Source organism: Pongo pygmaeus, chromosome 21 (genome assembly GCF_028885625.2).
Source record: "Pongo pygmaeus isolate AG05252 chromosome 21, NHGRI_mPonPyg2-v2.0_pri, whole genome shotgun sequence".
In the NCBI taxonomy this organism is placed as follows: Eukaryota; Metazoa; Chordata; class Mammalia; order Primates; family Hominidae; genus Pongo; species Pongo pygmaeus.
The window spans coordinates 59,461,935-59,533,779 of NC_072394.2; the positions used below are offsets into that span (position 1 = coordinate 59,461,935).

The following is a 71,845-nucleotide window of genomic DNA, read 5'->3' on the forward strand; positions in this document are numbered from 1 at the left end:
TTACAGGCGTAAGCCACAGCTCCCAGCCTATTAACCTTTTTTTTTTTTTTTTAAACTGCATGTTGTCATCATCTTTTATGAAGCATCAGTCACTTGCGTGGCTTCATATCATTACAGCAAAGTCTGTGCTGGAGAATATTTCACCAGTTCTTTAGTGCTGAGCCTATAAGCCGCTTTCAGCATTTCCCATATAAATGATGTGGAAATACATTTATTTCCTTATACGTAGTTTCTAAATAATTCCTTAGGAATAAAAAAAAATGCACATTTTAAAGGACTTTAATATGTATTCCAAAACTCAGAACAGTTGAATCTGTTTCTTTCCTCCAGTTGTGAGGGTACCATTTCTCCATTTGGCTAACACCGTGGGTTACCATTCTTTTCAAATATTGCTACTCTGAAAGATATATGAAACGATGTCATTACAATTACAATTTCCACCTCCATTGCTTGATTCCTCATGAATCTAAACATTTCTCCTGCATGCATTGCCCACTTTTATTTCCATTTCTGTTATTTGCCTGTCATTTTTCTTTAGCCATTGTTATGACTCTATATGAGCTTTATCTATTTTAAGAGGCTAAATACTTTGTCATGTAGGTTGGAAATATTTTTCCTCATTGTTTTATGTCTTTTAATTGTATTAGTGATGGTTTTTTATGTCCAGGAGTTTTAAAAATTAATTATAATGAATACAAGTTGTATTTATTTATTGTATACAACATAATGTTTTAAAATGTGTATACCTGGTAGTGTGGCTAATTCAAGCTAATTAGCATATGCATTACTTCACATACTTATTCTTTGTGGTGAGAACACTTAAAATCTACTCTCTTACTGATTTTCAAGAATGTCTTGTTGGCTGAGCATGGTGGCTTACACCTGTAATCCCCGCACTTTGGGATGCCAAGGCTGGCAGATCATCTGAGGTCAGGAGTTCGAGAGCAGCCTGACCAACATGGTGAAGCCCCATCTCTACTAAAAATACAAAATTAGCCCGGCCTGGTGGCACATGCCTGTAATCCCAGCTACTCAGGATGCTAAGGCAGGAGAATCACCTGAACCCAGGAGGTGGAGGTTGCAGTGAGCCAAGATAGCGCCATTGCACTCCAGCCTGGGTGGCAGAGGGAAACTGTCTCAAAAAAAAAAAAAAAAAAATCTTATTATTAACTGTAGTCTCCATGCAGTACAACAGATCACTTGAACTTATTCCTCCTGTCTAACTGAGAATTTGTATCCTTTGACCACCCCCTGGCAATCACCATTCTACCTTCTGCTTCCATGAGTTCACTGTTCCAGGAATTTATTTTTATTATTAAAAAAATTATGGAACGTTTCACAAATTTGCATGTCACCTTGTGCAGGGGACACGCTAATCTTCTCTGTATCGTTCCAATTTTAGTGTATGTGCTGCCGGAATGAGCATAGTCCCTGGAATTTTGGATGCTTACGTTGACTCTTCATGTTTTCCCTGGTGGTATCTACCTTCATAAGCCTAGAAGGGCCTTCAGGGGAATGGGTTTGAGGGCCTATAGCCACAGCGGGACAGTTGAATGAATATTCAGAGCAAAGCAGATGACACAGAATTTATAGGGCGAATGAGATGGCCTCTGGCTTCACAGAAGCTGTGTCAGTCACTCGGCAATGCAGCCTGGGAGGTGGAGAGCCCTCTGTCTTTTCTTAATTTTTATAAGAGTCTCTGAGCAACTCATTATGTGCAGAAAGAGCCCTGGGTAGGATCCTGGACTCTGGCAGGGCTGCCTACTCACCATGGAGCCTCAGTTTCTTCATTTGTAAAATGAAAGAATGAGCCAGGATCGCCTCCTTGGACCCTCTAACTGCTCATGACATACGGCCTTAAATATGGCTCCCCATGGAGCCCTTTCTAGGTATCTCAGGCCAGAGTCCTCAAAGGAAAGACACAAAGATTTGACTGTATGAACATTAACAATCCCTGGACATCAAGAAACACCACAAATAAAATTAAAAGACAAAGAACAAACTAGGAACAATATTTTCAACAATTACATCATTCAGTCTCCCAACTCAGCCAATGGATGGATGATTCCTGACTTTCCTCCCCCAGAGGGGTGGGGAGGGTGCAAGGTAACTTGGGAAGACAGCCAGCTTGGGGCACAGGGAAGGTGCTCAGTCGAGGCTTTTCATTTTCTTGAATGAATGAATGAGTGAGTGAATGAATGATGATACCTGCATCTTAGGTACAGTGTGTATCTTCCTTTGAATTCTGCCCCATTTATTTTTATTTTTATTGTTATTATTATTATTATTTTTGAGATGGAGTCTCCCTCTGTCACCCAAGCTAGAGTGCGGTGGCGCGATCTCAGCTCACTGTAACCTCCACCTCCCACGTTCAAGCGATTCTCCTGTCTCAGCCTCTTGAGTAGCTGGGACTACAGGTGTCTGCCACTGCGCCTGGATAATTTTTGTATTTTTAGTAGAGACGGGGTTTCACCATGTTGGCCCGGCTGGTCTTGAACTCTTGACCTCAGGTGATCCACCCGCCTCAGCCTCCCAAAGTGCTGGGATTACAGGCGTGAGCCACAACGACCGGCCTATTTTTATTTTTATTTATTTATTTTTTAGATGGAGTCTTGCTCTGTCGCCCAGGCTGGAGCACAGTGGGGCAATCTCGGCTCACTGCAACTTGCACCTTCCGGTTCAAGTGATTCTCCTGCCTCAGGCTCCTGAGTAGCTGGGATTACAGGCGCCGCTACCACACCCGGCTAATTTTTTGTATTTTTAGTAGAGACATGGTTTCACCATGTTGGCCAGGCTGGTCTCGAACTCCTGACCTCAAGTGATCTACCTGCCTCGGCCTCCCAAAGTGCTGGGATTACAGGCGTGAGCCACCGTGCCTGGCCCCTGAATTCTGCCCTATTTAAATGAAGAGAAGACAGATCCCCGACCACAGAGAGAAAGTGGTTTTGCTTCTGTTGCTTACCGTGGGGTTGGCGCTGTGGAACGTCCCAGCCTCCTCTGAGTTCATCTGGAAAACGGGTTTGAAAATTCTTCTTTCCTTGCCTCCTGCCTCCTCCCTAGAAGGGACGTCAGTTGGGATGAATCAGAGCCTCGGTATTTTGGCTCAGCCGTTGTTTTGACAATAGGAATGATTAAACAGATAGTTTATTTATTTTACTCTCATCTTTTGTACCCACATCTCTGGAAGAGCTGCATTCGTAGGTGTGGAGACAAGAAAAGAGCTTTGTGACGAGTCAGAAGCTGGTCATGGGACGAAAATGAGGGCATCTCCTAGGTAAAGGAATTTTTATTTTCTCACAGGGTTTCTTCTCACTTTAAACTGGTTCTTTTGTGTTCTTACTTGGCTGGGGATGTCTGGAAGTCAACACTCCAGCTGCTGAACTCCAGAACTCAGAAAAGATGCACAGAAATAGACTGGTTGCAGCATGAAATATTGGGTTAGACATCAAGAGGGACTTTCTAGTCAATGAGATTGTGTAGGCAGAGGAAGAAATGGAGGAAAATCATAAAACCTTCTACGCTGTGGGAAAGGTAGTTTTCTGGGAGGCACTCGAGCGCCTTTGGGTGAGACCTTGTGCCACGTTCCTGGAGGCCTGGGTGGCAGCAGTGAAAGGATGAAGTGAATGCAGCCCTGTTGGCAGGCTACCGAGTATAACGCAGCACTGCTCTCCCATTTTACAGCTGCAGAAACCGAGGCAAAGTCCTGCAACAAATATTTACAGAAGGCCTGCTTCTGAGTTCTGAGGACACCGCAGTGAGGGAGGCAGAGTACTAGCTAACAAGGTCTGAATATAGAATGTGATGTTGTGCAATGATGGGGCTGGACAAGGAAGTGAGGGGTAGGGAGGGATGGAAGCTGTTGTTGAAAGAATGGTCAGGGAAGGCCTCTTTGAGGCAGGGTCGTGTGAGATGAAATGACTCACCCAGGGTCATTTAGACCCCAGATACAATTGAGTCGGCTTCCCTGGCTCCCAGTCAAGGGTTCCTCCAGGGTGTTTTTGGGCCTAAGTAACAGAAAACCCAACTCAAAAAGGCTTATGCCAAGAAAAAAAAGTTCGTCTAAAAAATCCAAGGGTAGAACTTGTTTCAGGAATGTCTTGATCCAGGATCTCAAATCACATTGCCAAGCCCTGCCCTCTGTTATGTCTCTGCCTCTTCCACAGGGGTTGTAACTCCCAGGCTCCTGTGGGAGCAGGAAGGTGACAGTGTTTCCAGGCCCACGGCTCCCAGGTTCAAGCTGGCAAGAAAGAGCTGCTCCATCCTCATCCATTTGAACAAAAATGCTGGGCCTGACTCCCTCAGCCAGGTTTGGGTAACAGACCCGTTTTCTGAACCAATGGGAATAGCTAGGGGGACTTTCTGCATGGACTGGCCAGGCTGTGTCCCAGGCCCATCCTGGAGCCCTGGGCTGCGGGAAGGGAGGGAGCATCCCCAGGTGAAGTTTTGAGCCTTGTTAGCAAAAGGAGGAAGGATGATTCAGGCCGGCCCCAACCTGGCCATGAAAGTGCTGCCTGGGCCCCTCTCTGTACTGTGTCCACATCCGTCATTTCCCCAGGCTTTATTGAGCAGCTGCTGTGTGCGTCCATCTCTGTTTCCCAGAGCTTAGACTTCAAGGTATAGGAATTGTTTTGTTTTCTTTTTTTTTATAATCCTCCAAGATCTTCCAGTCTACTTGAAGAAACAAAAGCCACATCCTGGTTTTTATCCTGTCTTTTTGTGTCTTGCTCATGGCATGAATTTTCTAGCTGTCAACAAAGGGAGGGGCGCTTTTAGGTTGGAGGAGTCAAGAGGGCTTCAGGAAAAAGAGGAGTCAAGAGGGCTTTTGATGCATTTTCTTTCTTTCTTTTCTCTCTTTCTTTTTCTTTCTCTTTCTTTCTTTCTTTTTTCTTTCTTTCTTTCTTTCTTTCTTTCTTTCTTTCTTCTTTCTTTCTTTCTTCTTTCTTTCTTTCTTTCTTCTTTCTTTTTCTTTCTTCTTTCTTTCTTTTTTTTTTTTTTTGAGACAGAGTCTCACACTGTTACCTGGGCTGGAGTGCAGTGGCCTGATCTCAGCTCACTGCAACCTTCGCGCCTCCTGGGTTCAAGTGATTCTCCTGCATCAGCCTCCCCAGTAGCTGGGATTACAGGCGCCTGCCACCACATCCAGCTAATTTTTTGTATTTTTAGTAGAGATGGGGTTTCACCATGTAGGCCAGGCTGGTCTCGAACTCCTGACCTTGTGATTTGCCTGCCTCGGCCTCCCAAAGTGTTGGGATTACAGGCGTGAGCCACCACGCCTGGCCCAGTGCATTTTCAAGGGTGGCTTATATCAGGAAAAGGTTGACGGAGGATAGAACTTGATAGTGCATGCAGGCTATGGTGAGCGGGACACACACCATGTGATTATGGCTTTTTGGGATGTATGGTTAAAATGTGTGTAGTTCTTGAGCCACTGAGGTTTATAAGATTATAAGGCAGGACACAGGTACATGTTTATTTTAGTAGTCAGGTATTTATTCCAAATTTATGTTAGAAGCAACTATGTTATTAACTTATCAGACCTGGATAACATTGTTCAGGATGAAACTAAAATTAACAAAAAATAAAAGTGGGAGGGAGTCCATTTAAACAAATATCATAAATATAGGTGGTAGCAGACATGGCAAAAATGTTGTTATGAGAATGAGTAAGGCTGGGCGCAGTTGCTCACGGCTGTAATCTCAGCACTTTGGGAGGCCAAGACGGACGGATCGCTTATGGTTAGGAGTTTGAGACCAGCTTGACCAACATGGTGAAACCCCATCTCTACTAAAAATACGAAAATTAGCCAGGCGTGGTGGCACATGCCTGTAATCTCAGCTACTCGGGAGGCTGAGGCAGAAGAATCACTTGAACCCAGGAGGCGGAGGTTGCAGTGAACAGAGGTCCCGCCACTGCACTCCAGCCTTGGTGACAGAGCAAGATTCCATCTCAAAAAAAAAAAAATAAATAAATAAATAGAAAATTTAAAAAAAAAGTGAGCTTTGGGAAATGCTGGTCTAGCCCTCGGATTCTGGAAGCAGAAAGACATGGATTCAAATCTCAGACCCACCCCACATGGCACAGTGAAGCTTTGGGCCGGCTGCTTCACCTTTCTAGCCCTCAGTTTTCTGACCAGTAAAATGGGGCTGAGAATAGGATAGGAGCAGTCTCACGGGAGATGTTCAGCAATCTCTGAGATGTGGTTATGTGAAATGCCTAGTATGGCCTCTTCTCCAAGGGGACATTCAATAAGTTAACTCTCCATAATCTGGATTATTTTTCCCAGGAAAGAAAAAAAAAAAAAAAAGGCAGTCCAGCTACAGGTGCAGGAAGTGTAAGGGCCAGAGGTGGGAAGGAATGTGGCAGGTTAGGGAGACTGCTGTGGCGGGGTGGGGTGGTCCCTGCAGGAGAGAGCAGGGATTGTCCTGTGTCAGGGAAGAGAGGACTTGCAATTTTACAGGAGTAAATAAGCCTCCTCTGGGACTACATGTGGTACCTTGGAGGACGGGCTTACCTGTTCCACCCAAATCTCTTTTTGCTCCCAGCAGACCTCTGAGCGCCACTGGCCACCGCAGCCTGGGGCTGGGCTCATCTCTCCCCCATCCAGAGCTTTCTGTGCAGACAGATTCTGGTGAACCCGGGTTGGGCTCCATAGATTTAATCTGTGTTGTTTATCTTTTAAACACCATTAACCACAAATTAGCTGATTCTTTTGTGGCTATAAATTAATAGATTCCATTAGTGAACAGTCAATTACAGGATGATTACTTTTCCTCCCTGAACTTGGAGCTTTTTTTTTAATAGCTTTTTGAGAGGGTTTGGTTCTGTCCTCTTCCTGCTGCTGCTTTCCTATCTAGGTTCTTGGTTCATTGGACCAAATCTTCTGAATGGCCCAGGAGGCTGAGAGTGGGTGACATGGACTATCTTTGTAATGAGGTTATAAGCCTGTTCGCTTTGCAGAAGCAAAACTGACTGGAGGTTTGTTTTCGAGAGAATTTTTGTTTCAATCACAGACCAAACCAGCAAAGTTGCCACCCCCTTTTACTCCTGCATATAACATAAACACATCGTATTTGCTTTTTCTTCCATAGCTTTGTTACTTCTGGGACCTCATTCTGGTAAATACTGGATAATCTTTTCTTTCTATCCATCCGTCTATCCATCCATCCATCCCCTTATCCATCCTTCCTCCTCTATCCGTCTGTCCACCCATCCATTCATCTACCCTCCCTCCCTCCCTCCCTTCCTTCCTTCCTTCCTTGCTTCCTTCCACCTGTTCCTTCATCCTCACATTCAGATACAGCTCCCCCTACAAAGCTCAGCTGAGGGTCTGGCTGGAGCTGCCAGGAGGGGCACTGATCCCACTACATCCATCTGCCATGTCCTAAAGCACTCAGGTAGTGATATGGGGCTAAACTTTGGAACCCGTAGCTACACACCTGTTACAGGATGGCAACCAATGTGCTCTCAAGTGCTAGGCAGGTAACTTAAACAACTAGGCAGGTAGGCAAAAATGAGTCTCTGGGCTTCAGTGAACTGTGGGGTTCAAGCCACTCCTAAGGCTTTCTAATTCAAATAAAAAAAATTTTTTTTTTTTTGAGAAAGGGTCTCACTTTGTTGCCCAGGCAGGAGTGCAGTGGCATGATCATGGTTCATGGCAGCCTTTGCCACCTGGGCTCAAGTGATTCTCTCACCTCAGCCTCTTGAGTAGCTGGGACCACAGGTGTGAACCACCAAGCTCAGCTGATTTTTGTATTTTTTGTAGAGACAGGGTTTCACCATGTTGCCCAGGCTGGTCTCAAACTCCTGAGCTCAAGCAATCTGCCCATCTCAGCCTCCCAAAGTGCTGGGATTACAGTTGTGAGCCACCGCTTTCAGCCAAAATGCAGTATCTTTAGAGTTTGGGTTTGGATTTGTGACTTTTGACATATCAATCAGAATTCTTTAGTTGCAAGCAACAGAAATGGACTCTTCTAGGCTGAATAATGCCTTCCCCACCCCCACCAAAGATGTCTATGATCTCATTCCTAGAACCTGTGAATCTTACCTTACAAAGGGACTTTGCTGATATGATCAAGTTAAGGATTTTGAGATGAGGAGATTATCCTGGATTATTAAGGTGAGCCCACGTAATCACAAGGGTCCTTGCGAAAGGGAGGCAGGAGGGTCAGTCCAGAGTAGGAGAGGTGCTGGAGGCAAGGAAGGAGCCAGGAGCTAGGGAATGCAGGCGGCCTTTGGAAGCCGGGAGAGGCAAGGAAACAGATTCTCTTGACTGTTTTCGGCAAGAACGCAGCCCTACTGATGTTTGACTTGAGTCTAGTGAGGTTGATTTTGTCCTTCAGACCTCCGGAACTGTAGGATAATACATTTGTGTTGTTTTGAGCCACAAAGCTAGTAGTGATTTGTTCCTGCACCAATAGGAAACCAATACCCTAGCAAAAAAGGAATTTTTTTTTTTTTTTTTTAAGACAGAGTCTCACTCTGTTGCTGAGGCTGGAGTGCAGTGGCATGATCTTGGCTCACTGCTACTTCTGCCTCCCAGGTTCAAGTGATTCTCCTGCTTTGGCCTCCCGAGTAGCTGGGACTACAGGTGTATGCCACCACGCCCAGCTAATTTTTGTATTTTTAGTAGAGACGAGGTTTCACCATGTTGGCGAGGATGGTCTCAAACTCCTGACCTTAAACTCCTGATTTGCCCACCTCAGCCTCCCAAAGTGCTGGGATTACAGGCATGAGCCACCGTGCCTGGCTGAAAAAAGAAGTTTATTAAGAGAACTTGTAGTAGCCTCTAACTCCAACTAAAAACAGAAACTCCGAAAGGGAGTTCCAGAGGGAGCTGTGGCTCTAGAGAGCAGACACAAAGAACAGTCCTGCAGGGCACCTCCGCTGGGATGAAAATCAGCATTTCCCATCCGTTCTGAGGCTGCTCAAAATTCAAGTTCCAAGGAGAGAGTCTGGCTGAACTTGGGGCCAGTGCCCATGCCTTGGAGAGGGAGGACATCGTAACTGAGAGTCTTGGTGGGCTGGAAGTTGCCCAGAGCACAATCAGGTGCCATGACTGGAAGAAGGGGTCAGCACCGGTCCATGGGAAAGAGAGCTGATCACTCATTTTGAGTCTGTTGTCCACCCTTTGTCCAGTCTGCTTTGGCCAGAGTAGGGGCATGGACAACCAGGATGGCAGTTGGGACCCTCCTCTGTAAGGACAAGGGCTGGGCAGACGCACTGCTGTGGCCTAGATCATTCCCAGCTATGTTCTACCCTCAGCAAGCCCAGTTGTGCGTGCTTTCTGATTGTAAATCTGAATTCTCAGCCTCAGAGAGGGCAGTCCAGCCCTACTGACCTCAGCTTGTGGTCTGCACCCCATGCTGATTCTTGCTGGGATTAGGGTCACCATCTCCTAACTGGCCCCGGTTTCGGGCCTTTTCTCTCTAGCCTCCCTTCTTTCCAACATGCGTCCAGTTTTCTTCTACAATATAAACACATTAATTCTTCCCGGAGCACTGAGGGACCATGACCATGATGATCTCAACACTCTGGACATTTTGGGCCAGATGATTCTCTGCTGGGGTGTGGTGGGAACATCTCTTGTACATTGCAGGATGTTGAGCAGCACCTCCAGCCTCAACCCCAAGATGCCAGCAGCACCCTCCCCTAGAGTGTGACAACCAAAAATTTCTCCAGATGTTGCCAAATGTCAAGGGCAGTACCGGGCCCTGCTTGGGAACCTCTGGTTGGAAGGATCTCTCTATTTCCACCACCTCTCCCACCACCCCAGCATCCCTCCCTCAGCCACAGTTATCATTGGTGTCTCAGTTCCCACCCTTGATTTCTTCCAGTCTATTCCCCAGAACCTGCGGGGGAGATGTTTTCTGGAAAGAAAACCTGATCTCCCGTCACTCCTTTGTCTGAAACTCTTCTAGCCTCCATGGTGCTCTTGGCTAACGTCCCACCATTCGCTGTCTTCTATCAGCTCTTCCAATTTCTCCGGCCTCATGGCCCGTGCCCCTCCCCCTCCTCCTTTAAGGTTCAACCACACACTGACCTTCTCTGGGTTCCCTACTGGGTTTTTCCACTCCAGGGCCTTTGCACTTTCTGTTTCCTCTCTTTTTTTTTTTTTTTTTTAAGACAGAATCTTGCTCTGTCACTCAAGCTGGAGTGCAGTGGCGTGATCTCAGCTCACTGCAACCTCCGCCTCCTGGGTTCAAGCCATTCTTCTGCCTCAGCCTCCCCAGTAGTTAGGATTACAGGTGCGAACCATCATGCCCAGCTAATTTTTGTATTTTTATTAGAGACGGGGTTTCACCATGTTGGCCAGGCTGGTCTCGAACTCCTGACCTCGTGATCCACCCACCTCAGCCACCCAAAGTGCTGGGAGTATAGGTATGAGCCACCGTGCCTGACCATTTTTTTTTTTTTTAAGATAGAGTCTCACTCTGTCACCCGGACTGCAGTGCAGTGGTGCAATCTCGGCTCACTGCAGCCTCCACCTCCCAGGTTCAAGTGATTCTCTGCCTCAGCCTCCCAGGTAGCTGGGATTACAGGCACCCACCACCATGCCTGGCTAATTTTTGTATTTTTAGTAGAGACAGGATTTCTCCATGTTGGCCAGGCTGGTCTCCAGCTCCTGCCTCAAGTGATCCGCCTGCCTTGGCCTCCCAATATGCTGGGATTACAGGTGTGAGCCACTGTGCCCAGCCTGTTTCCCCTCTTTGGAAAACTCTTCCTGCCACTCTTTGCTTCATTAACTTACTCATCTTTGAGACCTGTTTCACTTAGGAATGTTTTTGGCTAAAATTATAGTGGTTTAAACAAAAACAGACATATTTTTCTCCCATAACAAAAAATCTGGAGGCAGCTGGTTTCTAGTATTGGTTCTGTAACTTGGGGCTGCTATCTCTGGGATTCTCTTTGCTGTTCCCTCAGGGTCACAAGACGGCTGCCTCAGCTCCAGCTATCTCCTTCCCATTTAAGGCAGGAAGGACAGTGGAGCCAGCTGACTTCAGCTTGCATCTCACTAGTCACAATTGTTCATGGCAACCCCAGCTGCAGTGGAGGCTGGGAAAGTGTTTAATTCTTGCAGCCTTGATAGAAGGAATGAGTAAAGGAGAATGGAGCTGGGAATGGCTGTCCAATAAGTATCGGTTTAAATGTCACTTCCTCCAGGAAGCCTCTCCTGATTCCTAAACCAGGTCTGATAATCCTATTACATGCTCTCCCAGTAGACAGTACCTCTCTGTCATACCCTTATCACCACCTATAGTTTTTTCTTTTTCTTTCCATTTTTTTTTTTTGAGATGGAGTCTCACTCTGTCACCCAGGCTGGAGTGCAGTGGCACAATCTCAGCTCACTGCAACCTCCGCCTCCCGGGTTCAAGCAATTGTCGAGTGTCTCAGCCTCCTGTGTAGCTGAGATTACAGGCGTATGCCACCACGCCCAGCTAATTTTTGTATTTTTAGTAGAGACGGGGTTTCATTCTGTTGGCCAGACTGGTCTTGAACTCCTGACCTCAAGTGATCCACCTGCCTTGGCCTCCCAAAGTGCTGGGATTACAGGTGTGAGCCACCATGCCCTGTCTAAAACCTATAGTTTATTAATTTGCTTGTATAATCGATTAATAGGCATCTGTTTCTTCTTGGGGCTGGGAGTTTAGTTCATGAGTTCACTCCTGTTTCTCTAGCCCCTTGCATTGTGCCTGGCACCCGGTAGGGCCTCAGTAACTATTTATGGTCTATACTAACTGCTGCCAAGTAATTCTTCCCGGAGCACTGAGGGACCATGACCTTGGCTGGCCCAGGACCCCCTCTGACTCCCAGGGGAAGGACAGACAAGAACCTCCTTTAATTATGTGCCTCCCCAGCAGTGGCCAAGCCTTGCTCTGGCAAGCTTTCTATGCCGCCCAGGTTTCTGGAATGGGTCCATCAGAGTTTCAATTGCACCTCTGTCGGCCACAGCATTGATAAGGAGAGGAAGCTTGTATGCAGATCAGTTCTGAGATATTGCACGGAAACGAAGCTACTTCTGTTGCATCACCCTGTGCCCTGGGAGGACTGAGGACCCGCAGGACCGAGGGCTGATCCCCACCCACCTCATCTCTGGCTTCTGCCTGCCAGGTGGGACTTTTAGGTTTTATTTCTTTTTATTAATTGATCCAGTTATTTCACAAGTGATTTGTAATTTTCACTTAAAATGGAAAATGTGAGTGACATCAAGCATTGGCTTTCTGCATATTTATTGGGTACCCATCATGGGCTGGTGGTGGAAATTGAGAGGTAAACAGGAGGTTGCTGCCATCCTTGCCCCCTTAGGGGCTGCCGTTCAGCTTGGGAGACAGACAAAGGCATTAATCACAGATATAGATAAATGAAAAATTGCAACTCTCACAAGCCTTGTGAAAAGAAGAAATGAAATAGATATAAGTTTTTATTTGTCCATTATGCTTTAATAAAGCTGGGGGAAAGAAGAGAAGAAGTGGTGCCAGAAAGTCTATGAAAGGGGTTCTCCTTAGGGAAGTTAGAAGAGGCTTCCCTGAAGCTGCAATGAAATGAGCTCATGCAGGAAGGAAAACAGGGGCCAGACAGGTGAGCAGGCCCAGAAGGTGTGTTTCAGGCCACGGGAAGAGCCAGGGCAAAGGCCCTAGGATGAGGCTCAACATGCCACAGTGGTTTCCTGAGCTGTTACAACACATTTCCATGAACTTAGCGGCTTAAAACAACAGATATTGATTCTCTCACAGTGCTGGAGGCCAGAAGTCTGAAATCCAGGTGTCAGCAAAGCCATGTTCCTCCTGGAGGCTCTAGGGGAAAGATCCTTCCTTGCCTCTTCCAGCTTCTGATGGCTGTCAGCAACCCTTGGCGTTCCGTGGTTTGAAGACGCCTTACTCCAGTCTCTTCCTTCTTCACACGGCCTTCTCCCCTGTGTCCCGGTGCCTCAAACCTCCTTTTTCTTTCTCTTAAAAAGACACAAGTTGGCCAGACGCAGTGGCTCACGCCTGTAATGCCAATACTTTGGGAGGCCGAGGTGGGCAGATGAGGTCAGGAGTTCGAGACCAGCCTGGCCAACATGGTGAAACCCTGTTTCTACTAACAATACAAAAATTAGCCAGGCCTGGTGGCGGGCACCTGTAATCCCAGCTACTCAGGAGACCGAGGCAGGAGAATCGCTTGAAAGTGGAAGGTGGAGGTTACAGTGAGCCGAGATCGTGCCATTGTACTCCAGCTTGGGTGAAAGAGCGAAATTCTGTCTCAAAAAAAAAAAAAAAAAACACAAGTCATTGAATTTAGGGCCCACCCTAAATTCAGGATGATCTTGTATTGAGGTCTTTAACTGAATTACTCCTGCCAAGACCCTTTTTCCAAATACTGTTTCATTCACAAGTACGAGGGGTTAGGACTTGGACATATGTTTTTGGGGACATTATTCAATTCACTACGTGAGTCTGAGAAATTGAAAGCAGACTTGCATGGGTGGATTGTAAGGACCCCAGGGTCCTGGCATGGGCTGAGGCAAATCTCGCAGGCATGAAGCCATGCTAAGGGGACTGGAGCTGCTAAAGGACTTTATGAAGGAAAGCACCGGAATTCGATTTGTTCTTTATAACAATCTCAAGGACCACAAAGTATAGAATTTACAGGAGGGGGCAACATGGGTGAGGGTGATCTATTAAGAGGTTGCTGAAGCTATCAGATGAGATGCTGGTGTCTGTGTCTTTGTTTAGGGACTGAAGGGCCAGATGGAGAAAGGAAAACACATGTAAGGGGTATTTTGGAGATGATGGATTTGATCTGGAGTGTGAGGAAGAGAGAGGGGTCAAGGATAACTTCTGCATTTCTTTCTTTGCTGTGAAACTATTTGGGATATGGACTTTTGGGAGAGGTGCAGATTTTGGGGGAAGATCTTGAGTTCAGTTTTGAATCTGTTGAGTTTGAGGTGTCTGTGGTTGATGGCTTTCACAAATGGCCCCAGTTATTCTCCTCCCAGCGTTCATGCCCCTTTGCAATGTGACTTTGCAGTTCCTCCATTGAATGGAGGAGTCAATTTTCACATCCCTGGGCTGGCCTTGTGACATGTTTGGCCTGCAGGATGTGGAAGACGGGACACCCTGCCAGCTATAAGCCTGTCTCAAGAGTCCTTACAAGCTTCCACTAAGTCTTTTAGAGCCCTCCAGGGTCTCCAAGTGGACAGGCTCATGCTAACCTGTTGAATGATGAGAGACCACATGGAGCAAGATGAGCCATCCCAGCTGAGCCCATCCTAGGCTACCTGGCTCTAGCTGACCTTGGATGAGATCAGCCAAGATCAAAAGAACTATCCAGCTAATTCCAGCCTGAGTTACTAACTTCAGAATCATGAGCAAACTAGCTGGCTTTTAGGGATAGTTTATTACACACCAGTAGCTGATAAAGTCCCTTGAGCCAGCCAAATAGAGATGGGAAAAGGCAATCAAGTAGTTGGATGTACAAGTATAGGGTTCAGATTTGAGGTTTAGGTAGGAGAAACAAATGTGTGTATCTCCTGGATAGAAGGAATAAGTTTGTGAAGGAGACAGAAAAGGAGTGGCTGGAGAAGTGGCAGAGAAACTAGGAGAAGCCACAGAAGGAAGAAGTTGTGGACAGTGTCAGCTCCTGCTGAAGGTTTAACTGGATTTTAAAGCAAGGGACAGCATGAGCACAGTGAGTGGAAGCACGGCTGGAGATGGCCCAGAGATCTCTCACCTGTTAGGGTGAAGCCAAAGCCTGACCCTGAAAAGTTCTCAATCATCTATTTACAATTTGCTTAGTTTTTTGGGAAGAATTGATTTTTGATTGCACAAGTGAGGTGATTGCAAAAACAGCCGCAGATTCTTCCCATCCCTGTTTGTGTGCTGTTTGCAATGACTTTGCAGGAACTTTCAAGAGGTATCCACCCCGTGTATCTGGCTGGAACATGTGACTTGCTGGCCAATGGGACAATAACAGCCATGACTTAAATAGAGGCTTGAAGAGTGTGTGCACGAAGCCTCCTTCCATGTTGTTCTCAGGATCCCTGCTATGGCCCCAGCGTGAAGAAGCCAAGACTAACCTTCTGGGTAATGAGAGATAGATGGCCCAGTGATTCCCGCTTCCTAGCCAATAGCCAGCAAGCCCCAGAAGCAGAGCCACCTAGGTAAGTGGCAGATGACTGCAGACACTTGGAGGAGCCCACCCAAGATCAGCAAAAGAACTGCCCAGCTGAGCCAGGCCCAAAATGCTGACCCTCAGAATCATCAGCTAAATATGAAATTTGTATTTTAAGCCACAGTTTCTCATCCATAAAGTGGAAGTAATAATAGTGTTTTCTTACTAGGGTTTTTATATAGATTAATTAGAGTAATTGAGACATATAAAGTTCTGAAAACAACACTTCGCACAATAAATGTTAATTCTTCTTTTATAATAATAATCACCACCATCTCCTTCCACCATATTTCCAGATATGGAAAAATCCCACTTTGTAGTCTTTCTGCTGCTGAAGGACATTTAGATTATTTGTGTTTTTGCCATGAACATCCTTGTACTTGCCTCTTTGAGTGTTTCTGCAAGTTTGTCTCCAGGGTAGATATGGAGAAGGAGAAGAACCGGATCATAGAGCATATGTGTCTTGAATTTTAAAAGATATTCTCAAATTTATGCACCTCCCAGCAGCAAGGGAGCTCCCATTTCCTCCACACTCACACCTGAACTTGCTGTCACCACAAATGCTGCCTCTCTGTTTTACTTTGCCTTGCCCCAACTTCTCGTGAAGTTGGCCGTCTTTTGCATGTTTGTTGTTTGTGGTTCCCTTAAATGGGCCGACTTCCCTTCAGAGCCTCTTCCCTCGGGAAACCCTGCCTCTCAAATAGGCCACAACTTGGGTCATTTGTATTCCTCCCTGTTCCAGTGAAGTCTCTGAATTGTAAGGAGCAGAACCCAGATAGGTAGTTCAAGTAAGAAGAGGGTCTGCTGAAAGAAGCTGGCAAAATCTCATGGAACTCAAGGCAGGAAGGATGGGCCCAGATCTTACAGAAACTGGGCAGTTGTTATTTCTTTTTCTCTGGGACCATGTGGACTCTCTCCTCTCTCTCTGCCCCTTCCTCTTCTTCTTCCATCGTTAACCTGATCTGTTCAATTGCTGGAGGAAGGAACCTGATTGGATGAGCCCTGTCAGTGGGTTGGCTCCCTTTTGGTCCGGTGCTCATCCTGCCCAATTGGCTGCAGCTGCTTGGAACACAGGGCTCCCTCTCCCTCTCCCTCTCCCTCTCCCTCTCCCTCTCCCCCTCCCCCTCCCTCTCCCTCTCCCCCTCCCCCTCCCTCTCCCTCTCCCCCTCCCCCTCCCCCTCCCCCTCTCCCTCTCCCTCTCTTCTTCCTCCTCCTCCTCCTCCTTCTTCTTCTTTTTCTTCTTCTAATGGAGTCTTGCTCTGTTGCCCAGGCTGGAGTGTAGTGGTTCAATCCCGACTCACTGCAACCTCCGTCTCCTGGGTTTAAGCGATTCTTGTGCCTCAGCCTCCTGAGTAGCTGGGATTATAGACACTGGCCACCCAAACTGCTGGTATTACAGGCATGAGCCACTACACCTGGCCAAGGCTGCCTCTTCTGGCCATGGGTGAAACACATAGCTTAGGCACACCCAGGTGACTCTATCCCAGGAGTGGGCCAACACTGTTTCCCAGGCAGCATGAGTCCTAAATTCACTCAACATAAAAAAAAATCAAATCAGAAAGAAAAGAAAGAAGACAAATTCTTCCAGCCACATCTAATACAGGAAAAGGAAATATTTGCTTTCCCTACAGATTTTCTGGTCAGTTGCCTATGGTGGATTTTTTTTTTTTTTAAATGGAGTCTTGCTCTATTGCCCAGGTTGAGTGCAGTGGCGCTATCCCGGCTCACTGCAAGCTCTGCCTCCCGGGTTCATGCCATTCTCCTGCCTCAGCCTCCTGAGTAGCTGGGACTACAGGCACCCGCTACCACACCTGGCTAATTTTTTTTTGTATTTTTAGTAGAGATGGGGGTTTCACCATGTTAGCCAGGATGGCTCAAACTCCTGACCTCGTGATCCACCCACCTCAGCCTCCCAAAGTGCTGGGACCACAGGCATGAGCCACTGCACCCGGCCAGATTATTTTAATTTAAGACAGGTTCTCACTCTGTCACCCAAGCTGGAGTGTAGTGCCCCGATCATGGCTCACTGCAGCCTCACCCTTCCAGGCTCCAGCAATCCTCCCATCTCAGCCTCCCAAGTAGTTGGGACTACAGGCACATACCATCACACCTGGCTACTTTTTGTATTTTTGATAGAGTTGGGGTTTTGCCATGTTGGCAAGGCTGGTCTCAAACTCCTGGGCTCAAGCGATCTTCCTGCCTCAGCCTCCCAAGGTGCTGAGATCACAGGTGTGAGCCACCGTGCCTGACGTATGGTGGAATTTTAACAATGCCAAATGCTTCAGGCTGACCTTTTGGTCTAGGAACATGGAAATTTTACGTGTAGCCACCAGGATTAAATGAAGAGAAAGTCAGCTAGTGGGTGTCCTGATAGAGTACCTCATTCCCAGCTCTCACTTGGAATTTTCGGGTTGATTCGCATGGCTGCTTCTCAAAAACTTTCTTCTGACGTGGTGGCCAGGACTTTGTGGGCCCAAGCCCCGTCCAGAGCTGTGGCGATCTCCCGGGCACTCGGATTTCATTTCTCCTTGGCCGTGTTCCTGATACTTCAATAAAGAAAAAAAAATCTTAAAAGCGTGGGGAGTTTATCTCTTTAGCTACAAATGTCTTTCATTTCTCCGGAAAGAAATGAAAACATACACTGCCATGTAATGATGTTTACCGAAAAAAACAATCTCTATGTAAAATCAATAGACAAAACCTGTATAAAATGGATCATTCAGCGGCTTCCTTGCAAACTCTACACCTTAATCCCTGCCACCAGCCTGTGCACCTTGAGCTCTTTGGCATTTTATTTGTTTTACTTTCTTGAAAGCGCATGAGTGGAAAGAGGCATGTCCATAATTGTGTGGGTGAGCAGCGAGGAGACATTCTCCAAATAGCTCATCAGAGCATCCATCAATAGACGTTTTTCTCCTCGGCTCATGGCAGTGAATCAAATATTTAAATGTGATTTTTAGACTTAAAGGCACATGAAGCAATTTGACGAAGGAGGGAGTGGGTTGGAAAACTCTGTTCTGATCATGGGGAGAATTTTCTGCAGGGCTGAAGCTAACTCACCTGTGACACATGTTGCCTACAAATTGGGGTGCCCCTATCATGTAACAAAGGCCCCTTTGTGGAGGGGGTCAAGGCTGCACCCCATCAGTGGGCTCGGGGGCTGTAGTCCCCTTGGCAACAAGCCCTTTGCCCTGACAACGTCCACCTCCCGGGGATGTTCCCCACGGCAGCTTTTTGAGTTGAGTGCTGACAACTCCGATTTGCCAGCAAAGGGGCAAAAAATCAAAAGTGATTCATCCGCCTGCTCAGCGGAGTGGGAAAGGGACTGACGGGGCCTTCAGCCGCTCGGCATCTCACCGCGGCAGAGGGAAATGCTAACGGGAGCAGACAACTACGGTGGAACTGGGGGTTGGGGGAGTGGGGGCTGCACAGGAGCAGGAGAACGGAACACGAGAGAGTCCGAGAGAGGAACGCCAAGTGGGTTCAGGCAAGAGACCCCGAGAGGCTCGTTTCGCCAAAGCGTCACCTTGGGAGCCCCGCACCTGCCTCGTCTGGGCCAGTGCTCCCCGAGGTTGGTGGTCCTATGAGAGCTGCCGTCCTTAGGCTGGGACTGGTAACCCCGATGTAAATCGGTAGCCAGGTGGACATTTTTATTACAAAAATGCATAGTAGTGAAAACACAACTAGCATCCAAAAATTATGCTTTCAGGTGCTATTTTTTTTTTCTAGTAGAAATAACGACAATCCTTACCTGGGAAGCAGTCATTATTGCCGGCCAGGCCATGTTCCAAGTGATAAGCACAGGCCTCTGTTTTTATGGATGGGCGAATGCACACAGATCTAAGACTCCAGTGGTTGGCCGGGCATGGTGGCTCATGCCTGTAATCCCAGCACTTTGGGAGGCCGAGGTGGGCGGATCACTTGAGGTCAGGAGTTGGAGACCAGCCTGGCTAACATGGCGAAATGCCATTTCTACAAAAATTACAAAAATTAGCTGGGCCTGGTGGCGCATGCCTGTAATCTCAGCTACTCAGGAGGCTGAGACACTCGAGAATCACTTGAACCTGGGAGGCGGAGGTTGCAGTGAGCCGAGATCGAGCCGAGACAGAGCTAGACTCCGTCTCAAAAAGAAAAGAAAAAAAAGACTCTAAAGGGTCCCATGAAAAGTTACCAACATTCCCATATTACAGATGAGAAAGCCACCAACGCCAAAGAAATTACATCAATTTCTCCACACTCGTCGTCCCAGGTGTTGATTTTTATAAACCAGTCATAACCAGTTCAGCCTTTTTTTTTTTTTTTTTTTGAGACGGAGTCTCGCTCTCTCGCCCAGGCTGGAGGGCAGTGGCGCGATCTCGGCTCACTGCAAACTCCGCCTCCCGGGTTCACGCCATTCTCCTGCCTCAGCCTCCTGAGTAGCTGGGACTGCAGGCGCCCGCCACCACGCCTGGCTGATTTTTTGTATTCTTAGTAGAGATAGGGGTTTCCCCGTGTTAGCCAGGATGGTCTCGATCTCCTGACCCCGTGATCCGCCCACCTCGGCCTTCCAGGATGGTCTCGATCTCCTGACTTCTTGAGCCGCCCGCCTCAGCCTTCCAGGATGATCTTGATCTCCTGACCTCATGATCCACCCACCTCGGCCTCCCAAAGTGCTGGGATTACAGGCGTGAGCCACCGCGCCTGGCCAGTTCAGCCTTTTTCTTCCTCCACACGCCATCCCGGGGGTGCTCAGTGGAGACCTGTTGACTCACAGCTCTGTCAACTCATGAGCCCCGTGTGTTTCCCGTCCTTTTTCTTGGGCCGACTGTATGACTTGGCTTATGTAAACCCGGCTCATCAAGATCATAACAGATGTCTACCCCACAGCAAGGCTCACGTTCCCTCTTCCAGAAAAGCCTGCTTTTCTACATTTAGGAAATGGTGACGCAGGTAAAACACAGCAATTTGATCAGTCATGGTTTAGAAAGCATTTCACCTTCTGTGGGGTCAATTCCAAGGCAACAGGCATGCTCGGGAATGTGTGCAGTCCCAGGCAAGGCGTCTGCGTGAACAGGGGAGCCCCCACCGGCAAGCTGCTGCCTTTAGCATCTCGCATTCCTAGCTCTCAGCTCCCCGCAGGACAAAAGGCTGCTTTCCTTCCCTGCGTCTGAGGTTAACAATCGGCCCATTCACACTCCCGACCTGTCTGGTAGCTGCTGGAAAACAGGTCCGTGCAACACAAGCAGGCACAATCCTCACACAAACATTTACCCGCATTCTCACACTGCCAATGCACTCAGCACACATCCACATACTCACACACAGACACTTACACACATACACACACCCTCACAGTTATTGATGCACACCCAGACACACACTCTCACATGCAAGCACACACTCTCATACACTTTTAAACACAAACACAGTCTCACACAACACTCTCCCTCTACACACACGCACACACACCCAGAAAATGCGAACTCACACAAACACACACGCACACACATGCTTTCTCACACACATACACTTGCTTCTTCTGGGCCAGTGTTCCCCAAGGTTGGTGGGACTCGTGCACACACACTCTCACACACATGCTCGTGCACTCATACACAGACACATTCACACACACACAGACACAGACACACTCTCATTCCAATGCACATGCACACACACTCCCTCCCCTCATACACTCACACACACTTCCTCCTCCCACACTCACACACAGACACACTCACAGACATACTCCCTCCCCTCACACACTCACACACAGACACATTCACAGACATACTCCCTCCCCTCACACACTCACACACAGACACATTCACAGACACACACTCCAACCCCGGCACACACTCACACACAGACACACTCACACACTCTGATCCCTACACACACAGACACACTCAGAGACACTCCCTCCCCCCTCACACACACACAGACACACACAGACTCACTCCCCCCTCACACACACACAGACACACTCACAGACACACACTTCCTCCCCCTCACACAGTCACACACAGACACCCTCACACACACTCTGACCTTGACACACACCGAAAACCCTGGTAGGGACCAGGTGTGGATATGCAGAGTTCATGGTCCAAGCTGAGGAAAACCTTGTAAATTGATGGTCAGTGAATTAATCAAAAAGCCTCTACTGGGCACCAGGCTGCAGGCTCCATGCCGGAGCCTGGGGAGCCCAAATCAGGAGAGAGGCAGTAGTGAGGCAGCTGGGCACAGACCGATGGATCAGGACCCACATCCCTCCAGTCTCCAAGGACCTGGAGTCTCTTCTCAGCCTCAGTTTCCCCATGTGTATTGACTCAATCCCCTCACTTCGTTACTTTCTGTGGTGCCAACGGGCTCGACACCCCGGGGCAGGGAGATGGGTGCCTTCTGATCCATGGTGAAGCCTTGCCTGGCCTGCTGTGGGAGAGGCAAGCAGGTGGCCAGCGCCTCAGAGGCACAGGGTCTTTGCAGCAGTGGTGCCACATGTCGGAAGCCTCCCCCAGCGTGAGGTGGCCTGTTATACACGCTGGCTCTGGGGCCGGGTGATTGGCCTGTGTTCAAATCCTGCCTCTACCACTTATAAGCTCAGCAACCTTAGGCAAAATGCTGGGCCTCTCTGCAGCCGTCTTACTTGCAGGGCACGGATGATGCTGGCTCACCCGTTCCTCGGGAGAGTGAGTGAGTGAGTTCACAGAGAGCCCTGGGGACAGCGGGGGCTCAGCTCAGCACCCTGCCTCCTGCCTCAGGTTGGACCTTGTCCCTGGCTGCCACCTTCTCCCCTCAGCACGGCCCCTTATCTGGCCCTCCTTCCTCAGAGAGGCCTGCCCAGGCCACCTGGCGAGTGTAGCTTGGTCCTTGTGAGCCTCATAGTACCCTCCTTTTTTTTTTTTTTTTGAGACTGGTGTTGCTCTGTAGCCCAGGCTGGAGTGGAGGGGCACTGTCACAGCCCACTGCAGCCTCAACCTCCCCAGGCTCAAGTGATCCTCCCACCTCGGCCTCCCGAGTCACTGGGACTGCAGGTGCACACCATCACACTCTGCTAATTTTCACATTTTTTGTAGCAATGGGATGTTGCCATGTTGCCCAGACTGGTCTCAAACTCTTGGGCTCAAGTGATTCTCCTGTTTTGGCCTCCCATAGTGCTGGGATTACAGGGGTGAGCCACTGTGACTGGCCTCTCATAGCATCCTCTTTACCTCCTTGGCTGAGCTCGTCACAACTTACACCTTGATATTTATTCCTCTAGCCTTTTCCTTCCCCACTAGACTGTAAGGTCCGTGAGAGCAGGTCTGTCTGTCCTCCGTGGTGTCTCCCCAGAGCGCAGTAGTGTGTCAGCCCACAGAAGACACTGAGTACTTTGGTGCTGAAGAAACTTCCAATAACCCTGATAGATAGAGAAGCAAATCCTGCTATGTAGACCAAGAGGGGGAGGCAAGGGATTGGGGGTAAGACTGGATATTAGGAGACAGTGAGGAGAGGCAGTCACGCCCCACCGGACAGCTGCCCACTTGCAGGGCACAGGTGGGATAAAGCAGTTTATTCAGGGAGGCCCGGGCCCACCAGGACAGCTGATCAAGGCAGGGACACAGCCAGCCACTGCGTTTTTGACAGGCCTTGCTGGCTCAGCCCAGGAGAACGTAATTATAAACCCCAACTCCACAAGGAGGAGGAGTTTCAGCCTCTCTTTTTCCCTGAGTATTTTGTGGAGCCCAGGGCCCAGGCCCATGAGCCAACTCCCTGCAGGGTGGTTGAGCAGGCGCGGGTTTCTTTTCACCTTGCTCATTAGAGGATTAACAGTGGAGAAAAAAAGCCATAAGGACAGCCACCGGGCACACACTGTCACCTGTGACCTCCTGCAGCCCCCGGGGTTCTTCTTTCTGCCAGGGCAGACATAGGCGCTTCTCACCCTGGCTGCATGCAAATGGGCCTCAGTTTCCTGAATTGCTCATCTCAGGGGCAGTGCCAAGGGGTAAAGAACATACAAATGAACGAACGAACATACTCTCTAAGTAAAAACCATGCTTCCTCTGTAAGTGGAGGCTTCAGACATGCCTAGGCTCCCCTTACATCTGGGCTTAGCCTTGAGCCCCTCCTAGGTAGAAATTCTGAAACCCCTTTGGCTCAACTTGAACTCAGGAGCCCTGTTTCTCCTCCATCCCTGTCCCTTCCTCCTACTCATTTGCCAAGTGACCTCGCAAACTCATAGAATGTCTCTGGAATAATACTTGCCCGACTGTCATCTCCTCCCTCTTACCTTCTCCACGGGATGTGAATTTCTGGTGACAAAACGTCCCTGCATCCCTGCACCTTTAACCAAATCACTTCCTAACCTCACTGAGCCCCGACTTACTCATCTGCAAAATGAGACCGTGGCAGCAGAGCTCCCCACGCACACACCATGGCTCACAAAGACAGCGGAAATTCGGGGGAGCGCTCCTGGGGAGGTGGAGAACAGGTTAAAGGGGCGGGTATGGTGGGATTAATTTGTCCCTCACAAGGTCTTCAGTGCTTCTGCTTTTAATTTCCTGTACCTCTTGGAAAGGGATTAACATCTTATTGCTCAAAGCAGTGACTGGGGAGAGGCGTGAGCGGGAAAGATGGTTCTAAGATGGAGTGAGTGTCTCAGGCGGAAGGGAGGCGGCTGGGGCCGAGGTGAGGCTGGGCTCTCTGGCTTTCCTGGCAGGGGAGTGCTTCCTCTTCCCTAGTTCACACCTGACCGGACTGCTGAGCTTTCCACGGGCTGTGGGAGTGAACCCTCTAAGTTTTTTCCAGCCCTTTCTGCAGAGGTAATGTCTATCCTCATGTGTGCCTCTAGGAGCTGCTGGATTAAAAGAGTTGAATCAATGAAGGACCCAGCCAAACCATCCCCACCCATGGCTGGGGGCCTGTCCCAGGGCCAGCCTGCCTCCCGGGTGCTGTTTCCAGGTTTCCTGGGGAGATTTCATTCCTGGGCACAGGGTGCTGTGTGCACAGTGAGGAGAGGAGGTGGGAGCCTGGCAGAGTCCAACCTGACCCCACTTGTTTGTTCCCTTCAGAGGCTTCTCTGCCCCTTTCCAGAGCTCCCTCTATGAAATAACTTGTTTGCTGAAAAAAAACTTTCTTCACTCATTTTATTGCTGGTAAGTGTCCTGGTACAATAACTTATTGTGTGTTGGTCTGAAGTGAGGGTGGGGTGTGGAGAACCTTGGGAGCTCCAGCTGCCCCTTGCCCACCCCCACTTGAAGAGGAAAGACGTCCGAGATCAGAGGTGGAAGCTGGGAAGCCCTGGAGGCTCAGGAGCTAGCAGGAACGAGTCTCCACTTGCCACCAGCCTCTGCTTTTGAAGTGTGATTGCCTTGCAGATGGGCTCCACCCACGCCACCAGCCCTTCCCTGGCAAAGGCTGGGCAGCCGCTGCTCCTGCCCAGCATCCCCCAACCCACACCTCACCCCCCGCACCCCACATACACACATCTGTGCTCTGCGGATTCCCATGGAATCTTAAGGCCCTTAATAAGGAGTCCACACACTGGGGCAAATGCACGATCTGAGCAGGTGTGTTCATCTGGGCTTCTAGTTGAAATCAAGTCTAAGGTCATTTCTGTTGGAAGAAGACTTACTCATTTATTCATTTATTAATTCATTCAACAAATATTGATTTACTGCCTACACCACGTGGGCCACGTGGCCAAGCTGGGGATTAAGAAGAACGGGCTGGGGGTGAGCATCGCAGACACTCCTGCAGTTTGCCAGGGGAGAGAGACACGGAGCAGATTCGAGAATAGGGGCAGACCAGGCACCTGCCATGTGCCAGGCACTCAACCTGAGAGCTTTGCCTCTAGTATCGCATTTAATCTTCATAAGAACCTGATCCCATAGGTTGATTGTTAGGATCCTCAATCAGGGAACCAGGGCTGACAGAGGTCAAGAGACTTGCCCGAGGTTGCACAGCCGGTGAGGAGCAGGGCCTGGATTTGAATACGAAGTGCCTGGTTCAGAGGCCACACCTGTAACCAGGACCTTGCATGCCTGTGATGAGTTCTTAATCGCCGTGAGAAGGCCAGGAGCGAACAGCAGGGGCTGCTCTGGGCGATTCTAGAAAGGGAACCTGATTCAGGCTGGAGATCAGCAAGACTGTCGGAGAAAATGCCCTTGAAGCTGCACTCAGAAAGATGGGGAAGAATCAGACGCGCCAAGAATGCAAGTATGTTCCAGGAAGAGGGAACGGCATGTGCCAAGGCCCCGAGGCAGAAGAACCTGGTATGTGGGAGGAATGCACGGAGGCTCACGTGGCTGGAGCCAGCACATAGGTCCTGTCCCTTTTGTAGCAGATGCAGTTCCCTATTCACCAATTGCTCACCCCTCTCCCACCTAACCAACAGCACCCCGCTTCTCTCCCCCACAGCCCCGAGGGTGGGTGAGTTTCAGGAGAGGTAGGCTCCAACCCTGGTGTGGCCGAAGCTATTTTCTCCAGATGGCTATAATGATCCATCTGGCCTCACATGCTCTTCTGGGACCTTGCCACACTCTGTTAAGTGGCAGAGGTGATTGATTTTCCTGTCCTTTGAGCCTGGGTGGATTTTGTGGCTGCTTCAATGACTAGAATGCGGTGAAAGTGAGCCTGAATGACTCCTGAGGTCAGGTCAGAAAAGGCGATGTAGCTTTTGCCTGTCTCTGACTCTCCCCCACCCACTGTATCCCTGGAACCCAGCCACGTTGGGAGGAAGCCCAAGCCTGCCCACATGGGTAGATCACGTGGAGAGGCCCATGGAGAAAAACTGAGGCCTCCAGCCAACAGCCAGCCTCTACCACCAGATATGGAGGGAATGAGCCTTCGGATGATTCTAGCCCCAGCCTTTAAGACTTCTGGCTGAGGCTCCAGACATCTTAAAGCAGAGACAGGCTGCTTCTGCCATCCGAATTCTTGACTCAGAATCCATTAGCATAAAAAATGTTTGTGCTTCTAAGTTTGAGGATAATTTGTTACACAGCTATAGTAACTGGGTTGCTTGTCTGATAAGCCCATTCCCCTTGCCAGAGATTGGTTTGAGGGTGGGCCTGGGATTAAACTCCAGCCAACGAGAAGTGAGGGGATGTCTACCGAGGGGACTTCTGGGGAAGATTTCCTGCTCTTGAAAGAAAAGTATTAGCCAGGCACAGTGGCTCACGCCTATAATCCTAGTACTTTGGGAGGCTGAGGTGGGTGGACAGATCACTTGAGCCCAGAAGGGCAAGAGAAGCCTGGGCAACGTGGCAAAACTCTGTCTCTATAAAAAATACAAAAATTAGCCATCTGTGATGGTGCATGCCTGTAGTCCCAGCTACTCAGGAGGTTGAGACAGGAGGATCACTTGAGTCTGGGAGGTCAAGGCTGCAGTTAGCCGAGATTACTCCACTGAACTCCAACTTGGGTGACAGAGTGAAACCCTGTCTCATTAAAAAAAAAAAAAAAAAAAGGAAGGAAGAAAAAAGTTATCAAGAAAATGCAGTCCTTTACTGCCTCCATATGAGGCTGTATGAGCAGATAATAACTGGGCAATGGCAGCCATGTTGTGACTATGAGGGGAGTAACCCAAAGATGGTGGAATAAAAAAAGAGGAAGAATCTTGGTCCTTAAGTTAATAAGCCATGGATTATCCAACCTTGGGCCCACCCTACTTCAGTGAAATAATAACACCCTACTTCAGTGAAATAATAACTTCAGTGAAATAATAACCTATGTTTAAAACATTTTGAGTTTGACTTATTACTTTCTAGGTGATATATTGCCTTTCCCCTCACATCCCACCTTTCCTCTGCTCTGGTTCACCTCTGAATTTGGGGCAGGGAGGGCTTAAGAAGCTCCGGTACACAAAGAAAAATTTCCTGTTTAGTATCCTCTAAGGTCAACAGCAGGAGGGAATTGAAAGCGGATTCTGGCCAGGAGGTCTGAGAGTGGAGAAAAGAGGTTAAGAAAGAAAGGGAGAAAGTCAAAGGTAAAGACCAGTGAGGGAAGAAACAGAAAAGATCATACAGTAAAAATAAGAAAAGTAAGGACAAAAGAACAGGACAGAGATCTGGGGGGAAATAGTAAGGGATTCAAGGTTACAAGACATACTTTTACCACCCTCTGATGCTAGAACAATCTTCCTCACATCCTCTTATGAGGCCACACAAGACAGGGATTAAACATGCAAACTCTGGAGATAGAATTATGATTCTATTACTTTCTGTCTGGATGATCTTGGGCAAATTACTTAATTGTATTCAACCTCGGAAGATTTGTAAAATGGGTATTGATTATCAAAATGCTCAGCCGGGCATGGTGGCTCATGCCTGTAATCCTAGCACTTTGGGAGGCCAAGGTGGCTGGATCACCTGAGGTCAGGAGTTCGAGACCAGCCCGGCCAAAATGACTAATCCCTGTCTCTACTAAAAATATAAAAATTAGCCGGGTGTGGTGGCGGGTGCCAATAATTCCAGCTATTTGGGAGGCTGAGGCAGGAGAATTGCTTGAACCAGGGGGTCAGAGGTTGCAGTGAGCTGAGATCATGCTGCTTCATTCCAGCCTGAGTAAAAGAGCAAAACTCCGTCTCAAAAAAAAAAAAAAACAAAAGGTCACCCCAAGGGGTTGCTGAAAGGATTTTACTCAGGACTCTACTAAGTTGTCAGTACAGAAATTCAATTCGGGTTTGAGCAAAATAGAAAAGTATTTGACTCATATGCCTGAAAGGTCAAAGAGTATCTGGCTTCAGGCATGGCTGGATCCAGGGACTCAGCTATCAGGAGTGGATCTCTATGCGTCTTTTGTCTCTTTTTCTCCCATTGCCATTACTTTCAGTCAAGCTTCCCCTCCATGGTTGCACGCGGATGTAGCCCTATGTCCCATCATCTCAGCAGGTTCAAAGGGCTGATACCTTTGTTCCTGGGTCTTGGGAGTGCTATGATTGCACCAATATGTGTCCTGTACCCATTCCTGCACCTGTTCAGTAACTAAGGGGATGGATTATGCTGATCAACAAGACCAGGGTCCTTGGTATGGAGGCCGGGCCAGCTCTACCCCAACCACGTGGGCTAAGATGGTAAATGTAGTAAATGCATGTGTGTGTGTTTGGGAGTGAGAGGGAGGTTTCAAGAAAAATTGAGTTGCTATTAAAAGAAGCAGGAATGACTAACAGACACAACAGAGTTTACAATAAGTACACTTGGCAGCTATGTTAGGACGTTCTTGCATTGCTATAAAGAAATACTTGAGACTGGGTAATTTATACAGAAAAGAGGTTTAATTGGCTTACAGTTCTGCAGGCTTTACAGGAAGCATGATGCTGGCACCTGCTTGGCTTCTGGGGAGGCCTCAGGAAGCTTCCAATCATGGCAGAAGGTGAAGGGGGAGCAGGCATGTCACATAGCAGGAGCAAGAGAGAGAGAGTGGGGAGGTGCCACATTTTTAAACAGCCAAATCTTGCAAGAAGTCACTCACTATTGTGAGGACAGCACTAAGAGAATGGCACTTCCCTCTCTCGTCTCCCAATTTTGCACACACCATGCCATCTGCCTGATGCACTCTTTGCCTTCCCTCTTTGCCCACAGCACAGTGCACCCTTCTGATTTCAGCACAAACATTACATGCTAACAGTCCCTCCTATGTGCTCCCAAGCCCCCTGGGCTTTTGTCATTATGGACATGTCATGCCGTGGTGATTACGAGGCTCCCTCTCCAGAACAAGGTTCCTCAACTTTGGCACCACTGACGTTGGGGACTGCATCATTCTTTGTTGTTAGGGGGCTATCCAGGGCACTGCACAATGTTTATTGGCATCTCTGGCCTCTACCCCTTACAGGACAATAGAACTCCCCCCACCTTCAGTTGTGACAACAACATTCATGAGAAATCCACCCCCATGAGCCAATCACCTCCCACCAGGCCCCACCTCCAGTACTGAGAATTACAATTTAACATGAGATTTGGGCGGGGACACAGATCCAAACTACATCAGAGCTAACACTTCCACTGCTTGGGGCTTCTCTAAGAGAAGCAATTTCAGGAAAGGCAAAGCCTGACTCTTTTTTCTTTTTTTTAAATTAAATTAAATTTAATTTAATTTAATTTTAAGTTCCGGAATACATGTGCAGGATGTGCAGGTTGGTTACATAGGTAAACATGTGCCATGGTGGTTTGCTGCACCTATCAACCCATTACCTAAGTATTAAGCCCCGCATGCATTAGCTATATATCCTGATGCTCTCCCTCCCTCATTCCCCCTGCAACAGGCCCCAATGTGTGTTGTTCCCCTCCCTGTGTTCTGATTGCTCACCTCTCACTTATAACTGAGAACATGCAGTGTTTGGTTTTCTGTTCCTGTGTTAGTTTGCTTAGGATAATGGCTTCCAGCTTCATCCATGTCCCGGCAAAGGACATAATCTTGTTTCTTTTATGGCTGCATAGTGTTCCATGGTGTATATGTACCACATTTTCTTTCTTTTCTTTTTTTTTTTTTTGAGACAGAGTCTCACTCTGTTGCCCAGGCTGGAGTGCATTGGCACCATCTCAGTTCACTGCAACCTCCACCTCCCGGGTTCAAGCGATTCTCCTGCCTCAGCCTCCTGAGTAGCTGGGATTACAGGCGTGAGCTACCGCCCCTGGCCTATGTACCACATTTTCTTTATCTAGTCTATCATTGATGGACATTTGGGTTGATTCCATGTCTTTGCTATTGTGAATAGTGCTGCAATGAACATACATGTGCATTATCTGTATGACAGAATGATTTATATTCCTTTGGAACCCGGACTCTTGAGTGGAAAACATGTCAAGAACAAATTACTTTTTAAAAAAATCGTGGTAAAATACAAATGATATAAAACTTACCATTTTAACCATGTTTAAGTACACAGCTCAGAGGCATTAAGTACATTTGCATTGTTTTACAACCATCACCACCGCCTGTCTCCAGGTGTGGTCATCCAAACTATAACTCCAGGTGTTTGTCAACCCAAACTATAAGTCTGTTCCCATTAAACACTAACACCCCGCCCCCTCCTCCCCTGCGCTGCTGGTGACTTCCTTTCTATCTTCTGTCCCTATCAATTTACCTGCTCTAGGAACCTCCGGAAAGTGGACTCGCACAGTGTTTGTCCTTTTGTGTCTGCTCCTTTCACTTTAGCTTCATGTCTTCAGAGTTCATCTTTGTTGCACCAAGTGTTCAAATTTTATTCCTTTTGAGACCAAATGATATTCCTTAGTAGGGATATTCTGTATTTTGTTGATCCACTGATCTGTTGATGGACATTTGGGTTCTTTCCAGGGCACAGGTCTTTGGAGCCAAGAGAGCGCCCACTTTCATTCTTAGAGGCAGCTTGACACCCGATCAGCATTTGCCTGCCGCTCTTCCTGTCCTTCCTGGAGTGCAGTTATTCCTGCTCGGAAAGGAGCAGGAGCAAACTAGAGTCACCTTGGAAGACAGGTGAGAAAGAAGAGAGGAGGAGGAGGGGGAGGGGATCCATAAATTTTTTTAAAAAGTTTTCACCAAAGGAAACTCTTTTTTTTTTTTTTGTCTTTGAGACAGAGTCTTGCTCTGTGCCCAGGATAGAGTGCAGTGGTGCGATATCGTCTCGCTGCAACCTCTGCCTCCCAGGTTCAAGCGATTCCCCCGCCTCAGCCCCCGGAGTAGCTGGCATTACAGGCCCCTGCCACCATGCCCAGACGTGGTTTCACCATGTTGGCCAGGCTGGTCTCAAACTCCTCACCTCAGATGATCTGCCCTCCTTGGCCTCCCAAAGTGCTGGGATTACAGGCGTGAGCCACCGCGCCCAGCCTGGAAACTCATTTTTAAGAAAAACAAAACAAACAAACAAAAAAATTAGATCTGGTGGCAGTGGCCACAAAGGAAGCACAGTTGTCAGAAGGAGAGCTGGGACTTTTCAAAGCGCTTACTGGAACTAAAGAGAAATGCTGGGCTTTGTTTTGTCTTTCTCAAGAACACGCACTTTTTGGAAGAAGAAACTCCAAAAAAAGCTCCGAGAGTGGTGAAAGACCTCGGAGCATGAAATTGCATTACTGGAAATGGTCTGGGGCTTTTGTTCCTGAGGCTGGGACCTCGGGAGGGTTGGTTTAGTGACAAACCCAGCCAGTCTGTGGAGGGGCATGGAGGGGAAGAGGGACAGGAAGGGGCCATTAGAATGGCCCTCTGGTTTCCCACCTCCTCAGAAGGACAAAGTCTCAGGGAGCTAGTCATGGTCAGATGCTGCTCAAGGGGAAATGCAGAAGCGCGGGCTCACCCCTCGCCAAATGCATCAAATAGACAATAGCAGTAGCAGCGGCAGCAGCGGCAAAACAGGCAGAACTGGTTAGAGGCTACAGGCGTGTGAGCCCTGCAGCCCACTCTGAGGTCTTTAAATACCACTGAATACCATAACTGCCTCCAAAAGGGTCTCCTTGCCTGGTTTGCTAAGAGACAAATCTGTTCTGCTCACAAACCCTCACTTCACTTCAGAACCTTCTATGGGTCCCTATTGCCCTTGAGATTGAGTCAAGCTTCTTAACTAAGTGCTCTACATGATCTGACCTCTGTATATGGCTTCTTTGACCTTATCTGTTCGATTCTTCCCCTTGCACTGTCCGTTCCAGCAAGACAGCCCCCTCTGCTTCCTCCAAGAAAATCAGCCCTCTCTCATCCCCCGATTTTGTACAGGCCATGACATCTGCCTGATGCACATTTTGCCTTCTCTCTTTGCCCACAGCATAGTTCATCCTTCTAATTTCAGCACAGACATCACACGCTAACGGTCTCTCCTATGTGCTTCCAAGTCCCCTGGCTTTTCTCATTATAAACATGTCATGCTATGGTGATTACAAGGCTCCCTCACCATAACAAGGTTTCTCAACCTTAGCCCCACTGACATTGGAGACTGCATCATTCTTGTTGGGGGGCTGTCCTGGGCATTGCAAAATGTTTATTGGCATCTCTGGCCTCTACCCACTAGAGGCCAATAGCATTTCCCCCACCTTCAGTTGCGACAACCACAGATGTCTCTAGGCATTTCTACATGTCCCCTGAGAGAAAAAATTGTCCCTCATTGACAACCACCACACTGGAGAAGGGTCTTATCACTGCTGTGTCCCCAATCAGCACATACTTGTTGGGTAAATGAATGAACAAACCTGCACACATTGGGTCCGTAGAGGACATTTGTCTCCTTTAGGGACGCTCCAAGTCTTGTTGGACCCACGCAGGACTGTTCTCTGTGTTGAGTGAACAGAGAATTCATTGGTGTGACCACTTCAAGGTGTTCCAAGTGGCAAAAGGGGCTCAGCGTGGGCTGGTTCTGCCAGGGTCTGTAGCTGTCATCATCTACTTGGGTACAGTGAACCTCACGGCTTAGACCTATGATATCCAAGAGTGGCCACACACCACATGGCTCCCGAACCCTTGGAATGTGGCTGGTCAAAACTGAGATGTGTTGTGAGTGTGTAACACATATCAGATGTGAAGACTTAGCACCAAAAAAACCCCAACTCATTAATAATTTTTAGTAATGATTGCATGTTGAAATGGTAATATTGAACACATATTAGCTTAAATAAAATATATTATTAAAATTGTTTCACCTGTTCCTTACTATTTTTTTATTGCAGCTACTATAAAAACTTAAATTATTTCTGTGAGTCACACTTGTGTGCAACACCGCTGTGGAGGACCCTCTATTATCCAATCTGGAACTTCACCACTCACCCAGGTGCTCCCGGTTCTAGAACTCTCATTTACTGGGGATAAGGGAAGAGAAGCTAACATTGAGTTCTACTGAGGGCCCAGCAGTCTGTCCACACAACCTTGAGTAATCTCACTAACTCTCCTCCTACCTCTATGAGATACACTCCTTATTTGGTTGTGACAGAGGAGGAAACTGAGGGCCTGGGAAAAAAAAAAGGAATTACTTCTATTTTGACATGACTCCATTTCAACTTTGTTTACAATGAGAAAAAAATTAGACATTATTGCACCACTGCACTCCAACCTGGGGGACAGAGTGAGACCCCATCTCAAAAAAAATTAGACATAACATTATGCAGTTGGAAATCAAATTCAGCTGCTAGGAACAGAAGCCAGTGTGAAATAATAACTTAAAAGAAACAGAGATATATCTTCTTGTGTGAAAGAAGTATGAAGATGAGTAGCCCAGAGCTGGGATGGAGACTCTACACTTATCAGGGATTTCAGCACCATCTGTCTTTCTGCTCCACTGTCCCTAGTATGTAGCTTCAGAAAGATGTCACCTCATGATTCTTTATGGCTGCTGGAGTTCCAGCCATCACACCCATATTCCAGGCAGCTAACTAGGAGGGAGGAGAAGAAGCAAGAGGACTTTCACAAAACATTTTCTGTGTTACAATGTGCTAAATATTGTGCCAGATGTTGAGAGTACAAGAGTGAACAAAATAGATGCTCCTGTATTTCTTTCATAGTCAGCACAAATGAACATCTTCCTTGACACCTTTCAGTCTCTCCCATCTCTTGTCTGATCCCTCAGCGAATCCTGCCAGCTCTGCTGAGACCCATGTCCTGAATCACACCACTTGTCACCACCTCTCCCTTGCTTGCTGTTGTTCTGTCTTCAGGTCTCTGTTCCTGTCACCTCCCCAGAGAGGTGACAGGAGGGAGGAGGGAAGGGAGGAAGGAGGAAGGGGGGAAGGAAGGAGGGTACCCCACCCATACACCCCTGCCCATTTTATTTTTGAGATGGGGTCTCACTCTGTCCCCCAGGCTGGAGTGCAACCTGTGTCTAATTTTTTTTCTCATTTTAAACAAAGTTGAAATGGAGTTGTGTCAAAATAGAAGTAATTCCTTTTTTATCAGGCCCTCAGTTTCCTCCTCTGTCCCAACCAAATAAGGTGTCTATCTCATAGAGGTAGGAGGAGGGTTAGTGAGATTAGTCAAGATTGTGTAGACAGAGTGTTGGGCCCTCAATAGAACTCAATAAATGTGAGCTTCTCTTCCCTTCCCCCCACTCCTCCCCACCTCCGGTAAATGAGAGTTCTAGAACCAGGATCACCTGGGTGAGTCGTGAAGTTACCGAGTGGATAATACAGCATCCATCCCCTCCCCCGCCCCCACTCATTTCACTCATTCTCTTCCCTCTCTTCCCCCATAACACTCACCAACAAGAACAGCAGGCTGGGAGGTTGCACCCGGTGTTTCCACTGCAAGGTACTCAGTTCCTAGAATTGGGCTTGCCTCAGAGCAGGCTCCCACTTACATCTGGTGAAATGAGCCACAAGCCTTTCGAGGTCCCGTCTTCATTGGTGCCATTAAACTTATTTAGTAAAAGCACTCATCCTTGCTTGGTGGGAAAGCCCGCCGTATTGGCAACAGCAAACACCCTAGCCAGAGTAAACCTCAATTTATGTTTGGCTTTATTTTCTGCCTCTACTCTATACTTGCTTTCAGATTGTCAAGCTTCTTGGGAGAGGAACTTTCCCCGACTTGCCACAACGCCTACTGGAATTAATCTGATCATTCCCGTTGTGATTAATGAACAGATAGGCCATGTCTTAAGGCGAAATTGAACAATTGGCTGCCAGAGCGCTTCACATCAGGGCTTCTCAGTCTTGACAATTAGTGATATTTGGGGCTGGATCGTTCTTGGTGGTGGGGGCCATCCTGTGCACTGTGGAATGTTTAGCAGCATCCCTGGTCTCCACCCACTCTATGCCAGTAACACCCTCCTGGTTGTGAAAACCAAAAATGTTTACAGACATTGCCAGGTGTCCCCTGGGGGACAGAATCACCCGGTTAAGAAGCACTGCTCTTAACAATCCCACTCTTTCAGAAAGTTGGGATATGACCTCAGGTGGAGCTAGCCAAGCATCTAGTTCCTTTCCTCCCTCTTAAATTCTTCACCTTAAATTATCAGTTGGCAACCATGAAGGAGAGCTCGTCTTCAAGAATCTGCATCGAAGGTAATGTGGAGCACAAAGGAAAAAGACAATCCAAGTTCCCACTGAAGCTATAAAACTGAGGTTTGCAGTGTCATGGTGCCATTAATTTGTTCACAGGGAAGAAAAATATGACCGTGCCCCTTTCCTCTTAACAAGTCTTGGAAATCTTACTGTAACTTTCAAGGATTTCATCATACAAATAATAAATGAATGCCAATTTTACTTTGAGTTCATGTAGATGGAACACAATGGGTCCTCAGACGCTATCTGGGAATCTTTGCAGAGTTATACTGATAATTTAAAATGACTGTCCATGTCAAGGGTGAGAAAACTAAGTCTCAGAGTGACTTGCTTATGATGATGTTGGTTCTGGACTTTCTTGGGCACACATGTCACCAGCATAATGAAAATCTTGCTTTACCAAAAGGCAATGTGTTGGCTCAGAGGACTGGAACATTTATTATAGGCTCAAAGAAAGGCAAGAAGAGATAAGAAAGAAGAAGAGGAGCTGCACTTTGCTACCTGCTGCCTCCCTCTCTGTCTCTCTGTCTCTTTCTCTCATTCTCTTCCACTTGTCTTTGGAAATAGCCTTTCATCTCATAGCGGGGAGGACATCCCTCAGCCCAGATCCCATGTGCCATAGTGTTGGAAACAGAGCTTCCTACATTTCCCAAGGAAGGACTCTTACTGGTTCTGCTCGGATCACAAGCACATCTCTGAGCAATACTTAGGCCACAGTATAAGCCACTCTGCCTGTTGTGGCCTGAGTTATGTGTCATGGAGGCAAGCAAGGTCTATTACCAAAATATAGAGAATAGGGGAATGGGGAAATGGGTGCTGGCAGCCAAAAACAACAGCTACTTACCTCAGAACCAAGACGAGAGTCCGGATTTGAATTCATGCTCACCACTGCCATATTAACTGAATGTCCTGATGCAAATATCTGGGAAAAAACTCACAACTTTTCATTGTGAATTATTCCTGAATTGCATCCATGCCAACATTCCAACTGAAATATTATACTACAGTTTTGCAAAATACTACCTCTGGGGGGACCTGGGCAAAGTGTAAAAGAGATGGCTCTGTGTTATCTCTTACAACTGCATGTGAATCTACAATTACCTCAATAAAAATTTCCATTAAAAAAGTGATAAAAACCCAACTTAATGTTTCTCATACTACAAGAAAAAAGCGTTATTCCCAATTTGCAGATGAGGAAACTGAGGCTCAGAGAATTAAAAAAAAAAAGTGCCTTGGAAATCCTCAAGCCCGGTTCTAACTCCAGAGTGTGAACTCTTGACCTCTGTGTTTTAAGGGCTTCCCTGAATCTCAGGTTGTCTTAGCAACCATCCCAGGGAAATATCAGCCTGGTTCTCTGGCTCCCTGTTGGCTCTGATTACTTGGACAAGGCTAAGGGAAGAGTGGCAGGAGGCATATTGGGAGACACAGGATAGGGGTAGAGGGAAGGCTTCCTGGAGGAGGTGTTGATACCTTACTAGCAGAAGTTGGGGCCAGGCAGGGGCACAGAGCTAAGGTCCAGAAGAGGGAGGGAATCTACCTTCAAGGAACCCAGCAGACTCCCTGTGGCTGGAGCACCCGAAGGCGAGAGGAGTGGGCAAGGACGCCGAAGGTGGAGCATGGTGGGTCCAATCCAGTAGGACCCAGTGGGGCAGGCTCAGAGGTTGGAAATTTACCCAGAGGGAGACAGGGAGGCACCAAAGGGTTTGAGCTGGGGAAAAGAGCTTCTCTGTAAGTTTTGCATTTTGGAAAGGTGACACTGGCTGCAGCGTAGAGAATAAATGGGAGGAGACCGTGTGTTTATTGAGCACCTACTATGTGTCAGGCATGGTTCCTGGCACTGGGGATTCAAGAGTGACCAAAACATCGTACCTTTCCCCGTGGAGCCTGCATTCTAGTAGTCGTGCAGACAGGAATCAAATAAACAAGTACATATATTCAGTAAAGTAAACAGGATTCAGTGAGCGTTCTAAAGGAAAATATCATAGTGTAAGGGCAGAGGTGATGGTGGGAGCGAGAGCTGTTTTGGCCTGAGGGGTCATCCCGAAGACTTGAGATGATGGTGGTCTGCACTGGGGGAGCAGCAAGAATTCAGTTTTGTTTCCCCCAGTGGCACGTACCAAATCGTGGAGAAAGGGGATGTCGGGGCTGGCGGTCTTGGAGCTGAGGCCTCTAGGGTGCCCACGCTCCCTTTGCTTTAGAGTGGCTGTCGAGCCCATATAAACATTTAAAAATGGATATAGCTTGGCTCTCATTCAGCATGTAAATAGTTGTCAAATCTTCAGTTTTGAAAGGACTGGTTCCCTGTGATTTGTATAAATTTTGAAACAGAGTAGAGGCCGCACGCATGGAAAACCAGTCTCTCCACCCTAGGGATGAGGCCGGGGTTTCGAAGACACAGACCTTTCAGATGGGAACTGCATCCCAAAGGTGGAGATGAGATGGAATCAATGAGGACAAGGAAGGAAGACCAAATGTGTCCTTCACCCAACAGACACATCGTCCCATTAGCAAAGAAGAAACTCTTAGAAATAGAGAGTTGGTGCTTTGAAACTCTTAAATTAAAATGCACTTTGATTTTAGCTCCCATGTTTCTCCTACCTGTTCCAGGTGTTTAGCATTGAGTATATTTTCTTTTGGGACTGGCCCCTGCAACTAATCTTTTCTGAAAAATAGACTTTGGGGTACCACCCAATGGATGTAAAGCAAAGAGTCTCAGCATGTAGTGTCACTGAGTTCAATGTACGTCTTTCCCCCCTATGACACTGACAAAGATTTAAAAGACGGCAAAGCTCGCCATTGGGGAAGACAAAGGGAAACTGCACCTGTTCAAGGCAGGGCCAACTGGAACAATCTTTTCTGATGGCAATTTGGCAGGATATGGCAAACGTTTATTTTTTGGAGAGACAAGGTCTCCCTCTTTTGCCCAGGCTAGAGTATAGTGGTGCAGTCATGGCTCACTGCAGCCTTGATCTCCCAGGTTCAAGTGATCCTCTCACCACTTCAGCCTCCCGAGTAGCTAGGACCACAGGTGCACACCACCACATCCAGCTAATTTTAGTTTTTTTTTTTTTGTAGAGATGAGTTCTTGCTATATTGATCAACCTGGTCTCAAACTCCAGGGGCTCAAGTGATCCTCCCACCTCAGTCTCCCAAAGTGCTGAGATTATAGGCATGAGCCAATGTGCCTTGCTGAAAAATTAAAATAAGTTTACACCTCAAAAATGAGCTAGGAATCATAGCACAGAAACAACCGTAATACTGAGCAAATAGGGTAATATAAGGATGTACACTTTGGCATAATTTCTAATACTTAAAAACAATACCTGAACTAATGCTCAATTGGTTAAAAAGATGATTGATTATACCTCCCTACACTAGGAGACACTTGGCAACTGCGTCAAAATAAGGTAGACCTCAGCCAGCTGATCGAGGGCAGCAACAGTGAAAAGTCATATTGATATCATGTACTTCTGAAATGATCTGATGAGAAGACACCCTACCTCTGTGGTCTTCCTCCCCCAAACCCACAATCAGTCTCATCATGAGGAAAACATTAGACAAATTTCAATAAAGCAGCATCTTAAAATAAAGCCGACCAGTACTCATCAAAACTGTCAAGATCATTTAAAAAAAAAAAAAAGGAGAGCATAAGAAACTGTCACAGCCCAGAGGCGCCTAAGAAGATGTGATGACCAAACGTCATGTGGGATTCTGGATGGGATCCTGGACAGAGAAAGGGCATTAGATAAGAACCAGGGATGCTGCACACGGTGACTCACGCCTGTAATCCCAGCACTTTGGGAGGCCAAGGCAGCCGGATCACCTGAGGTCGGGAGTTCGAGACCAGCCTGACCAACATGGAGAAACCTCATGTCTACTAAAAATACAAAATTAGCCAGACGTGGTGGCGCATGTCTGTAATCCCAGCTACTCAGGAGGCTGAGGCAGGAGAATCACTTGAACCCAGGAGGCGGAGGTTGTGGTGAGCCGAGATCGCACCATCGCACTCCAGCCTGGGCAACAAGAGTGAAATTCCATTTGGGAAAAAAAAAAAAAAAAAAAAAGAACCAAGGAAATCTGAATAAGGTACAGCTTTAGTGAATAATGATATATCAATATTGGTTCATTAGTTATAGTAAATGTGCCATACTGATGGAAGTTGTTAGTAATAGGAGACATTGAGTGTGGAGTACATGGGAACTCCCAGTACTATCTTTGTAATTTTTCTGTAAATCCAAAACTGACCTAAAAATTATAATTTAGCCAAGCGCCTGTAATTCCAGCACTTTGGGAGGCTGAGGCAGGAGGACTGCTTGAGGCCAGGAGTCTGAGACCAGCCTGAGCAACATAACAAGACCCTGTCTCCACAAAAAGTAAATTTAAAAAATAATTAGCCTAGTGTGGCGGGACACACCTGTAGTCCCAGCTACTTGGGAAGCTGAGGTGGGATGATTGCCTGAGGCAGGGAGGTCGAGGCTGCAGTGAGCTGTGATTGCACCACTGCACTCCAGCCTGGGAGACCGAGGAAGACCCCAACTCTTTAAAAATATGTGTATAAATAAAAAAATTAGAATTACAATCTATTTTTCAAATGAGGTAGAGTCTACGGATGAATGTAAGGGTTGTTCAAGATACATGATTGAATGAAAACAGTGATCTCACTTTTGTAAAACAAAGTTGTGTGTGTGCTTCTTTAAGTACAGACACGGTCTGCAAAGATGCCCTTTGCATCATAAGAGTTACCTTGGGTGTTTGCCGTGAAAATAAGAACTGGGAGGGGAAACAAGTAATGGGAGGGGATCTTCTACACTACTGGTCAATGTTGAGTTTTTTCTATGCATGTGCAAGGCTTTTACAATATCTATTTTCAATAACTATATTTCAAACACACAGACACACGTGGTGAAAAAGCAACCCCATGATGTGCTGGGGGAAAGTAGAGGAAGTCCTGTTGTCTGCTTCAAATTCATTTTGCCTAAATAGGTTCCATATTCATCTCCCTTGATTCATAATTCAGAGGCACCAGCATGGAAGAACTACAATACTCTCAGGTTTCTGGGCACATAAAAATGGCATTATTTCTAGAGAGTCTGATTTTGTTTTTTGTTTTGTTTTTTTGCTTGTTGGTTTGTTTTTGTTTTGAGACAGAATCTCGCTTTGTTGCCCAGGCTGCAGTGCAGTGGCATGGTCTCAGCTCACTGCAACCTCCGCCTCTAGGGATCAACGATTCTTCTGCCTCAGCCTCCTGAGTAGCTGGGACTACAGGCGTGCACCACCATGCCCAGTTAATTTTTGTATTTTTAGTAGAGCCGGGGTTTTACCATGTTGGCCAGGCTGGTCTCGAACTTCTGGCTTCAAGCAATCCACCCACCTCAGTCTCCCAAAGTGCTGGGATTACAGGCGTGAGCCACCGTACCCAGCCTTAGAAAGTCTCATTTGACCAGCATCTGTGGATGCTGTCACTATCCAGCCATCCAAGTGGCTTGCTTTGGAGTGGCTGCCATTTACTAAACACTCCCTCCATGGCCAACCCAGAGAGGGGCCCACACATGCCCTCACTTAGTCCTCAATATGATGTTCAAGGTAAATTTTGTCACCACTACTTTTTTACATAAGAGACCCAGGGAAAGTTACTTGTTATCCAGCCAGTAAGGGAAGGTCCGGGCTCCATTCAGAGCTGTCCAACTCAGGGGCCCAAGCCTTGAACCACTCGCTCCTGATCCTCAGGGTAGAGGCCATTACAAAGGGAACTGCTTGCCTGAACATGAAGTCCCCCCTCTGCTAGAGACACACATTGTCACACAGATACTTCCAGTCCCACAGCTTTCTCCCAAATGAGGTCCCTGTTCAACAAGATGGTTCCAATGAGCTTGACTCTCCTCTGCCATTGTTTATATTTCTGGTGGAATATTTTGGCCCTATAACCAGGTGCACATGGAATTTTAGTAACAATCAAAAAGTCCAAGGGTTCGTGAGACTCAGCATGTGGTTGGCTAAGATGGGCTGTATAGAAAGTATATGTTCGCCATCAGGATTTACATTTTGCTTATTTATTTTTCCTGAAATCTCATCAAAATAAAAATCAACCAGCTTGCCCCGAGGCCCTCGCTGATGTGTGGGAGGTACACTGCACGTAATTCACAGTTGGGGGACAAAGAGCAGCACAATGGCACTTTGTGGCAGGGCCGGGCTAGGTGGGGTGCATGGACTGTTGTCAGGAGGGCAGGGGGCCTTTCTCTCCTCCAAACCAGATGGCCTCTGGAGAGAAGAGCAAGTGTCCAAGAGACAGCGGATTGGAGCAGACTGACTGTCAAGTGGAGTCAGGCAAATCTTGGGGGATCCATGTTTCATGGCTCCCTTAAATTTTGACCTAGGCTGGGTGCAGCGGCTCACACTTGTAGTCCTAGCTACTCGAGAGGCTGAGGCAGGAGGTCACTTGAGCCCAGGAGGTCAAGGCTGCAGAGAGCTGTGATCGCACCTCTGCACACCAGCCTGGGCAACAGAGCAAGATCCCATTTCTAAAAAATAAAAATAAAAAATTTTACCTTTAATTTCCGCAGCTTATGCCAAGTATTTCACTTTCATATGTATCTGTCCCCAGACACCGTAAGACTCACCGTGCACCCAAGACAAACCATGAGTGGGACCACGTTTTTCTTAAATCCCCCCTGCCATGTCAGTTGGGCACATGGTCTTCAGCTAAGAATGCCCTTCCTTTAGACTTGTCATATGGGAAGAAGATTCCGCACCTTGATTCTCTCCCACCAAAGTGCTTTTGATGAGGGAGCTCAGAGTGTATTCTTGGATGAGGAGGTCTGCTTCTAACTGGGAGTGGAGCGCTTTGCCTCCTATCCGGTGCCTTTTCCTTCTTGAGTATGTAGAAAATGTCACATGATTCCTGTGCAAGGAACTGGAAGCTGATTTCCTCGGCTGCCCTCACTGACAAAAACCTAAGCGTCCGTTCAACACATTTCTGGGAGGTGTTTTCATTTTTTTGCTTTTTTTCTTCTTCCATTTTTATTGTTGAATTTCATCTGGTGCAAAGATTTCCACTAGAGAAGTAATTTGGAGTATTGCAGCATTTCCTTTCTTAATTAATCCCAACTGGGGCTTTGTCTACAGAAAGCATCTGAGGTTGATGGCTTCATCACTGTGCAGCGGGCTCTTCCTGCTGCATTTGTAAACACCAGCCAGGCCACAGTGCTCCGGCCCCGGTTCTGGTTTGAATTAAAGCCCCAGCTCAGGGAGCAACCCAGCTATGCTTTCCTGTAAGCTCTGTCAGTTTTCCAAAGCTTGTTAACACGCTCATATAAAAGGAAATAGGACGAACTTCAAGGAATTTACAACTGGTCTTAAACTTCAAAGACGAAAGCTACATCTATGCAACATATGCACACAAAACCAGTATGTCCCTCCATCCCCTCTCTCCCCAGACACAACCTAACCAGCACAAAACAAAACAGAATCCGAACTCATAAAAGTTTGCTTAGCAAATCAGGGATGGCTCTGTGGGTTTGAAACCTTGTGTCACAGCCCCAGTTACAACACGAGGCTTTTGTGCATTGTGAAACACCAGGCAAAATTAGTAAGTCTGATGGGAGACATGATAAATAGTTCTCCAGCCCTTGAGAGAGTGATACTCACCAGCCCAGCCTAAAAGATCGGCTCCCTTGTTCTTCCCCAAAGCAAAGCTGGCCAGGTGGGTTCGTCTGGAAGGGAGGGCCCGACCATCCTCATCCTCCTCACCTGCCGCCTACCCCCGCCCGCCCGGCCTGGGACAAGGCTGAGCATATCCGCTGCTGACACAGGGGCTTGTGATGAGCCCAGGAGGGAGAGGTCGGGGCACGTTCCTCAGCAGAGGGTGATTCATTTCAGAGCCGTCTCTTGGAGATGTCGACAACAAATAGAAAAGCACAACTTTTAAAATTCCCTTTGAATGTTCTCCTTTCTCCAGTGAGTATCAGCAGATCCTATTTATCTCAGCCTGGCTGGGTGTGGATGCCTAAGCCCCAGTTCAAAGATTCTCGTTAGCTTCCTTTGAGCGTTTCCAAATTGAAACCCAAATAATTCAACTGAAGGCCCCATTCATGATGCGGCGGGGGTTTGCTCAGCTCCTCATGAATTGTTGCATGCACACAGCAAAGGCAAGGCCACTGGCGTGGGGCTGCTTTGCCCATTGCCTTTCTGTCTTCCATGCTAGAGTTATACACGGTGACCGTAGCACTTAAGGGCACCAGTGACAACTGGAGCAGGAGAATTCTCTGCTGCGGGGGCCGCCCTGTGCAGGGCAGGATGTGTAGCAACGTCCTCAACGCCAGGGGCACTCTCCCCTCCCCAACTTGGGACAATAGAAAACGTTTCCAGATATTGCTGAATATCCCCCGCGAGTAGAGTTGAATGACAGAATACAGATGCTCAGTTAAATTTGAATTTCAGATAAACAATGAATACTTTTTTCTGTCTTATGTCTTACATACTTTGAAGCACACTTATAGTAAGACAGGATTTGGTGTTTATGTGAAATTCAAATTCAACTGGTCACCCTGTATTGTTACTTACTAAATGTGGCAATTCTACTGCAAAAGACGCAGGAGAGCCACTGACTTAGAAGAAAGAACAAGTCTGGTTTCTGGTCCGCCCCATTCTTGGCGGTTTAAATTCCTCAAGCTTTACTTTCTTCAGTGTAAAATGGGATCATGATGTCTGTCCCCTTTCATCAATAAAAGGATCCAATGAGAGTGAGCTGCCGCTGCGCAGGTGAATGCCTGAGTGCGACAGTCCCTGCCCTGTTCAAGCCCGAGTCTCTCGGGGGGTCGCTCGCTCCTTCCCATTTGGATTCCAGTATTGGGAGGTGGGTGAGGGCTGCACCCTTGGCTCTTGACCAATCAGAGAATCATATTTCTCTAGGGACAGGGATTGGCTGAGGGAGGCCATGTGATCTGAGCAGAGCCAATGAGAGACAATGTAGCTTTTGCTGGGACTTTCAGAGAGAGGCTCCTGTCCTGATCCCCACAACTGAGCCTGGAAGCTGTAAGATCAGAGCGGCTGCCGCCCAGCCAAGCACAGCTGAAACAGGGTTGATTTTTGATGGAGCTGTACCCAAAGCCATCTCCTCCTCTGAACTTTTCTGTGCCTAAACCAATGCATTCTCTCTTTACCCAAATCGGTTGGAGTTGAGGGTCTATGCCACACAAGGCACAAGCAGCCCAGCTGATCCACGTGTGAGATAGTTTCCCGACGCCTTGCCCATTCTAAGTGTTCAGTAAACGTTGAGTAGAATTGTAACATTCTGCTGCTGTTATTTCTTCAATGGAACTACAATGTCTTCAGGTTCAGAGGCCACATCTTCCCTCACATTGGTTTCCTGGTGGGTAAACCAGAGGCCTGGGGAGCTGGAATCAGAATGACTAAGTAAAGGGGTGGATGGGCGGATATACAGAAGGAAAGATGCATGGGCAAATTGACAAAGGGCATTATGGGATGCAAAAAAAAACGAGCAAGACCCTCCTCCTTGAGAAGTTTTCATGAACGATCACTGCAGTGATTCCCGCTTTTCTGCATCCAGCCACCTTTGCACAGTGACTAATTCCAAGCTGGGTCCCGCCAAACCCAGCTCCCACCTCAGGGCGTTTACCCTTTCTGGAACACCCTCTCCAAGTTCTGCTTGTGGCTCGCTCCTTGCTATTCAGATCCACATTCCCATGCCACCTCTTCCAGGAGGCCCTCCCTTATCGTCCCAGCAGCTGCCCTTCCTATCATGCTGCCATGCTTTATTTCACTCGGGGCTACTATCACCATCCACAGTGACCTGCCCACTTGGTAACCCTGCCACCGTGTGAGCGTCACAGAGACAGACTCTTAATCCTCACTCACTGCCATGTCCTCAGCACCTAGATTGAGCACACAGTAGATGCTCAATAAATATTTGTCGAATGAATGAGTTATTTACACATCTGGCTTCCGTCCCTGGAGGGCAGGCACCTTGTCTTACCTGTTTTGAACCCCCAGGTTTCTACTTAATGCAAATAAGTAAAATAAAAATCAAATAAGACTTTAGTACATGAGTGTTGAATGAATGAATAATATTTAAGATGATGTTAGTTTCTGAAGAACCCAAAGCAACAGAAAGCTCAGTGTGGGGCTGTGTCTCTCAGCCTCCCCAGGACATCTGCCACTGCTGAAGTGACCTCCTGTCTCAGCAGCATCGACGGCAGGATTACAGGGCAGGGTCAGAGCCTCAGGTCTGCTGTTGACATTGTGATTAAGGCGGGGAACACACCAGGGCCTCCCTCATAGGGCGGCATGAGCGTTAACTGGAGCAAAGCAGGTAACACGCTTAGAACTGTCCCATCATGCCTGCCACAGAGAGGCGTGATAGATAGGTTTCCATTTCTCCACACATCCCTGCATCCATCCTCCTATCACTCCAGAGGAGGGAGCTTCCTCCACGAAGGAAGGTACCCGTCCAAGGTCACACAGCCAGTGAGAATTTTCTCAGCACATCCAGGAGGTGACCCGCCCCCTGCCCCTTGCCTGACACCTCCCTCCCCACCCCCACACCTCCCAGTTTCCACCCCGGGCTCATTTTTCTGCAGTTAAATCCTCAGGGACTTTTTTCTTTCCCCCAGGGTGGGCACATTTTATTTTAAACAGAAAAAAATGACAAAGTCGCTCATAAACCGAGCTGTTTTTCACACTGTCCCGTCTCTGACAGGCTGTTAGAAAAGTTGGGAGGAGAGGTGCTACTGTTATACTTTTGTTATTCGGTGCTAATTAGAAGAGAGCTGAGCGCTGGGATGGAGAACAGTTTCCAAAGAGTCACTTATTGTTCCCATTCGAATGAAAACGCGTTCAGATTAAAAAACCTCTCTCATTCCTGGGTGCTGCATTTCCAGCAAAATATTTTGTTTTGCTCTTAAAATTACCTGGTCAATAGAATACCATAGACATATTAAAATTTGTTGGAAAATAATCTTCTAAACATTTTTGTTAGAGTACTTAAAGGTATCTGACTGTTTCTTCTATAGCAATTGTAATGAAGATGCAGAGAGAACGAGTGTTTGATCTACGGAAAGACACATCTGTGTCCACAGACTGAGCAGAAGGGGTAGAGGGGAGTCTCCTCCTTTGTGTGGGGAGACAGGGTGCTAGAAGGAAAGGGCTTTAGCTGAGAAGCCTGAAAAGGGAAAGGGGGGTGCCGGGTGCCGTGGCCCATACCTGTAATCCCAGCACTTTAGGAGGCCAAGGAGGGCCGATTATGAGGTGAGGAGTTCGAGAGCAGCCTGACCAACATGGCAAAACCCCATCTCTACTAAAGATACAAAATTAGCTGGGCGTGGTGGAGCACGGCTGTGATCCCAGCTACTTGGGAGGCTGAGGCAGGAGAATCGCTTGAAGTCGGGAGGTGGAGGTTGCAGTGAGCCAAGATCATGACACTGCACTCCAGTCTGGGCGACAGGAGTGAAACTCCATCTGACAAAACAAAAAGGTGGGGGATGCAATGGACATTTTTTTCCTCCAGAGTCCACTGTGTGCCTGTTGCCCTGTCCAAGCTGCATTCTGGCCCCAACACTGCTGCTGGATGTGGCAGTGTTTTACTGAATCCTCACGTCTGCCCATGGGGTGCACACTTATTGTCAGAGGTGTTTGAACCAGAGCAACCCCATCTTGAATAGGAGCAGGTAAAAAGAGGCTGAGACCTACTGGGCTGCATTCCCAGATGGTTAAGGATTCTAAGTCACAGGATGAGATAGGAGGTTAGCACAAGATACAGCTCATAAAGACCTTGCTGATAAAACAGTCCGCAGTAAAGAATTCGGCCAAAACAAGATGGCGATGAGAGAGACTTCTGGTCATTCTCACTGCTACACTCCCACCAGCGCCATGACAGATAACAAATGCCATGGCAGCATCAGGATGCTACCCTATATGGTCTAAAATGGAAAGGCATGAATAATTCCCCCCCCCTTGTTTAGCATATCATCAAGAAATAACCATTAAAAATGGGCAACCAGCAGCCCTTGGATGCTCTGTCTATGGAGTAGCCATTATTTCGTTCCTTTACTTTCCTAATAAACTTGCTTTCACCTTACTCTATAAACTCATCCTGAACTCTTTCTTGCACAAGATCCAAGAACCCTCTCTTGGGGTCTGGATTGGGACCCATTTCCTGTAACATTATGATTGTTCTGATTTCTATAAAGGAGAAAAGTAAGGCTCAGAGAGGTTAAGTAATGTGCCTAAAGTCATACAGCAGGATTTGATCCCTTCCAGGCTCCGGTGTAGGACAGTGGAGGGTTGGATCCCAGCCAGTGCTCATGTTTTTGGCTTTGATCCTGGGTCCTCTTGCTATGTGAGCATTATTATTGCCCAATTGTACAGGCAAGGACAGGGAGACTCAGAGCATCCCATCCCAGTTGGAGGCCGTGCAGCAAGAAGGAGTGGAGCTGCTACAGGAAAGGGGTCCCGATCCAGACCTCACAAGAGGATTCTTGGATCTCACGCAAGAAAGAATTCAGGGGGCATCCACAGAGTAAAGTGAAAGCAAGTTTATTAAGAAAGTAAAGGAGTAAGAGAAACTGAGGGCTGCTGGTTGCCCATTTTTATGATTATTTCTTGATGATATGCTAAACAAGAGGTGGATTATTCATGCCTCACCCCTCATTTTTTCTTTTTGAGATGGAGTCTCGCTCCGTTGCCCAGGCTGGAGTGCAGTGGCTCAATCTCAGCTCACTGCAAGCTCCTCCTCCCAGTTTTACACCGTTCTCCTGCCTCAGCCTCCCGAGTAGCTGGGACTACAGGCGCCTGCCACCACGCCTGGCTAATTTTTAGTATTTTTAGTAGAGACGGGGTTTCACTGTGTTAGCCAGTATGGTCTCGATCTCCTGACCTTGTGATCTGCCCGCCTCCGCCACCCAAAGTGCTGGGATTACAGGCATGAGTCACCGTGCCCGGCTGCCTCCCCTTTTTAGACTATATAAGGTAACTTCCTGACGTTGCCATGGCATCTGTAAACTGTCATGGCACTGGTGGGAGTGTAGCAGTGAGGACGACAGGATGTCACTCTCATCGCCATCTTGGTTTTGGTGGGTTTTGGCTGGCTTCTTTACTGCAACCTGTTTTATCAGCAAGTGTGTATGAGCTGTATCTTGTGCTGACCTCCTATCTCATCCTGTGACTTAGAATGCCTTAACTGTCTGGGAATGCAGCCCAGTAGGTCTCAGCCTCATTTTACCCAGCTCCTATTCAACATGGAGTTGCTCTTATTTACATGCCTCTGACAGAACCTTCATACAGAATGGGCCCCCAGCTCCAGGAAGGAGGAGGCACAAAAATGCAGTGGAGAATAGGAGCCCCAGGGGGCTGGGCATCTCCAGTAAGTGAGGCTCCATGTCCCAGCTGGACAACCTCAGGCAATGACTTAACCTCTCTGTGCCTCAGTTTCCTCACTGCAAAATGAGGATAATAACAGTTCCTTCCTCACTGTGGGGTTATGAGGCTCCAGTGAGGTCATCTATGTCAAGCACTTCACAGCGGGCTGGCTCCCCAGTATTGCACACCCCGGGGAATTCCTGCTGTTACTATTTGCCTGATTCTAAAGCCACACCCTCCTGTGCACCAGGATGCTGCCAGGGGCTCTCTGTTACCTAGACGGGTCCTCTTGAGTGGGCAGGCCACTTGCTCCAGGTGTTGGTTTCTCCCAGTGCAGAGCCAGTGCCTGGGAACAGATGACCTCAAAGGCCCTGGGTGGATCTCTCTGTGCTGCCACTGAATCTTTGATTCTAGATTTCATTCATTTGTTCAACAGTGCCAGAAACAGTGCAAGGCTCCAGAACAAACAGCAGTGACCTTTGTTAAGTTCTGAGTCTTACGTGCGCAAGAATAGATATTCACAAAGCAGATAGGAGTGATCGGCCCTCTGAAGCCACGTGCTTTCTGTCTGCCTCTCTCAGGAGGGAAGTGGTGTTTGTCAGAACATTTATTTTGCAAAGTGCTTTCACTTCTTCCCTCTAGGGCAGTCCTCATCATGCTCATCTAAGCTACAAGGCAGGCTGGGCAACCCTCCTTTATCCCCATTTGACAGATAAGAAAACAAGTCTGTAGAAGTTGAAATGATTTGCCCAAGGCGAGAGAGCTAATAATCAGGTGCTTTCTCCCACAACATCTTCCCCGACCTTATCATGCCCTGCGAAGTGATCATTTTGGTCATGTGGTCATTGGCCGGGTCCTAGGAAGACGCGTTTCTATGCATGTAATGAGAAAAATGTCTTGGTATCTCTTCAACTACAATTTATTTCAGTCTCCTTAAATTCTAGCCAGGCAAAAGGCTGTGATCCCCAACCCTGCTGCAAACCACTCAGTGAGTCAACCAATAAAGCCTGCATGAACTTTTTGTTTGTGCCTGGAAGGGTGATAAAACCCACTCACAACCTGTAGGCACTTATTCACACCTTCAGGGAGTGGCAGAACTATCAAAGTCAATAACTTATTGAGCATCTACTGTTTTCCAGGAATTTACTGTTTGCCAGATTAGAGGGTCACATCAATTACTTTTCACCAGATTAGGAATTCACTTACTTAATTTACATTTCTAGATCACGGAGAGGAAGCTTTGTGAGATCACACACTCCTAGAGTTGCCAGATAAAATATAGGACAAATACAATTTATAAAATCATTATACTGCAAAATTATTCGTGTTTATCTGAAACTCACATTTAACTGGGCTTCTTGAGTTTTTGTTTGCTAAATCTGGTAACCCTACCGAGATCACACAGGGCACTTGGATGAGACTGAGATGATGGGACTCCTCAGCCTCCACTCTTCACCACTGCGAGGTCAGCCTCCCAGCTGCTTCGAGAAACTGATGGAAAAGGAGGGTCAAAGCCAAAGGCTCAGGTGGCCGTCCATCCCTGCTGGCTCAGGGCTCAGAGCTTTTCTGGGCTGTGGCTGGCTGTTCGGTTCTAAAGCCAGAAAAGTCCTGGGCAAACGTGGATGAGTTGGTCATCCTAGCAGGGGCTCCAGCTGGGCCTGTTGCGGGGGTGGGTAGCACTGAGCCAGGAGGTCGTAGAGAGCTTGATGATGAAAGGAACTGATCCTAAATCCTGCATGAGACAAACTGCTTCCCCTCCATAATCAGTCAAGAGCCATATTTCCCCACCTCTACCATCCACTTAGAATTTCAGGAATTTCTCGGTTTCCTCATACAACCTAGTCTAATAATTGACTCACCTTTCTCAGATAAATGCATTTCTTTCAAAAGAACTACTCTATCACCACCATAGATGGAAAACCATCGTCAGTTCCCACAAATATAAGATAGTCATAAAAATAAATTTGAAAAATTGTTAAAAGAAAAACAAGTTGTTAATCAGGGTACACCTAGAAATTAACTCATGTGCCCATTGGTGTGAATACCACCCTCTGTGCCAGGTGAAGGTGTGCCTTGATCTAAGGAGGCAGAAGACAATGAGGCTGCTCTTGAGAACACCAAGTGCTTCCGAATGGAAGTAGTTGCAGGGCTGTGAAAAAGGAAAGATCATAGAGAAAGCCAGGAAGCCTTCCTGAAGGAGGCAGGGCTTAGGTGATCTTGGAGTCAGGGCAGAGTGTGGACAGGCAGAGAGAGGCAAGGCAAGCCTTCCTTGTCAGATTTGTTTCTGGGAGCTGGTCTTTTTCCATGGGCTCCTTTTGGGAAGGTCCTCGTTTTGTGAAGTTCCAATGTGCACAGATGTTGGTCACCACGTTTTAGTTAAATAACTCCAGTTCTCCAACAACACGGTTCAATTTTAAGTTACCACAGTATGTTAACTGTGCATAATTGCATAAATTACAAACTTCTCTGCTAGCTTGACAGCCCACAAATTACTATGTAATAACAGGTGAACATCGCGATCCGTGACCAATCGTGTCACCGCTTCAAAGTCTGTCAAAAACTGGTCACTGCCCATCTGTATTCAGTTCATACACAGACAGCAAAGCTTGAAGTTGCATTGCCTCCTTGTTTCTCCGTGATAAGCCCACATGCATTTTATAAAAGTGTGGAATCCAAAGAGAGAATCACGGACAAAGATGAAAGCGCAGCTAAGAAATGTAAAGCAGTAATGCTAAAAATGACATTTGGATTGAATATAAATGGAGTTACTGAAGAAATAGCTGATGATGGAAATGGTGGCTCAGATCTAAGGGTGATGCAAAGTCTTAGGGCCTTTGAATCCTGAATCAGAGACTGAAAAATCTAGATATGCCAAATTCACAGCATATGTTCTACTACTGCCGTGTAGGCACTTGTGGCAGACATCACTAATCAATTCTAGCACTCCACAGGGTACAGAGGTTACAAAGTTTCTGCTCCAAAACCTGACCGCATGGCTTTGAATCTAGGATCTTTCACTTTCAAGCTATGTGTCCTAAGGCAGGTTGTTTAAGCTGGCTGAGCTTCCATTCCCTTATCTACAAAACAGACATACATAATGCTATCTCACAGAGTTGTTGTGAGAGTAAAATGGAATATGTGTAAAGCACTTGATATTGTCTGGTATCTAGCACAGCTCCATGTGTGGTAGCTAGCAGCAATGGCAGCAGTGCTGCCAACCCAAGATTCAGCTACAGAAATCTCAGCCCAGAGCACCAGACAGTCACTATTGAATCTGAGCTGGAAGGGGAGGTGGAATCTGCTTGCCATTCCTGCTGTGATCCAACCATGCAGACTCTGCCAGCTGAAACAATGAGCCCATGGTCTCCCAGAGAGCTAGAAGCCTTGGGCTGTGTTCTGGATCACCCCTGTATCAACTGTGCCTCCTCAGCCCATCTTACCTCCTTTCCAACCACACTGAAAGGCTCTCAGCATGGGCTTAGGATGCTGAGGCCAGGAAGATCCCCAAGGAGATCTTTAGGTTTGAGGGCATTTTCATAAGTCTTGAATCTTCCCATTTAGGCAAGATCTCTAGTAGTAATGTTTAGCTTTTGATGTTAAGGGCTAATGGCACCAAAATGCTTGTCTTCATTGGCCTCTGAGTTTGAGGTGGGCTGTGGGCAGTAGTGAGAGAAGTGAGAACCGGAAGCCTTTGTTCCACCCCGGGATGTCCCAGAGATGGGCAGCTTCTGTCTTCCTTTGCAGAGGGTCGAGCATGGTCAGGGCTGGCAGTGCCACCTGAACCAAGAACCCCGCCTTGCTGAGCAGGGCTCTTGCTCAGTGTTGCTTCCCAGGGATGAGTCTTTCCTTGTTGCTATTCGTAGTGAATTTCAGAGCTGGTGCCTGCAATTGTCACCAGGTTGAGCAGACCTGGGAGGCAGACCATGGGCAAAGGACATCCAGAGACAATCATATGAGGGGAGCAAATTGCCAGGAAGTGTGGAGAAGCTGGGTCTTTCCAAGCTGGGTACACATCTCACTTGTCAAACAGCCTTGGAGACCCCATGCCTTAGCCAGGCTCTCAGGTAAGCCCAAGTGTGAATACAGGTCTGGTGCATCTGTTAGGCAGCAACTTCTTTGCTTCACACCCAAGAACAAAGCCACCCAGAGGCATGGCAAATTCACTCCAGCTTCCAAGGCAGATGAAATAAGAAATCAGGAACTGGGCTGGGAAAAAGAGAGCTCCCAACAGAAATAGCAACAGAGACAATCATGACAAAGTTTGCTTCTTTGGGAGCTTTCTTATCATATTTGCTGTTTATTGAGTGTTTAATATGTGCTGCACACTCCTTAATTATGTGTTTTGCTTTTTTAACCCTCAAGGTAGCACCATGAAATATGTCATGGTGTCACTATCTTAAAAATGAGAAAACTTATGCTCAGGTTTTTGACATGCCTTGATCACGCAGTCCTGGTAAAAACGAGACTCAAACCCAAGTCATGGTGCCTCAAAGTCTTTTCCATTCCCCCTGTGTGATCTCCTGGATGCTGGTCCTGTGTCCAGCACCTCTTATAACCATATTTAAAGGATGAGTATAGGTCTTTAGTAGATAGAAAAGAGGAGAAGGTGTTTCAGGTGGAGGGAAAAGATTGAGAAAAGTCCAAGGAAGTAGAAATTGGCACAGTGTTTAGTCACTATCTGGGAATAGTCTGCTTTGATCAAATAGTAGAACTAAGGATATGCCAGAAATAATTGCCAATAGACAGGTTGTGTTTGAGGGTCACTGGTCTTGAAGGGTCTTGAAAGTTCAACAGGGGTGTTGCAGTTGGATGCAGTAGGTAACAGCAAGTCATAGTTGGTTCTTGAGCAGGAAAGTGGCATATAGAACAATAACCTTGGAAGACTGGTCTGACTGCCTCTTGCAGGATGGGAGACAGAAGGCAGGAAGGATTGCTTAGAACTGTGCCATTATCACAAACAATGACAAGAAGGGGACGGCTGAGGAAGTAGGGTGCTTCTTTGGAAAACACTGAGAGAAACAGGTTAGGTCTTGTGGCAGGTTTGCTGTGGTGGCCCTGTTGCCTCCTCCAAGGTGTGATGAAGGAAGTGCATCTAAACCATTTTTGCTATGAGTTGTGAGGGTCAGCCTGCAGAGTTCTACTCCTTTCCCTGAATGTGGTTGTCTAGATCTGAACCTGAAATTCCCATCTCTTGACCACCCATGAAATGCCATCTCACGACCACCCAGAGGTCAGTGGCAAATTCACTCCAGCTTTCAAGGAAGACTGCCCAAGGCAAAGCCAAGACCCTGAGGCTGGCAGAGCAGAGAAACAGAAAGAACCAGGGTCTGATGTCATCCCTGAGATGTTCCTTCTGCACTTGGAAACACCCTATCTCTCAACTTCATGCCATGGAGATAATAACATTCCTTTATTTAAGTTAGGGGTTCCTGAAACTTGTGCCCAAAGGCCTCCTGACAGAGATACTGATTGTGGGTGTAAGAGAAAAAGCTTAGAAGCAGAGACAGTCCTTGCTGAGTGGGCATCAACTAGTCTGAATAATCCCACATTCCAACCTAGCTGGTCAAGGGGTGAACACCTGACCTCGAGACTGCCTGTTCATAAGTCTGGCCAAGCCAATAAAATTTCCTCTCATGGAAACTTGAACTAAGAGACTCAGAGAAGAGATTCCATGTAGGGTAGACCCTTGTGCTGAAAGATGAGGTTGTTATAAGTCTAGGAAGTCAAGGCTGGATCAAGCTGAAGATACATACATTGAGGAAATTGGTTGGGAAAAGAGAGAATGAAGCAGGTAGGCAGAGATAAGCAGAGTAGAAAGAGAAACAGAGAGAGAGATGAAGAAGGAATCCAGGAGGGACAGAGTCAGAGTTGAGAGAACATGTTACTCCTAAGACACATATAGAGTAGGTTGGCTCCTGGCCTCCAGTCCCAGTTCAAGAGGGTGCAGTGTATTTCTTGCCTTCAGAATCTGTGCATTCCCCAACAATGTCCCTTTAGCTTGAGCTGGATTGAGTGGGCTTCTGCTCCTTCTTCAAAATTGGTGTGAGCAGAACACCTGGAACCAGCCCTTGTGTTGTTCATCACTGTGTCCCCAGCATCTAGGATGGTGCCTGGCACATAAGTATACAAAGGATGGATAGATGAGTGGGTGGGTGAAATGGATGGATGGATAGATGGGTAGGTGGGCAGATGGATGGATAGGTGGATGAATGGATGGGTGTGTGAGATGGATAGATAGATGGGTGGATAGATGAGTAAAATGGATGGATAGATGGATGGATGGGTGGGTGAGTGAGATGGATGGATAAATAAATGAACGGATGGGTGAGATGAATGGATGGGTGAGATGTATGTATGTATGGATGGATGGATGAATGGGTAGATGAGTAAGATGGACGAATAGGTGGGTAGGGAGATGAGTAAGATGGATGGGTGCTTGAATGGGTGGATGAAGGGAAGGATAAAGATGAATGGGTGGCTGGGTGATATAGATAGATGAATAAATGGATGAATGGGTAGGTGAGATGGATGGGTGGATGAATGGATGGGTAAGATGGATGAATGGATGGGTAAGATGGATGAATGGATGGTGAGTGGATGGGTGGATGCATGGGTGGGCTTTGGAGGGGATGTGGAAAGGCAGGGTCTGACGTGGGATCAGATGCCCCTAACACCCACCACTGCAGATACTTCAGCTGCAACAATCTTAACTGAGACCCCCTTATCCCTGTTGGGGCCCTGACACTGTGCTGGAGCCATGGTCCTTAATCACCTGGGGACTGGTTAAAGTTTAGACTTCTGGGCCCACCCACAGCATCTCTGATTCCTTGTTGGGGGTGGGGCTAAAATATTGCATTTCTGACAAGTTCCCAGATGATGTTAGTGCTGCTGATCTGGGCACCCCACTTAGCAAACCACAGTGCTAGAGGAATATGAGACCTGGTGATGCAGAGCAGGCAAGCCCCAGAGTTGGCGCTTAGCCTGGGAGGGTTCTTGGCTTTGCTCAGGAAAGAATTCAAGAGTGAGTGGGTACTAGAAGAAAATAGTTTTATTGAGGCAACAGTGTTACAGCTCTGTGACTGCTCCCGCAGAGCAGGGCTACCCCCTAGGCAGTGTGTGGGGAGCTCAGGGGCAGTTCTGCAGTTATAGTTATACCCACTTTTAATGAAATGCAAATTAAGGGGCAGTTTATGCAGGAATTTCTAGAAAAAGGGTGGTAACTTCTGGGTTGTTGCCATCAAAAGAGGCAGTAACTTCCAGGTGTTGCTGTAACAATGGTAAACTGACATGGCACTGGTGGCGTGTCTTATGGAGAGGGGCTTTTGCATTTTTCCTGTTTCAGCCAGTCTCCAATCTGATTTGGAGTAAAGTCCTGCCTCCTACCTCACTGGTGCTCTCCCACAGCCCTCATGGTCCAGCTGTGAAACACACAAAGAATGGGAAGGTAGGGAGGAGAGCTCAGTTGGAATAAGGCAGGCCTGGGCTAGGAGCACCCCCAAAAACATGGGCCCTTGACCCCAGCCAGTCCCAGGTCTCAGGAGCACCCTCTCTGACAAATTTATTTCCTCATTCACTACTGACTGAGGGTCAGCTGGGCTCTGGAATGGAGAAGATAAAATGGTCTGATGTAAGTATGGAGCTCACAGCCTGCAATCTGCATGAGGTGAGGGCAAATATTCACTCATGAAATGTCCAGGTGGGAGGAAGCTGGAGGGGAGTGGTGCTCCACCCAGATCACTTTTACTGTTTCCACATGCTTCCGCTGAGGTAGGAGGCTGGACTGGACTCCAGAGACAGGGCTGGAAACCAGACTGAATTGAGGACTAGCTAAAACAAAGACGGGGGTGGAAGCAGCTTTCTGTGAGACATGCCCACCAGTGCACCACATCAGTTTACCTTTACCACGGCAACACTCGGGAGTTACTGCCTCTTTTCATGGCAATGACCTGACGACCCAGAAGTTATTATCCTTTTCCTAGAAATGTCTGTGTAAACCACCCCTTAACCTGCATTCAACTAAAAGTAGGTATGAATCTGACTGTAGAACTGCCCTGAGATGCTACTCTCTGTCTATGGAATAGCCCTGCTCTATAGGAGCAGGCACAGAGCTGTAACACAGCTGCTTCAATAAAGCTGTTTTCTTCTACCCTACCACTGGCTCACCATTGAATACTTTCCCGGCTGAAGCCAAGAATCCTGGTGGGCTAAGCCTAAATTTAGGGCTCACCTGTCCTGCATCACTGCCTCTGCGCTTCTCTTTCCAATGACTAGTCCTTGGAGAACTAATTCAGGCTATCAGAACTACATGGGGCAGGTCCAGAGATCCAGAAGTACCTGGGAGTCTACACCCTCAGGGTGGTCCTTACCCAGAGAATAACTGGTAGGGCTTAGGAGAGCTTGACTCCCGGCGCCTGGTCAGGAAAGCTCCCTGGTGTGAATTATGGCCCAGAGTTCCCTGAGGGGTCAGGCTGCAGCCAGTCTCCCTGGGCTGCCTGGAGTCTCACCTTTGCTTGGCTTCTTCTCACTCCTAGCCTGCTGCCCTCACTTCCCAGGGGTCTCCCCTGAGAGATCTATTAAGTGTCCTTAATAGATCACTTGCCTCTGAGTCTTGGTGTCAGAGTCTGCTTCTGGGGAACCCAGCCTAGGACAAAAGCCATGTGCAGGAGTTCAGAGGCAGACACGATGGAATGAAGAGAAAAGCCAGAGACAGGTGTCTGGAGGAGGAGGCAGAGGCATGCAGAGTCAGGATAGTGAGGGGTCCAGCTGACCATGGGCTCCGAGAGTCATGGAGTCATTGCGGGTGAGTAACTACCAAAGCGAGATCTCCATCCAGGCTTCTTCTTCCACAGAAAGCAAAATCCAGCCTCTGAGGTGCAAAGGCAAGCCAGGCACATTTAGAGAGATTTCATAAAGTCCTGTATGGAGAAAAAGTGAGAGAGGTTTGGGCTTATAATTTATTTCAGAAACTTTTCATGGTTGCACTTCGTTCAGTAGAGACTACAAGAAAAACGCTAGAGTGAAGCTGTGAGCTCTTGCTGCTGCTTGAGCTGTTTCTGCAGAGAAGCTGGGCTAATGCCATCCTGTGTCTGGGAAAACTAGCGGGTCCTGTGCAGGGCAGGGCTGGCTTGAGTATTAGAGCTGATGACAGCCATGGCCTGTCTGGAGCAGTCACTGTGGGGATGCCAGCTGCAGCAACGGAGGTGCAGCTGGGGCCGCGTGCTCCACAGAGCCAACAGCAGCCTGGAATAGGTGGGAGCCCCATTCATTACCGTGTTGGCAGTTCCCAGGTGCAATTGCAGCTGCCCAGCCATAGCTCCAGACCCAGGCATTCCTATTCTCTTGGGGACCTGTGAAGCACCCTGCCATGCCCCCGCCTTCACCCCTGCCCCTGCAGGCTCGGAAGTGCCTGCTGTTACTCCCTGGTGTCTCCCTGCTCCTAGTGCCCACTCCAATTTCAGAGCAAAGTTGTGGCCGAGCCTGAGTGCTGTTACAACCCAGCTGGGTGTGCACATGCTTGGGGTGGCACTGACATGCCAGCCCCTCACACCACCTCGGCCCCCTCCAGACTTTGGGTGTCGATGAGCACAGAAGGGAGGCTGGTGTGGGGCTGAGGGTAGCTCAGCATAGGCCTGCAGGCACCCCTCAGTGCAAACAGCCTGGGTGTTGTGGATGGCATGTTGATGGCAAGAGGCAGACACATTCCTGGGTGGAAAGGGGTGGGTCCCAGTGAAACCTCCAAGCCAGGGACTGCCTGAAGCCTGGAGGCCAAGCTGCCAGCTCCAGGTGGAGTCTGCGGTCTGGAGAGAAAACGTATGGTGCTTTTCCGGGCCTGCCCATGGCTACCTATGGACCAATCAGCATGCACATCCTCCCCTCTGAGCCCATAAAAACCCCAGACTCAGCCGGACTCAGAGAGACTTGGGGCTACCAGCTGCCGGAAGGAGCTACCCGCTCTGGGTTTCCTTGACCTGTCAGAACACCTGCCTGTGGAAAGGAGCTTCCCACTATGGGTCTCCTCTCTGCTGAGAGTTGGACACACATCAGGACAACCTGCCTGAGGATAGGAGCTACCCACTTTGGGTCTCCCGAGAGCTGCTGTTCTGTCACTCAGTGAAGCTCCTCTCTGCTTTGCTCACTCTGCAGTTGTCCGCATACCTCATTCTCCCTGGACGTGGGATAAGCACTTGGGACCTGAGGAATGGCAGGACTGAAAAATCTGTAACACAAACAGGACTGAAACATGCCCCCCACTTGCCACGTTGCAGGCAATGAGAAAAAGAAAAGAGCTGTGGCTCTTTGGGGATCCCAGACATAGGAACTACTCAAGCCAGGGCTGTGACACTGTCTTTGAGTCTCTATGGTTCCTGGCGTCTCCAAGTTTCCAGGCACCACCATGTTCCCCAGTGCCCACAGTGGAAGCTGCTTGCAGTACGCCTGGTCCAGCTGCAGCCTTGCAGGGAGCTGGTGCCTGGGGCACCTGCCTTGCTGCAGCAAGCATGCCTGGCTGGACTCCATGCTCACTCACACAACCCTCACCACTCCATGCCTGGCTCGCGTGGCATCTGGGCTAGCAGCATGAGCAGAGAGCAGCCTGCCAGTCTGAATGGGTGGAACAAGCCCAGCAGGCCTGAGCAAAACTGAGGCGAAGGAGCCACGGGCCACAGAGATTTCAAGCTGAGAAAGTGACCCCTAAGGATCCTGTGACCCCTAAGCCAGCAGAGTTGTCATCAAAAGGACATCCTGGCCTCCACCCTGCCTTTCCCAGTGTCCATTTGACAATTGGTAGAGACTCCACCCGTTTGCTCCCAGGGAGGCTAATTGTACGGGATGGGGAATAATCCAGAAATAAAGAAAAAGGGAAGTATAGGCCTTCCTTTTTGTTCACAGCTATAATTATGTGTTTAGGGGTTGCCTCCCATGACTTGGGGGCAGAGCACAGTGGAAGGAACTGGGGGAGGCCCTTGCCAGGACCGTAAAGATGAGCTCAGCTTCCAGGAGGTTCCCTGTAGGAAGTCTTGCTTTGGCAAGGCCGTGTTCATTTTATTCCTCTATATCATTGACTGAATAACGTTCCTCTGAGGAAACTGTTCCCTTTTGGGGATAGACAGTAATGATAGCTACCATTTTATCTGTGACTCCTGTACTTTGTATTTTAGTTTCTTCACCTCAAACCACCTCATGATTATCTCATTTTACAGGTGAGAAAACTGAGGTTCAGCATGGTTAACTAACTACTGAGGGTCACACAGCTGACAAGTGGGGGAATCGAAAATTAGACCTTCAAGTTGGCAGGATGTGGCCACTTCCCTCTCCAAGCTCATCCCTCCCTGTCCTCTCCCTCACTAGTGTCAGCCACGGTTCCTTTCTGTGTCTTCAACTCAGAGAGCCCTTTCTGGCCTCCAGGCCTCTGCCTGTGCCAGTGCCTCTGCTTGGAGCACTGTTCAGACTGACTCATGCTCTTCAATCTCTACTCACTCATTAGGTAGAGAGGAGTCTTCCCTGTTCTCATCTAAGTGGGTGCTCTGATCCCCTGCTTCTTCTACATACCTCTACATCTTTTTCTTTACAACCATTATTCTAGTTGCAATTATGTATATATTTACTTATTGATCTTTCATTGTCTGTCTCCCTAAGAAGAGTAAGAAGCATTGATTTTTTCACATCCCACTCTGTTTCCAGAGCTAAGTACCATGCTTGGCACATAGCAGGTGTTTGAAAACCATTTATTCAGGGAGGGAAGGAGACTGACGGTCTTGCACCCTGCTTTCCAGGTGCTTTGTGCTGAGTAAGTGCTGTCTACCTGTCAGGGGCTGCACTTGCTCATGATGTTTATTTTTACGCCAGCACAGAGCAATGTGTGTTCTCTATGGCCTGGCCTGTAGCCCCTTTGGTGAGGGCAGGAGAGGTGGCATCCCATCCTGTCACATCCATGGGCCTCATCAGGATCAGCTTTTCCTTAGAAACTTCCTCCCACATGAATCCACCCAGTCCTCAAATCCTAACTGTATGTGTTAGGAATTGCATTCTGGGGTGACCAACTGTCCTGGTTTGCCAGGGGTTGAGAGGTTTCGGTGCTAAAACTGGGACAATCCCAGGCAAACGAGGATAGTTTGTCACTTTACAGATTTGGCTGCTGTGAATAGAAGCCTGTAAAAGAGTGGCTTAAAGAAATTACGTAAAAGGAAAAGGCCAGGACTGGAAGGTGGCTTCTTAATATTATCAAGGACCTGAGCTCCTTGCTTTCTGTTCTGCTATCCTAGAGGCATAGTACCCACACTCAAGGTCACCTCATCATGCCAAGATGGCAGCAGCAACTCCAGTCATCATATCCTCATTCTAGGTGAGAACACAAGGAAGTGGAAGGTCAAAGAGGACAGGTACCTGCTGAATTATCCCCCTTTAAAGAGCTTCCTCAGGAGCCCCTTTTGGGACATCTACTCATATCTCTGGCCAGAACTGTATCACATGACCATTTCTAGCAGCAAGATAAGCTGGGAAATCTAGCTTTTTAGTAGGGTGCATTGTTACCCTGATTAAAATATGGTTTTGCTTGTTTCAAAAAAGGCCAGACTACATATTTGGTAAGTTGGGTGACAGATTCGTTGTGGTTTACCTGGAACTTCTCCAGTTTTAGTACTGAAAGTCCTGCATCCCAGGAAACTCCTTGGTTCCAGGCAACTAGGATAGTTGATGTGATTGGTCATGCCACTGGTAAGTGATCTCTAGTCTCTAACACACCAACCCCCCTCAACTTGGCAACAGCAGCTGCCTTAGGGATGCAGTGTTAGATCTCTGTTTAGTGCCATGACATCCAGGCATAAATCAAACATCAAACAGCTCAAGTGATGCATTAAAAAATAATTTCACCATAGTCCAGGTGCTGAATTATAGCAGTTGAGCTATAATTATTTGATAAATATCTGCGAAGCTGAGAAAATTCTGCCTCAATTAGGAATAAAGTTAAGCTTCCAAAATTTTCTCTGAACAGTTCTGTCTTTCAGGGAGAAGTTTCCCTCCTTTGCCCACATTCACTTAGTTCCGTTTTTTTAGATCCTAAAACTCTAGTTGGCAGTGTTCATTATAATAACATTGAGTTTTTACAAAAGCTGCAGATTTGAAGGAAAGAGGTAGGAAGTGGGAAATGGAAAACACCCATCTTTGGAATAACATAAATGTCTTCTAATCAATTGTGAATGCTACCAGGGGCCTCTTAGCCCAGGAAAGGGGTGGACAGAGAGAAACCTCAGCCAGCATGAACAATGACCAGCAATGATCAGCTGCCTCTTGCGTCAGACACTGGGCTGAGTGACATCTTCGGCTCGCTGCATCTTCGTGACCACACTATGCTCCATTTTACACCTGGGGGTACGTAAGCTTCTAGAGGCTAAATAATTTGCCAAGTCCATACCACTAGGAAGTCAATGGTGAAGCTTGGGTTTACACCCTCATCTGGCTGACTCCGGAGCCTGGTTACGGTATCCTGCCTCCTGGAAAGATCTGGGTTTGGCCAAAGGAGAGGCACATATACAGCCCCCCAGCCCTGGCCAGATCCATCCCAGCTACATCCTCAGAGTGGAATGTGGAAGGCAGTTTGTAGCTTCTGGCAATGCGTAGGTCTTCCCAACGCCCTGGACCCTGAAAAATGCCCCATGGTGTTAAAATAACAAATGTCATTGTGTTTCTTGTTGTTTCTATTTCTTTCTCTAGAGTGCTTGGTATCTGGTATCTCTGCAACCATGGCCGTTCTCCAAGGCCAAATTCACAGACTCTAGAAGTTGCAATGTAAGGTTTAGCATCTTTTAAGGAGACCCCTGGTGATTTCCCAGGAGAGGCTCCTGAAATCCTGGTCTAAGTTGCAGTGGAGATGCCTCCTGGAGGCCTGATGCCTGCTTCAGCACCACTCTGCACTCTTTCTAGGTGTTCTTGGTCTTTGGGCGTTGGTTGAGGGGGTGCCTGGGGTTAGATTGGGTCCAGAGGATGCTCTGTTGATCATGCTTATTGGGAACCCCATAGCTCCTGAGGCTAGTGACACACACAGTCTCCACTGACCCCTGAGTCCCAGCTGGAACGGGGGTTTCCAAGTGTGATGCTGAGCCTTGGTTCCTTCATCTAAGAATTAGGTGACAAGAGCATCTGCCTCACAGGGCTGTTGGGAGGATTAATTGAGATGGTACCAGTCAAGTATCGGGCACCATCTTCTATATGATACAGTGCTTGTTATATGGAAGGCTCCATAAGTCTCAGCCTTCATAATGGTGATAGGGAAGAGGATGAGGAAGAGAAAGAGGAGGAAGAGGAAGAGAATAAGGAAGAGGAGGAAGAAAAAAAGGGGAAATGAGGGGGAGATAAAAAGAAAGAGATCATCTGGTCGGGTCAGTGGCTCCCACCTGTAATCCCAGCACTTTGAGAGGCTAAGGTGGGAGGGTTGCTTAAGGCCAGGAGTTCGAGACCAGCCTGGGCAACCCAGATCTCTACAAAAATTTTAAAAATTAGCTGGACATGTTGTTGCACACCAGTTGTCCCAGCTATTTGGGAGGCTGAGGCAGGAGGATTCCTTAACCCCAGGAGTCTGAGGCTGCAATGAGCCATGATCACACCATTGCACTCCAGCCTGGGTGAAAGAGTGAGGCCCTGTCTCAACAAAACAAAACAAAACAAAGAACAACAAAAAGAGAGATAATCTGAGATCATTGCTCAATTTCTTTGACTATAAAGTGGGAATAAGGCTGGGCGCCGTAGCTCACACCTGTAATCCCAGAACTTTGGCAGGCTGAGACAGGTGGATCACTTGAGGCCAGAAGTTAGAGACCAGCCTGGCCAACATGGTGAAACCCCATCTCTACTAAAAATACAAAAATTATCTGGGCGTGGTGGTGCACGTCTGCAATCCCAGCTACTCAAGAGGCTGAGGCATGAGAGTCGCTTGACATTGGGAGGGGGAGGTTGCAATGAGATGGGATGACATCACTATACTCCAGACTGGACGACAGAGCGAGACTGTGCCTCAAAAAACAAAACAAAACAAAATAATAAGTAGAAAAAATAAAATGGGAATAATAACAGATCATCTTTCAAAAGGTTGTAGAAAAGATGAATTGATATGATGTCTGCTAAGTGCTTAATATTGTGCTCAGCACATACTAAGTGTTCAATAGATCCTAGTTACTGACAACTCTTTAGGCTTCAACAAAATCAGGATAATAAGTCACCTTCTTCATAGGTTATGGTGAAAACTCAAGATCATGTATTTGAAGTGAACAGAAAGTGCCTGGTACCTATCAGACCTCAGTACATTGTCACCATTATTCAAGCAGAGGTGAGGAACTGTCCTTCTGATTGAACATGTGGCCTCAAGGGAGACAGGAGCAGGGCCTGGGAATCTTCTGGAGAGAATGGAACTGAATTATTGCCTGGAGCCGGTGGAGTCTTCCAGGCAGAAGCAGCTCTCAGGGGGCAATGTCTGGCTGCTCCTGGCCTGGCTCACAGTGGGCTGCAGCCTTCGTGGCAGGCCTGTCCTGGTGGCACCGCGTCTCCCTCTCTATCCTTTAGTTCTCTCGCCAGAGGCCGGGGAAGCCAGGGCCAGTGTGAGTGCTGCCTCTGGGTGGTCTCCACAGTGTGGGCGGTGACTCCACTGCCCCCAGCCCCTTGACATCTGCCTTCTGTAGAGCACATGTTGTCACCAGTTGACACTTACACAAGCCAGAAGCAGGCCCGGCCCACACTCATGGCCATAATAAACACACGCGGTAGTTTCTGAGAGCTGAGCTGTCCCATCCATCAATCCAGCGTGACATGCAAAGAGCCCCCGTGGTGGGAGTCGTGACTTCAAAGGTCAGAGCCTGACATCCAGGTGTGTGTGCATCGGGGATGCTGTGTGTCCTGGGCTGCAGTGGACGGCGGAGGTGAGCCATGGTGTCTGCGTGGGTGTGAGTCTGTGTGCATGCATGTGTGTGTACATATAGATGTGTCTATACACATAGGTGTGTGCACATATGCATGTGTGTATGTATGTGTATATTCGTTTGTGTGTATATGTATGTGTGTGCATATGTGTAGGTTGTGTTCACGTGTGTATATGTATATGTGTGTACATGCATGTATGCATGTGTGCACATGTATATACGTGTGTGCATGTGTGCAGGTGTATGTATGTAGGTGTGTATGTGTGTTTATGTGTCTATGCATGTATGCATATGTGTGTATGTGTTGTTATATGTATACGCATGTGCATGTGTGCGCGTGTATATGTGTTTATATATTTATATGGTTGTGTGGGTGTGTATATGTAATGTGTGCAAATGTGTGTGTGTGCAGGCAAGCACATTAGATCAGGAGATCTCAATTCAAACATGTTCAGCGGCCAGCAAGGTTGTATAAATGTGAAAATGGGATGGGATAGAAAGAAAGTGAATCTGGTCCTTCAAATATAGTGCGCATATAGTAGAGAGTGCCGAGGACTGTGGCAAACAGAAAGCCTGTGCCCCTGAGTGCAGCAGATGCAACCTTGTTCCTGCTGCATGAGGAATGCGGATCCAGTGTTACCAGGAATCCTCATTTTTCAAGAGAAGCCAGAAAGCTGGATTTTTATGTGAAATGGCTTGATTTTTAAGAATCTATTGTCAGCTCATTGAAGGAGATTGTTAAATGTCTCCTGGGTCAAACAAAACACGTGAGGCTTGAATTTGGCCTGTGGACATCCAGTGAGCAGTCGATCGCCACTGTAGTCATTTCTTTCTGATGCAGAAGGGACTACCCTACCAAGCTGGGCTTTTCCCAGAAGATCCTGCACTGGCTTGGAGGAGTGGATCCCAATGGGGTGGTTTTGCCCACAGGAGGCATTTGGCAATGCCTGGAGACAGTTTTGGTGATCAAAACTGGGTCGTCGTTGTTGTTGTTGGTGGTGGTGCGCTCAATACTCGCAGCTGGGGTAAAGCCAGGGATGCTGCTGAACATCCTACAGTGCCCAGGACAACCCCTAGCCTACCCCAAGTTAAAGAATAATCTGGCTTGTCCAGGCACAGTGGTTCACGCCCATTATCCCAGCACTTTGGGAGGCTGAGGTGGGTGGATCACTTGAGGTCAGGAGTTTGAGACTAGCCTGGCCAACATGGCGAAACCACGCCTCTACTGAAAATATAAAAATTAGCCAGGCTTGGTGGCAGGCACCTGTAATCTCAGCTACTCGGGAGGCTGAGACAGGAGAATCGCTTGAACCCGGGAGGCGGAGGTTGCAGTGAGCAAAGATCATGTCATTGAACTCTAGCCTGGGCAACAAGAGTGAGACTCTATCTCAAAAGAAAAAAAAAAAGAATAATCTGGCTCTGAATGTCAGCAGTGAGGTAGCTGAGAAAACTTGAATCAGAATCATCCCGAGGGTGATTTGAGAAGGCCAGCTTCTGGCTGTGGAAATTCCTCACTCATGAGCAGTGGCCTTTAGGAGTCAGTTTATGCCTGATTTAAAATGCCCTCCAAAGGTCATCTTTCCAGCCTAGTGGACTGTCCAGGTGCCTTCCTGACATGCCAGCCCCATGATAAGTGTGTCACATGTCTGAAATCAGCAAACCTCTCAACTCCCAGGAGACAAACCACTTTTATCCCCATTTTACAGGTGAGAATACTGAGACAGAGAAAAATCGAGCAAGAGTCTGTGGTCACACACACACATACACACACACCACACAGGAAAGTTGGTAGAGCCTGGATGTACTTTGGACAGTCTGACTCCAAACCCACTCCCTTAATGACAGGGCTACACTGTGAGAAGACATGGACTGAAATTGCTTTGCATTCTCTTGCACATCTGAGAGTTTGCTTGACTGCTTTCTATGCCTGGAACATTCTTCTCTTGGAAAACACCTACTTAACTTTCAGGGCTCAGTTCTAAAAGCTCCTTCTCCTGAACGTTTCCCCCAGAGGAGGGACTAGGTCAAGCACCCAGTCTGGTGTTCCTTCACCAACAAGGTGTTTTCCCTATCAGAGATCATTTCTCATTTACTGTGATTGCTTCAGTTTCTGTCTTATTGTGGCATGAGCACCCATCATGGCCATGCTAATACCTGGCACACGCTAGGCACTGACTAACTGTTGAATGAGCGGATCAATGAATGGATGGGTGTGTCCTTGCTTCCCAGTTAGCTTTATTTCTGAACTTTGCAGTTGAGTCTTTTTGATGAGCTAGGCACTGTTCTAAGTACTTTACGTGTATTAACTTGCTGATCTTTGCAACAGTCTTATGAGGTAGGCATTATTACTATCCTTGTTTATTCTCATTGACTCAACTTCTTAGGCAAAGAGAAGTTAAGGAACTTGCCAAAGTCACACAGCTAGTAAGTGGCAAGGACTTCCTCAGTGGCTGCCACAGTGACTTTCTGCAGGCCTGGGAACAGAGCTGAGCTTTGTGCTTGTCCTAACTCTCTGGATCTCCAGATAAGGGCTCACTGAGCTTATATTATGTGACTCAGGACAGATTCACATACAAACAAGTATTTTACCGAACATCTACAATGTGGTGGGCACTGAATTAATTGAAGTGGTTATATTTTCATGTACATTTGTCATTTGTATTTCTCGTTTAGGTATTTGCTTGTTTACACCCTATTAGTATATTTGACTTTCTGTCATTGATTAGCAATTACTCTTTACATATTAAGGCTCTACACCATATATTTGTCACCTTTTTCATATTTCCCCAATTTAGTTATTTTTCAACTTGCTTATAATTTTTTGTTTGCTATTCAGAGTTTAATTTTTAGGTACTTAAAAATATTTTTTATGGTTTTAGTCCTTAGTTCCATGCTTTGAGACTCTTTTTGTCCCCAAGATTATAAAATATTCATTCATACTTATTTTTCTATTCCTTTTAGTTTCACTATTTACATTATTTATTTACTTGCTTATTTAACATTTTAATCTTTGGTCCACCGGGCATACATTTTGCCACATGAGGTGAGGCAAGGATCTCAGTTTATTTATTCAATAGGTCTACTTTTACACTCCGAAGAAAAACTCATTGCTTTGACTAAAGTAGGCAGCCATAAATGTTACAACATACAGTTGAGCAGATCAGCTCATAAACCTACTTGCCCTTCAGTGACTGAGAGATAGCATGCTGTGTATCTTAATCATGTACCCAGTGGATGTGATCACGTTAGACTCTGGATTTTTGACAGATGATGCTTTTTTAGGCATTTGCTTGGAGGAGATACAGATACTCCAGACAGGACATTTGCCCATTACACAGCTGCTCCTGCACAAACTCCCCCCACCTCACCTTGCCACCTGTCAAATTACCCCTTTATTCACATGCCTGGTGGGGACCCCTTGGTACATTACCAGTTTTTAAAATGTGATATCAGTTTTGGTGATCTGATTGGCAAAGATGAAAGAGGTCAATAACTCCTGCTGTGGCAGCTACGGAGGGAAAAGGGCCATCTTGATCCTCACTATTTTGAATGTGTAAAGTGGAGGTAAGGTAGGTGGAGCTAGGGGGTTCTCTGCAGAGCGACACCCAGGCTGGGCACTGATCACTGTGCTGTGGGCCTTACATTCATTCACTAGGCCTCCAAATCACCGTTAAGAGGTAGGAACTATCTTTAAGTCCATTTCACAGATAAGGTCACTAAGGCACAATGAAGTAACCTGCCCAAGGTCAAGTATCTGGTAAATACAAACCCAGGCTGCTTGGGGTCTACACTACAGCCTTGCCGGGTTTGCAGCAACAGCCTTCAAGTCCTGCTTACTCTCAACCCAACAATTCTCTCTATAGGAATTGATCCTAGGGAAAGAGCTATGGATGGGTAAGCAGATTTGGGATGAGGCTGTGCATCAGAAGGTTGTTTTTTGATTTTGTTTTTGAGACGAGGTCTCACTCTGCCACCCAGGCTGTAGTGCAATGGCATGATCACAGCTCACCGCAACCTCTGCCTCCCGGGCTCAAGTGATCCTCCCATCTCAGCCTCTGAGGTAGCTGGAGCCAAGGCATGTGCCACCATGCTCAGTTAAGTTTTTGTTTTTGTTTTTTTGTAGAGACAAGGTTTTGCCATGTTGCCCAGGCTGGTCTCAAACTTCTGGGCTCAAGCGATCCACCCATCTTGGTCTCCCAAAGTGCTAGGATTACAGGCATGAGCCACTGTGCCTGGCCAGGGTTGTTTTCAACAGTGAAAAATTGGAATTAACCTAAAAGCCCATCAATAGTAAATCAGTAAATTCTACTACATAGCATTGCATATCCTGGACTGTGATGCAGTTTTTAAAGAGTTATAAAATCAATATGCTTTTTTGATACATACAATTCCAATATATCATTGCAGTTTACAAATTATAACATATGATATGACGTCATTTTTGTTACTAAAAAATATATAGGCATAGAAAAAAAATGGAAGTTGGAGCTGGCCTTACCGGCCTCAGCACTAGTGACATTTTAGGCTGGACAGCTTTTCGTTATGGGGGTATGTCTTGTGTGGCATGTTTAGCAGCATCCCTGGACTCTATCCACTAGTTGCCAGCAACATTTCTCACTACTGGGGGCCCTAGTTGTGACAACAAAAAATGTCTCCAGTCATTGGCAAATGTCCCCTCGGGGACAATGTCACCCAGTTGAAAACTACTGGTTTAGAGCTGGGCGTGGTGGCTCATGCCTGTAATTCCAGCACTTTGGGAGGCCGAGACCAGTGGATCACTTGAGGTCAGGAGTTTGAGACCAGCCTGGTCAACATAGTGAAACCCCGTCTCTGCTAAAAAAAACAAAAACAAAAACAAAAATTAGCTGGGCGTGGCAGCAGGCACCTGTAATCCCAGCTACTTGGGAGGCTGAGGCAGGAGAATTGCTTGAACCTGGGAGGAGGAGGTTGCAGTGAGCCGAGATGGTGCCACCACACTCCAGCCCAGGTGACAGAGCAAGACTCTATCTCAAAAAAAGAAAAGAAAAGAAAAGAAAACTACTGGGTTAGAACTTCCTCCTTGTCTCCTCTCTCCCTCCCTCCCTCCTTCTTTCTTTTCTTCCTTCCAGTTTCTGATCAAATGTTATCTCCTAAGAGGCAATTCCTGGACCGCTGTGCTGAAACAGCGCCCTTCCTTCCATGCCAGCACTCTCTGTCCCTTATCCTCTGGGCCTTCCCTGATGGTCCGCAGCACATAGCCCTATTTATTTTCTGTCTGCTGCACTGGATTGGAAGCTCCCCAAGGGCAAGTGCCTTGTCTTGTTCCCTTCTGTATATTTCTTGGCTGAGGACAGTGCTCCATTCACTGTAGGCGCTCAGCAAGTGTGTATTGAATGAGAAAATACCTCTGTGCCGAGCCAGCATCTTCAAGGCCCTGCTGTGCGCCAGGCTCGCTTTAAACGCTTTACACCCATGAACTCATGTAATTCCCCTGAAACTTCTGGGAAGTGGATTCCATTATTACCCTGGTTTACAGATGAGGAAACTGAGACCAAAAAGGTTATGGTGTAGCTGGCCAAGGTCACATCTTTCTAGGTAGCTGAGCAGGATTTGTTCTTCAAACGCTGCTGAGATGAACATTCAGGATCCCACAGGTCCTTGCACACTGGTGGGAGAAAAGCCACTGGATACTTTCTGCGTGTTGGGGGTGAAAGAGACGTGCATTTTAAATTTTGAGTACACTGCTTAAGAGCTTTCCCTGAAGGCCTCCTCAATTTGCACTTCCTCCAGCAGTGTCCTGAATGCATTTTGGTAGAAGAGACACGAGAACACCAACACGCAATAACATGGTGTTCTTTATTTTTATTATTATTATTTGATACGGAGTCTCACTCTGTTGCCCAGGCTGGAGTGCAGTGGCACGATTTCGGCCCACTGCAACCTCTGCCTCCTAGGTTCCAGCGATTCTCCTGCCTCGGCCTCTTGAGTAGCTGGGACCACAGACATGCGCCACCACGCCAGGCTAATTTTTTTGTATTTTTAAAAGAAACATAGTTTCACTATGTTGGCCAGGCTGGTTTCAAACTCCTGGCCTCAAGTGATCCGCCCACCTTGGCCTCCCAAAGTGCTGGGACTACAGGTGTGAGCCACCGTGCCTGGCTGACATGATGTTCTTGTTGAGAGTTTGTAGATAGAGCACAGGGACTCTGAGCTCTGAGGGACAGGAGGGGGTTGTCGCCAGGCTAGGCTCCCCACTTAGGGATGCTTGTCCTGGTTTGCTCTTGGAACCCAAGCATCCCCCTACCCCAGGACAATGGCCCCAATTCAGACTGATAGCACTCTGAGCTGCCTGGCTCGTTGGTGGCCACAGCGTGCTCATCTGCCCACTGGTTTTCAGTGTCACTGTCAGAGCTGAGAGTGGCCACCTAAGGGCGGGGCTGCTGCTGCTGCTGTTTGTCCAGCCACTGAGCAAGGGAGGAGAGGGGACAGCAGCATCACACCAGGCCTTCTGCCCAGAACGTCTCCCCTTGCCTTCCCAGGACTGACCTTTCTCACCCTCCAGGTCATGGCTAGACTGCTCCCTCCTCCAAGAAGCCCACTTTGAAACCATGCATCTGCAGTGGGTTGAAGGGTTCCCCCAGGAGACACGACCACCCCAAACCTCAGAATGTGAGCCCATTTGGAATAAGAATCTTTGCAAATGGCAAGGTTCTTGAGATGAGATCATCTTGGAGCGTGGTGGCCCTGAGTCCAATGGCGAGTGTCTTTATAAGAGATGGAAAAGGAGAAGAAGCAGAGAGGCATGAGGAAAAGGCCGTGGGGCCGCAGAGGCAGAGGCTGGAGCAGTGCATCTGTAAGTCAGGAAAGCCGGCAGCCAGCAGTGGCTAGGGGGAAACATAGATCAGACTCTCTCTCACCACCTCTGGAGGAAACCCGTCCTGTTGACATTTTGATTTCCAACTTCTGTCCTCCAGAACGGCGAGAAAACAATTTTTTTTTTCAAGCCACCAGATTTGTTATGGCCACTCGAAGAAATAAATATGGCATGCCCACCTCCACGTACCAGCTTTGGCAATTTGGGGCAATTTGGCTTGCACTTAGGCAGGTTACTTCTACCCCTCAGCCTCAGTCTTCCCATGTGAGAAATGGGACTTTAGCCATACCTGTGTGCTGTCGTGGTGAAGATTAAATGAGGTAGTAACTACACGGACTCAGCTGGGAGCCTGCCACCTGGTAAGTGCTCCATGAATATTAGCTACTTTTTTTTTTTTTTTTTTTTAAACCAATCTGGAATGTGTCCCCAGAGATCCTGAGTTAGAATCGAAACCAAGGTCAAAGCACATTCTCCATTTGGTTCTGTGCACAGTGAGGTTTTTGGGCCATCAGATTCCAGCACAACAACAAAAACATGGAAACCACCCAATGCTCACCCCTACGGGTGGGTCACTGACCTTATGGTGCAAGGGAATCACGTGCAGCCACTGAAGGGACATTTAGAAAACATTTTTGCCCGGCGAGGAGGCTCACTCCTGTAAT

General features: G+C 47.6%; 1 long non-coding RNA gene and 1 other non-coding gene across 2 annotated transcripts; one reads left to right on the plus strand and one right to left on the minus strand.

Moving 5' to 3' along the window:
- Window positions 1-1,320: 1,320 nt before the first annotated feature.
- LOC129022222 (U6 spliceosomal RNA) lies at window positions 1,321-1,426 on the minus strand. The gene has a single exon (XR_008496305.1). It is a non-coding gene; the product is annotated as a U6 spliceosomal RNA (small nuclear RNA).
- Window positions 1,427-3,182: 1,756 nt separating this feature from the next.
- Window positions 3,183-32,694, plus strand: LOC129021785 (uncharacterized). The gene is made up of 3 exons (XR_008496143.2): window positions 3,183-3,274; window positions 30,406-30,564; window positions 30,667-32,694. It is a non-coding gene; the product is annotated as an uncharacterized LOC129021785 (long non-coding RNA).
- Window positions 32,695-71,845: the final 39,151 nt, after the last annotated feature.